Source organism: Akebia trifoliata, chromosome 2, assembly GCF_017979445.1.
Source record: "Akebia trifoliata isolate Shusen 1 chromosome 2, ASM1797944v1, whole genome shotgun sequence".
NCBI lineage: Eukaryota > Viridiplantae > Streptophyta > Magnoliopsida > Ranunculales > Lardizabalaceae > Akebia > Akebia trifoliata.
This window is the reverse complement of record NC_141376.1, coordinates 20,366,405-20,438,493: the sequence shown is the minus strand read 5'-3', so window position 1 is coordinate 20,438,493 and position 72,089 is coordinate 20,366,405. Positions and strand designations below refer to the sequence as shown.

Genomic DNA, 72,089 nt, shown 5'->3' with positions numbered 1-72,089 from the left:
ATCACAAAGAAGAGACAGTCTCATGATACATAAACATAGTATAGATGCGTTGCTCCAAGGAGTTAAATAACCATCCAAAAATGGTACAATAATCAATTATCCTTTGTTCAAATTTAGGATCAGTGAGAGGTGGCTTAGGGATAACGCCTGATAACCAATCAAATTTTCCTCTACTACCCAAATAAAGTCGAACTGACCGGGATCAAGACTGAAAGTCATGACTATCGAATGGGGTATTGGTTATACGTTGGACTGAGAAATTAGTCTCAAGGGTTGTAATAGAGTCCTTAGTTTCGTGAGTCGTCGTCATTGCACACTATGAACAAGAAGAAATTTTGGATTGAAGGGAGATCTCCTGTATTAGTATTGTCGAAGGCTAGATAATATGATTAATTGTTATCGGCAACACTAGAAACAACTACAACTGATTGCTATAAAAAAAATTTCCTTTATGTTGTTGTCAAATCCCCAGTTGTTGTCGCAGGGTTAAACCAACCAAGGTAGAGATGTTGTAAATTACAGATACATACTCTACTGGTGGTGTAGGTTTTTGTACAACCCTATAGACTGATAGCAATACTCCCAATCACTGGCTATTGCTGTTGTAGGGTAGTCCAAGGCTTATAGGTTTGGTCGCAGGGAATTTCAAGACCTGTAGGTCTGATCGCAGGTCTGTTTAGGGCTTATAGGTTGATCACAAGGTTTCCAATCACCAACAGTTGTTGACGAAGGGCTGTTAAAGATCTGTAGGCTTGATCGCATGTCTATTTCAAGCTTATAGGTTGATTGTAAGTCTTCCAATCACCAACAGCTACTGTCGTAGGACTATTAAAGATTTGTAGGGTTGATTGCAGGTCTGTTTCAGGCCTATAGGTTGATCGCAAAGCTTCCAATCACTAGCAACTATTGTCGTAGGGTTGTGTAAAATCTGTGGGTTTGATCGTGATGTACACAACAGCACGTTGTTGTTGTCTGATGCTGTTGCAAGTCGGATTGGGGTTGTTGGGTTGATCGAAGTTCACCCAAAAAATATTTGCTACAATCATAAGAGAGATTAGGTATAATGGCTCTGATTGGAATACAGGTAAATCGAAACAGAATCCTTATATGAGGCAATAGATGCCTATAGGGATGATGAAGTTCACCCAATAACACAAGGGTTGATCGAAAAAGAAATCCTAACGTAGGGGAAAAAAACACAACGCAATTGTGACGTCCCGCCAAACGCTAACGCAAAGCTCTATGTCAATTCTCGTGGCACAAGGTGACGCCTCAAAATTTCGGCATGGTCTCTTCTGTTTATATTAGCATTCCAAGGCGTTCAACCTGCACCTGATAAACGACATACATTGTCTCGCATATATACATACAAAATATAATACAAACGAAAGCCTATATATATCTAATAACGTATGATAGATCAGAGTGTGGAAGGTTAACCAAAATACAGGATTATATAAAACTCATCACTCTAACAAAAGTCCTAATACTCAATATAAAATCTATAATACTACCTGAACGAACTAACACTACTAGGGGATCTAACCCCAATACTCACTAGGTAATGGACTTTGGTCGTTTATCTGACCTACCAGATAGTCCTCACTCATGTTCTACACCTGCCTCGACAAGTTCCGGATCTGAAACAAAAAAATAGAGAATGAAATGGTGAGTAACGATGGTTATCCAATAGGGAAACAAACAATTTCTATCAATAACCTCTCCTAACATGAACGAATAAACATACTGAATCATTTTAAAATATGCAAAGTTTTACAGAAGAAACTACGATTAATTAGTATCTATAGCCAAAGATGAGTAACTAAACATTTTAAAACTCACATTACATCAATCAACAGTACTCACTATAACATTTTCTTTTTATATAAATCTAATTGATCAAATGGAAATATTAAACATGCATTTCATTTTATATATCAAAATAAAGTAACAGATACATAATACGCAATGGTGGAGTAGTGGAATTAGAGAGTTGGGATTCACGACTAGATCATTCACAGTTGAAAAATGATGTATCATAATAAAGTATTAGTTCCTGATTTTGTAGCTGGTCGCTGTTTACTACACTTGCGGGACCATTTATCCGGTTCAGGCTGGGCGTTTGACGTGATCGTAAGCAATGGGTCTCTTTTCGATGTGTCAGAACGTTCGACTACTATAAATTATTAGTGATCACTGACTAAACATCTTCGTCTATGCCTATCAGGCGTGCATGTGATTCCCAAATATACAAACCATTCGTGTACGACCACTTTTACATTACAAGTTCACTAGTAAAGATAGAAAGAAATAAATCTGAATTCTAGTTGTGACTCCACTCTCATACGCGTCTCATACCACGTATGAGGTTGGTGGTCCCTACTGTATATCCCAGGATAGTACACCACTCTGGATGATATGATGCACTATCCCTTTAAGCATTCACAAACTCTTTAAAAGCTCACAAAATAACTACATATATATTATTTTTATTTGAAAATAAAAGAGAAATTAACAATACAAGGTTAAGAATAGATATCCAGTTTCCTACCATGCAATTGTGACCACCCGACCTAAAATAAATAATGGAACAGAAAAGTAAACAGCGCCTCACGCTAACAGAAAGTAAATAAACATGCAATCAGTAACATAATCCCTGGATATCCATTCACCAACCTACACAAAACACAATAATGTAAAATGCAGACATTACCCATCGAGTATGATTTTGACATTTTACTGTTTCATATCCTTTTTCTGATTTTTATAGTTTCAATCTCTTAAACAAAATATCCATTTTCTGATATTCATCAACTCAATATGAGTTAATTGAATATTAAATCATTTTTCCAATTAAGAAATTCTTTTTTATCAATAATATTGAAAAAGTACAAAACTTATATCAAAATAGGGTCCGAACGATGCACAGGACCCAACTGACGGAAATAACGTGGTGAAATATCCTACCTACACATAATTTGTTATAAAATATAATTAAACATATCAAATATGCAAGTTCTAAAGTGAATTTGAAATAATAAAAAGAATTTTATATTTTTGAAAAACATTACAAATTTTTAATAAAATCCTAATAAATGCAATTTTCATAATCTACAATTACCAATAGAAATTAAGAGTTTCTTACTATCTCTGTGCGAAAGGATTGAAATGAGTGAGTGGAAATCGAGAAAATATACACAGAAATCGAGGTGATTCAAACTTCAAAGCGACTGATTTTTGAATCTGACCCAGTGATTTCGAAGATCTCGATGCTGTCATCCTTTCTTCCTTTTGCAGCGGAGGACAGTTTGACCTCGAAACAGGCAAAATTACGAAACTCCGGTATATATATATATATATATATATATATATATATATATATATATATATATATATATATATATATGGGTCCCTATCCGTGGCCAACAGTTTGGCAAACATTTTGGCAAACACTTTTTCAAAACATGGGTTAGAGATCTTGGAATGGGCTGATTTTTGGTGAGGATGATCTCTACGGTGATGAGATCATCCTCACCAAAAATCAGCTCATTCCAAAACTTCTAGCCCCATTTTACAAGTTGAAAAATCGTGAACCGTCCATTTTTTGTAAACCATTTTTGATGAGGTTAGAAGTTTTGGAATGAGCTGATTTTTGGTGAGGATGATCTCCTCACCGTAGAGATCATCCTCACCAAAAATCAGCCCATTCCAAGACCTCTAACCCATGTTTTGAAAAATGTGTTTGCCAAAATGTTTGCCAAACTGTTAGCCATGGATCGCTACCCTATATATATATATATATGACTGATTTTTGACGATATGGGGTGAAAAAGATGAAAGAATGAAAGAAAATTAGATGGGTTTTGTAGATGTCGAGGATGCGGACCTTTTTCTCTTCTACGTCGGTCGTCGAAAGCGGATCGTTTGCAACGAATTCGAGTTTGAAAGTCGAAAGAAAAATAAATAAAAATAATCGTTAAAAATTTTGATTGGTTTTTTAACGAGTTAAAAGATGATGAATAGTAAAAAATAATTAAAAATTTTATTTATATAAAGTCTTGAGACGAAATTGGTATTTTGCATATTGTTTCGATCGGCGATAACTTGACTATCCGAACTCCAAAAGTAACGAGTGAATACTCTATTTTATTTAATTTTTCATTTCGAATCTAATGGTGTAGTCAATTTCTAAAAATTATGTCTCTAACAAAAATTTACATTTTAGCCTGATGTGACCTTAAAATTGACATCATTTTCATTTTTTTATAATAATTCGACTTTTTGGGCTCCAAAAATGACTAGTAAATGGTCCATATTCAATAATTTTTCATTATAAACTTCATGGTATGATCGAATCTTAAAAATTCTTGCTCTAAAAAAAAGCCACTTTTTAGCCTGGTCCGACTTGATAATCGAGGATTTTGTAACTTTTCTATTCGGACTCGTACTTGAGCATGCCTACAGGTTAAAGTATGTTTTTCAATCATTTTTAATCCAATAGTGAGGTCAAATTTTCTTAAAAATGATTAGAAATCTCCTAAAGTTTTACCCCTAAGTCTCACTTTCAAGATTTTCTCAAAATTCAACTATTTATTTTCTTCGAGATACGAATTGAAAACTTGGGGTTTTACAACAATTCTCTATTGCAGTATGTGAAGAGCTAAAAAAATCTTTATCGCAACATGCAATTAAAAGAATATAAATCAAAAAGAAAAAAGCCCTCGAAGGGGAGAAACTCTAGATGAGGCTACTGTTAGGTGATTGAGGTTAACGTGTAGAAGGATTAATGAGAGAAGGAAAAAAAAGGAGGAGGAGGAACGAAGATGGATAGCCAAAGGATTTTTTTTTCGACTCTGATACCAAGAAGAATTTTAGAAGAGAAAAGTCAAGTCTCATAATGAGAGCTTAGCATATATATATATAACCAATAATAAGTGAATAGACAAATATGTCCTTACAGAGAAAGAATAGAAATAAGCTAATATTAGACAAACTAAAGCTAACTGTTCTAATATTTTCAATATAGTGCATGCCTTAAACATTGGAGTTACCATTTGGCCTACAAGGAGTCCATTCTGCATACGAACCACGAAGCTCTCAAGTATCTCCATAGTCAACAAAGTTTGCACAAGAGACATGTTAAATGGGTGAGTTTCTTGCAACAATTCACATTCTCTTTGAAGCATAAGTCTGGTATTCTCAAAAAAGGTGCCGGATGAGTCGGTGGCTAGTTTTGAAAGTTTTGAGGATCATTACCATCAAGATCTTTATTTTGCTACTATTTTACGCACGATATAGCAAGGAAAATCTATTGATTTTATGCTCAAAAATGTGTTTCTTTTCAAAGGTTTGCGGTTGCGTGTGCCAAAGTGCTTTATACAAGATAAGCTTTTTATTGAGCAATATTTGGGTCATTTTGGTAGGAATAAGACTCTAGAACTACTATAAAAAATAATATTTTTGGCCAAGAATAACTCAAAATTGTTAAAAATATAGATTGAATAGATTGCACAGATAAAATGGAGGAAATCAACTCAATGTTTATTGAAGAACAAGCTTTGCTATTTTATAGCATTACATAACAAACTGAAACCAGAAAAATAGCTCACATCTAACAAGTCTAACAAATCCTATTGATGTGGTAAAGCTGAAACAAAATATTCCTTAATAATAGGGACTTAAACTGAATGTTACAAGCACTCAGTTTATATCAATCTCATAATAGACTCCCAATAGCCCTCGCAACTTCAAGAAAACATCTAGCTTGAGTGGTTTAGTCATCACATCTGCCGACTGTTCTTGTGTGCCACAGTGCACCAACTCCATAATACCATCCTTTGTAAGATCTCGAAGAAAATGCAAACACACATCAATGTGTTTGCTTCGACCATGCATCACTGGATTCTTTGAGAGCTTGATTGCAGAGCTACTATCACACTGAATAATACATGTCTTGCCTTGATATTGATCCAGTTTTCTTAACACCCTTTTTAACCAAACTGCCTGACATGCACATGAGGTTGCAGCAATGAATTCTGCCTCTGTGCTGAATAAACTCACTACAGGTTGTTTTTTTGATGACCAAGAAATTTCCCCAGAACTCAATAAGAAAACATAACCTGAAGTGTTATTTTGATCTTCTAAATCTCCAGCATAATCACTGTCAGTATAAGCAATAAGTTCATCATCTCCTCCCTTCCTATAGAAAATCCCATAATCAAAAGTTCCTTTCAGATATCGCATCACTCTTTTTGTTGCTTGCAAGTGTAATTAGGTAGGATTCTCCATATACCCTACTAATCATACTTACTATATACATTAGGTCTGGTCGTGTAGCAGTGAGATACATGAGACTCCCTATAATCTGCTTATAGTAAGTCTTCTCTACTTTAACTCCTTCATCTTTCACTAGTTTACAACCAGGAACAATAGGATTGAAAACAGAGTTGCTCTTATCCATTCCAAACTTGTGCAGTATCTCCAAGGCGTATTTCTTTTGACTAATAAAGATACCATCAGACTTCAGCAACACCTCAGGACTAAGGAAATACCTCATCTTGCCAAGATCAGTTATATCAAACTCATGCTTCATTGAATGTTTCACTTCTTCAAACATTGATTCATCATTTCCAGTAAAGATTAGATCATCCACATACAAGCTCACAATCAAGACTTTACCTTCATTGTTAATCTTGACAAACAGAGTGTGCTCATAATCACATTTCTTAAAAGCTTCTTTCATGAAATAAGCTTCTATACGACTGTACCAAGCACGGGGTGCTTGTTTAAGTCCATAAAGTGTCTTCCTTAGCTTGTAAACTTTTTCTTCATTTCCTTTCTGTACATAACCACAAAGCTGTTCTACAAAAACTTCTTCAATCAATTCACCATGTAAGAAGGCAGATTTAACATCTAGTTGATAAATGGACCACCCTCTTTGAGCTGCAAGTGCTACTACCAAACGAATTGTCTCCATTCGTGCCACAAGTGCAAACACTTCAGTATAGTCTACTCCATATTGATGTGCATAGCCCTTTGCTACAAGCAGAGCTTTGTGCTTTTCTACTTTTCCATTTTCATTCAACTTGGTCTTATTCACCTACTTTACTCCAATTGTCTTTCCTCCCTTAGGTAATTATGTTAATTCCCAAGTCCCATTTTTGTTTATTGCTTCCATTTCCACATCCATGGCTGCTCTCCATTTTTCACTTTTTACAACTTCTTCAAAATGAATAGGATCAGCAACTTCAGCAACTGTAAACATGGCAAGTTCCCCTTCATTTTCTTCATCAAAAAGTCCCTCTCCTATTTCATAGTTTCTCATCCAACAAGTGCTCTTCGATTTCTGGTTGCACTTGAGTTTTGAAGGCTATTTGTGTTTTGATTTAAAGAACCTGTCCCAGTAGTTTCAGCAATAACATCATTCCCAATAGTTTCAACAATAACATCAACTGTATAGTCTGATGCATTGTCTTCTCAAGATCAGAATAAGTTTCACTTCTTTCCTCATTCTCAGCTACTTTTTCTTCACAATCACCCCATTCTAAATCACATAAATGACTTCCTCATATTTCTTATCCCAGTCCCAATTCTTGTTTTCCTCGAATACAACATCCCTACTAATTATGATCTTTTGTGAAATAGGATCATACAATCTATAAGCCTTTGATTCTTTACCAACTCCCAATAAAACATAATTGAAACTCCTATCATCGAGTTTAGTTCTTTTATTGTCAGGCACATGAACATGAGAAATACATCTAAACACTCTAAAATAATCAACTGAAGGCTTAATTTTACTCCAAGCTTCTTCTGGAGTTTTGTTTGGCACTGCAAAATTGGGACTTCGATTCAAGACATGTATTGTCCAGTTAACTGTTTCAGGCGAAAAGGACTTAGGAATTTTCTTTGCCGAAAGCATACTTCTAACCATGTTCATAATTATTCTATTCTTTCGTTCTGCAACTCCATTCTGTTGTGGAGTACATGCAGCTATTAACTATCGCCATATACCATTGTCATCACAAAAATTGACAAATTCCTAGGATGTAAACTCGCCTCCTAGATCAATGTGTAGACTTCTCAGAAAATAATTTGTTTCTTTCTCAACATGAGTCTTAAAACTTTTGAAGAAACCAAAAGCTTCTGATTATTCAACCAAAAAATAAACCCATGTTTTTCTAGTAAAATCATCAGTGAAAGTGAGCAGGTACCTTTTCTTGCTGTTAGAGATGGGCTTAATTGGTCCACAAATGTCTGCAGGCACCAATTGAAGAATTTATGTTGCTTGCTAGGTGGCCTTCTTAGGAAATGAGTTCCTGTGTTGTTTCCCTGCCAAACAATTTTTGCATAGCTTAGAGGGAGGTTGAAAATTCGGCAACCCAGTCACCATCTCTCTTTGTTGAAGAGTATGTAACCCGTTAAAACCCAAGTGTCCATATCGACAGTGCCAAAGATGTTCAACATCTTCAGTTATTGTTTGAAAACAAGTAGATGCTATAGGCTGGGATATAGCACGCAGGACAAACATTCTATTGGAAGTCATTTTCGTATCCATAATCAAACCTTTTTGAGAATGAAACACTTTACATTTGTCATGCTGAAATAAAACAGTGTGTCCCTTTTCTTGCAGTTGTCCAATACTTAGCAAATTATTCTTCAATTCAGGTACATAAAACACACCTATAATGATCTGTATTAGATTATTTACTTGCAACCTGACATAGCCCTTTCCCAACACAGCCATGTTTGTGTTGTTCCCAAGCTTCACAGAGTCTTAGAAAATATCATCAAAGTCGGAGAAATATTCTTTGTTGCCACACATGTGATTGCTGCAACCAGAATCAAGAAACCACATGTCTTCTCAACTGACTTTGTTGGTATCCACATATGCCATCAGCAACATTTCTTCTTGATTCTCTACATAATTTGCTTCTATGTTCTTAGTTGGACATTCCCATGCAAAGTGTCCTAGCTTATGACAGTTGTAACACTTCACAGTGGTCTTATCAAAAGACCTATTGTTGCGTCCTCTTCCTATTCCTCTATAGTTTCCACGACCACGACCTCTTCCTCCTGAGGAATCTCCATGAGTGATCTTCAAAGCATGCTCTTCTTCAACATGTGAACTAGCTCAGATTGAGAGAGAAAGAGATTAGATAGATTATTAGCCCTAATTAGGCTATAAGAATTACATAAGAGAAAAAAGGAAGGGAAAAGACTAAAATAACCCAAATGACTTATTTAACACTCCCTCTCAAGTTGGTGCGTGGATATCAACAATGCCCAACTTGGACAAGACATCTTCAAATGAAGTTTTACTAACACCTTTAGTAAGAACATCAGCACGTTGTTGAGAGGTAGGAACAAAGGGAGTACATATCTGTCCAGAAACTATTTTTTCTCTAATGAAATGACGATCAACTTCTATGTGCTTCGTTCTGTCATACTGAACCAGATTTGCAGCTATGTTAATAGCTGATTTATTATCGTAATATAGTAAGAAGGGGACCGGCACAGGAAGACATAAATCAGCTAGTAAGATTTTGAGCCACAACAACTTGCATACTCCAAGTGCCATAGCTCTGTATTCTGACTTAGCACTCGACCGAAAAATCACATCCTGCTTCTTACTACGCCAAGTTACCAAGTTACCACCAACCTTAGTATAATACCCAGAAGTAGACCTTCTATCTGTCATTGAACCAGCATAATCTGCATCTGTCCATGCCTCAATGCGAAGATGACCATGATTGTTGAATAAAATGCCTCGACCAGGACATCCCTTAAGATATCTAAGAATACGATAAACAGCAGCAAGATGAGATGTTCGAGGCGAGTGCATAAACTGACTTACAACACTAACAGTATAGGCAATGTCAAGGCGAGTCATAGACAAGTAAATCAACTTTCCCACAAGACGTTGATATTGGCCAATATCGGATACACACTCCCCCTCAGAATCTGCTAACCTGTGATTCTATTCAATAGGAGTATCAGCTGGATGAGATCCAAACTGACCAAAGGCACTGAGTAAATCAATAACATACTTACGCTAAAAAATAAATATACCAGACTGGGACCGGACAATCTCAATACCCAGAAAATAACGAAGATGGCCAAGGTCCTTAATCTCAAATTGACGGCCTAAGTAAGATTGGACCTCGATAAGGCCATCGGCATCATCTCCAGTAAGAACAATATCATCTACACATACAATCAGAGTAACAGTTTTGCCTTGGGAGTGATGTAAGAACAAGGTGTGATCAACAAAACTTTGATGGAAACCAAACTGATGCATGGCCTTAGTGAATCGCTCAGACCAAGCACGAGGAGACTGCTTCAGACCATAAAAGGACCGGCGAAGACGACAAACATGTGCAGGAGAAGCAGAAGGAAGAAACCCAGGAGGTTGGACCATATGGACTTCTTCTTGAAGATCACCATTGAGAAAAGTATTCTTGACATCTAACTGAAAGAGAGGCCATCCTCGGATAGCAGCAACAGAAAGGAGAACACAAATGGTGATCATCTTGGCAACCAGAGCAAAATTTTCCTGATAATCAATCCCATAAGTCTGAGCATAACCTTTGGCCACCAGACGGGTCTTATAACGAGCAATGGAGCCGTCCGGATTATGCTAAGCGTGAAGACCCAACGACAACCCACAACTTTTCGTCCAGGTGGAAGAGGAATAATTTCCCAAGTTTGAGTCTTTTCAAGAGCAGTCAACTCATCAATCATAGTTGCGCGTCACTCAGGATGAGTAATAGCATCTACAACAGTAGTAGGAAGAGAAACAACGGAAACAAAAGCAAAAAACTCTGATAGGAGGGTGATAGTGCAGAATCAAATATATAATTTGAAATGGGATAAGTACAAGTGCGCTTACCCTTACGAGTAACAATAGGACGATCATCACAGGGAACAGACGAAGGCGGAGCTGGAGGTAAGGAGGCAAGCTGGTCGGACATAGAAGTTATGGTAGTATCATGGGGACGTCGAGAGTAAACCTGCAATGGAGGAGAGGACGAATTGACGGGGGTGGAGAGGGAGGAACAGGCATGGGAAGGGGAAATAAAGAAGGAAAATAATCATCAGGTGAATCTAGAGGAAACCACTCAGATTGAATACTAAGTAAGGAGTATGCTCAAAAAAGGAAACATCTCGAAAAATGAAACGCCGTCGAGAAGGAGGATGGTAACAACGCAGACACACCCAAACACGCACGGAGGAAGTGGAAACACATGACGATCTGGAGAGAGCTTAGAAAGGGGTGTGGCAAACTGAAGAACACTAGAGGGGGTCCGATTAATAAGGTAAACAGCAGTAAGAACTGTATCGACCCAATATGATTGAGGCACATTTATGCCAATAGAAATGGTACGAGCTAACTCTAGAATATGACGATTTTTGCGTTCTGAGCGACCATTCTACTGAGGGGTCTTAACATTGAATATTTGATGCTCAATGTCAGACTCTAAACAAAGTTTCAAGACCTCACTATAGGTGTACTCAGTACCATGATCAGAACGGAAGGTCTTGATGGTACAACCAAATTGGGTATGAACCATAGCAAGAAATTGCTTGACAATCCCATAAACCTCACTCTTGTGTTTCATAAGATAAATCCAAGTGGTAGGACTGTGGTCATCAATGAACAAAACAAAATAGCGAAAACCAAGAATGAATGTGACAGGGGAAGGACCCCACACATCAGAATGAATTAAGTCAAACATAGCAGGTGTAATAGTATTCATACTAATAGGATAAGAAAACACACATGTTTAGCCAATTAACAAGTTTCACAAGACAAATCAAACAAATTGTTATTATGAAATAAAGTAGGGAACATGTGTTTCATATATCCAAAAGAAATATGGCCTAAACGTAAATGCCAACGCATTACAAGAGCCTTATTAGACTGACTACAACTACTACTAAGCTGAAGAGCAGAATGAGTGCTAGGAGAACCGAGAACGTCCAAGAGATACAATCCATTTACTTCATGTCCAATGCCAATCGTCCTATTCGACTCCAGATCCTGAAAGACACAATAAGAGGGATAAAAGGTTACACTGTAGTTCAAATATTTTGTAAGACTACTAACAGATACAAGGTCAGTAGTAAGTTGAGGAACATGAAGTGTGTTAGTTAAAGATAAAGAAGATGTAACGGATAAATAACCTTGACCAGCTATGGAAGATAGAAAACCATCAGTCAGTCAAACCTTGCGATGACCAGAACAAACACTATATGTTTTAAATAGGGAGGACATACCGGTCATGTTATCTGAGGCACCAGAATCAATGATCCATGGTGAGGAAGTGGTAGAAATACTATGTGCAGATGCAAAGGTACCTGAGTGAGTGAAAGTAGAAATTGACTAAGATGACGTCTCTATCTGATTGAAGGATTTTCTGAACTTGTCAAGCTCGGCTTGGGACAGAGATAGCAAATCTGATGAAGAGGTAGTAGCTGAAGGAAGTGTTAAATCATTCGTTTGCTGAGAAATTACATGAGCTGAAGACCGTTGAGACTGTTGATGATGCTGGTTAGGACGACCATGAAGTGCATAATAGCGAGCCTTCACATGACCCAACTTTCCACAATGATCACACTTATGTCGCTGACGTGTAGGCAGAGACCCACTAGGGGACTGTGAAGAAGGTAGACGATCAAGCATTGCGGAGTGATCACCCGAAGAAAGGGGTATCACAGTTGTGCGACGACTCTCATCAGCCAAGACATAGGAATACGCAGTCTGTACGGAAGGAAAATGATCCATTCCCAATAAATGAACTCTCGCATACTCAAACTCATCCTAGAGACCAGTCAGAAACTGAAAAACGCGATTCTTGTCCAGAATTGACGCATATAATGTCTCATCAAAAGGGTCCTTCCAAGAGTAATACGAAGAATAAAATGTCAATTCTTCCCACCGAGCACGTAGTTGTGATATATAGGTAGTAACAGAAGAGTTATCCTATGAGAGTTGAGAAATCTCACGCTCTAGGTTAAAATTTTGGACATTGTTTTGACGTTGCGAGTAAATACTCTTTGCGGAATCCCATATCTACTTTGCTGTCAAGGAGAACATAAAACCGACTGCGATGTGTGGTTGCATCGATGAAACCAACCAAGAACGGACCATAGAATCATTAGCAAACCACTGGGAGTAAGAATTGTCGGTCTATGTAGATTGTTTGTCCGCCCCTGTTAGATAACCGATCTTCCATTTTCCACCAATGAACATTTCAACCGATCGTGCCCACAGAAGATAGTTAGAACCATCTAATTTCATGGTAGTGATTTGAATACTGGGAAAATCAGTTGAATGAGAAAGAAAACCCCTCGACCCATTACTAGTACCAATGACCGAGGAAGAGGATGACTCAGAGGCCATCAAATAATCCAAGTACTTTGGTTTGAAGAGAGTTCAAGAAGATGAGAACACAACTCCCTAGGATAAAGTAATCGCAGCACCCTAAAAGGTGACAATGCACGATCAAAAGAGCTATAGGGGCTGATTAAATACTGTTGTGGGTGATTCAATTAATCATTACCGCAAGTATAGGTAATCAATGAGCAAGATAAGTGGGAGAATAACCTCAAACAACACTCTAATGTGATCGAAAAAACTTCGTAAGTGTTCAAAACACTGCCAGCACCCTCATATAACCACTACATGAGTTAAACAATTAAAAAACACAGTCACTTGCTGTGATCGTAGGCCTCAGATCAGCAACTTGCAGTGTCGCATAAGACAGAACAGCCAATCTCTGTGATTGCAGGCCTAAGACTAGCAATTTGCTATGTCGCAAAGAGTCACAGCAGCTACCTTAGGTGTTACCTAGTCAAAAAATAGCAATCTGCTGTATCGAAATAACCCAAAACAAACACTGATGTGTCGTAACCAAGCCTTGAGTGTCCACAATCTAAAAACGACAGCAACTGCTATGTCGCAAGGGGCCAAAAACTCAGTCTGCTGTGTCGCCAGGCTCTAAACAGCCACCTTAAGTGTTCCTGCTAAAAAATCGACAACAATTATTGAGTCGCAGGGGTCCAAAAAACTCAATCTTTGTGTCGCCAGACTGAATCTTCAACAAAACAACACCTTGCTGTTATCGCCAGCCTTAGACAGCAACATTGCTGTGTGTACAGCCTGATCGCAGGCTCCAAGCAATCCTCAACTCCTTATCGCATGATGCAATTAGGGCGTATGGAGACAATGAATCCCCGTAGGGGTGATATATATTGACGACGAGTGTGTGGAGATTGATTTAAGGAAGAGGAAGGTGATAGGGTTTGTGGCAGAAGGAGTGGGAGACGATGGAGATAGAGAGAGCTTGGCTCTGATACCAAGTTCAGATTGAGAGAGAAAGAGATTAGATAGATTATTAGCCCTAATTAGGCTATAAGAATTATATAAGAGAAAAAAGGAAGGGAAAAGACTAAAATAACCTTAATGACTTATTTAACAGAACTCATGCGTTGTTCATGTACAATTAGACTGCTCTGCAAGTCATCAATAGTTAAAGTATCGATATCTTTAGACTCCTCAATAGAACATACTACATAATCAAATTTTGGAGTCATGGATCTTAAAATCTTTTCAACAACAGCAGTACTTCCCTTATCTTCTCCATTTGCTTTCATCTTGTTGGCTATGGTAAGAGTGCGAGCAAAATATTCATTCACAGTTTCGCCAGTCTTCATGTGAAGAACTTCGAATTCCTTTCTAAGAGCTTGCAAGTTTGCATGTTTCACTCGCGTTATGCCTTGATATTTCCGCTTCATGGAATCCCAAATATCTTTTGAAGAGTTCTTGTTGAGAATTGTCTCCAGAATAAAACGATCTAATGCCTAAAATAAATAGTTTTTAACTTTCAAATCTTTCAACTGGTGATCTTTAATGTGCTTCTTCTGTAATTCAGTAAGAACAACACCTTCTGCTGTTGCAGGAACACCATTCTCCACTAGGCCCCAATACTCCTTTGATTGTAGGAAATTTTCCATGAGCTTTGCCCAGTGATCATAGTAGCCATCAAACTTTGGAACTGCTGGTTATACAAACGAACCTTCTGTCGTCATCCTTCAACTAAAAAACACGTGTAGAAGACTGCTGCTTCTAAATAATTAGGCCCCTGTGATGGGGCTCTGATACCAAATGTTAAAAATATAGATTGAATAGATTGCACAGATAGAATGGAGGAAATCAACTCAATGTTTATTGAAGAACAAGCTTTGCTATTTTATAGCATTACAGAACAAACTGAAACCAGAAAAATAGCTCACATCTAACAAGTCTAACACATCCTAATGACGTGGTAAAATTGAAACAAAATATCCCTTAATAATAGGGACTTATTGACTGAGTGGTAACAAACCACTAAAAGCAAACCTAACAAAAATGTCATGAGACAAGTTCAAAAGTGCCATTTGTGCAAAAGGGAAATGGTACAACCACTAATGCGGGGCTTTATTTATTTCTTTCCAATGCTTAATAAACTGTGGTTGTGCATTAGTATGGACCTTGTGTTAGGTTTTCCACCAACTCAAAGGAAGCATGATTCCATCATGGTGATTATGGACAGATTCTCAAAGATAGCGTACTTTGTTTCTTGTCGGAAGACTATGGATGCTTCTCATATAACTAATCTTTTCTTCAAAAAGATTTATAAACTACATGGCATTCCTACCTCCATTTGTCTTTGATAGAAAGGCAAAGTTTCTTACCCATCTTTGGCCTACTATGTGGAGGCACATTGGGACTCAACACTTCTTTTCACCCTCAAAACTATGTAAACTGAAGCTATAAGTAGAAGCCTTAGAAATTTGCTATGTTGCGTGGTTGGTGAGCATATCAAGATTTGGGACAACATTCTTCCTTTGGCTAAATTTGCCGACAACTCTTCAAAGAACCTGACTACTAACACTTCTCCGTTTGAAATAGCTTATGATTCAAGGCATTCAAGTGTTGTGGATTTAACTCCTTTGCTTATTGATAAGAAGAACAACACTAGAGTTGAAGACATGGCAACATTTATGCAGAACTTCATCCACAAGTTAAGCTCCAGATTGAAAAATCTAATGTTAAATATAAAGTAACTGTTGACTTTCCATAAGAAGAGAGTTGGGTTTGACACCGATGACTTGTTTTGGGTGATTTTAACCTAGGATAGGCAGCCAGCTGACTTGTACACCAAACTTGAAGATTGAAAAAGTGGGTCCTTGCAGAATTTTGGAATCTATCAAAAACAATGCCTACAAGCATTTAAACACTTCTATTGTGATAGATGTGCAGCACTTGCTTCCATATTATGCCAATGAAGCAGTTTAGCCTATGTTACAATGTAGTTCTTCCTCTTGACTATTTAAATTTGAAGTCGAGTTCCCTTTTTTTTTTTTAAGGAGGAGAGAAATGATGCAGTTCATGCTATTGTAACCAATAAGTATTGACCATAGTGGCTAGGGCTTCCCTCCAAAAAAGGAGAGGTCTTGAGTGAGCCCCCTTGTTGGCCACCTTCAAGGATTCATCCCAATAATTATTTGGAGTGTGTGGGAGGAAGGGATTGCACGTGCACCGAAGATTTGTCGGGTGCTCTAAGAGGCCTAGACACCTCGATGTCCAAAAAAATTTGTAATTATTTTTTTCCAATTAATTAGTTACGAGGGCATTATTGACTTTGTCATTTTAATTAGAGTTTTCCATTAGTTACAAGGGCGTTATTGACTTTGCATATCTTTTGTTTTGCCTATAACTAGGTTATTGTAATCAATTGTAAGGAATTTACAATCTTAAAATGAATTGAAATCAAGTAGAATTTTTTCTCCTAACTTCTAAAATTTCAACCAAATTTGAGAAATCTCATATCAGATTTATACAGTTTGATAGAACAATGTGACTAAAGACAAATTATTAAGGACATAAATGAGATTTATTGAAGATAATTGCAAAACAAGAGTTACTATTCATCCAACTGGAAGAGACCTTTTAGATAACAGATTTAGAAACCTTTTGCCATGGAAAATGTAAAAACCAAAAAAGTCACTCATTAGCATTAGTAAAGTTGCCAAATCAAAGGCATTTGGATTCGGTTCAACATGATCCAAACCCGATTAACCAAGCACCATGGGTCCAACCCATGCCCAATCAGTTTGGTGTAAAGGGATCCGACTCTTTAACCATGCCTAAAGGAGGTTCGACCTCTATATTGTTCAAGCCCTTCACCCCCTCTCAACCTAAAGGAGGTTTTGGTTCTCAAAGAGCCAACCCTTATTATTTCATTCAAAAGGAGGTTCGGACTTGTTAAGGAGCTGACCCTTTACTACATCATCCAACCCTTCTCTCAAACACTAAAGTCATTTTACTAAGTTCTATCAGTAACAGCAACAGCAACAACTGCCACTACTACTACTACTACTTCTGCTAATGCTTAGCAGTTTATGCTGTTGCTACTTCTTCTTCTCCTGCTCCAAGGGATTTGAAAAAGATAACATTACAACCTGATATAACCATGTAACATGGAGCTGATTCCTTCAACCTCTCAAGCCACAAGGAGGTTTGGCCTCCCATGGAGCCGACCCCTACACCCTCTCAAATCTAAACGACGTTTAGTCTCCCTTGGAGCCGACCACTTTCACCCGTCCAAATTATAAGGAAGTTCAATCTCCCAAAGGAGCGGTCCACTTGCTATCATTAAATGGTTCGACCTCCTTAAGGGAACCAACCCATATAAATTCTCTACAAGACAATTTGATTTCTCCAAGGAGTCACCCTTTTAATATAATACAAATCCCTTAAGAGTCAAGCTCTTTAAAAAAAAAAATACCATAACTTACAACTACCCAGGTAGCATCAGTGGGAAGAACTATAATACTAGTAGAGCAAACCTCAGATACATAACACAACTGAGTCAACTCAAAGAATTGAATAATCATCGAGTCGAATCAGTTGCAGACTAAAAGCCACATCTCTTGTCAATTACGAAAGCCAAGAGGGTGAAACTTCAAGGCTATTATGAGCCTAAATGGTTGTGCTTTAAAGCCATTATAAGATGAGAAAGTGGCTCATAATGACATCATGGGTCATCAATGACAAACATCATGAGAAGAGATTACATGCTCCAAGTAAGTGAGCTAATTCTATAAATAAGGAGACTTCTCCCAAGTTAAGGTAAGTCAGAACAGATACTACAACTCTCTCTACCTCAAGACTTCTCCTTTCTCTGCATTTTTCTCAAGTTCTAACTTCATCTTCAAAGGCTCCTCAGTCAACACATCACTGGTATCTTTTCAGGTTATGGTTAAATCATAAGATGACTGAAGACTTAGAAAACTCACCGGAGAAGACGATCAAAATTCAGATGCTTCATCGGAGAAGATGACCGCAATTGTTCATCTATTGTATTACACATCTCGAGGAAGAGTTAATCATACTTTGTAACACCTATCTTGAGGGAGTTTTGATCACCTTTTATAATACATATCTCAAGGAGTGGGAAATCCAAAAAATCCCCCACAAAAAACATCCACAAAATCTCCCATTATAAATAGTAGACAAAACAATTACTTTGAAATATTTCCAGATGATTAATCTTTACTGAGCTTCCCAATATGTTTGTTCTTGATGTACTCCATATTTGTCCTACTCATTAAAGAAAATGCAAAATAAATAAATAAAATAAAAAAGTGCATCTGTGCACATTGCATTTTTTCTTATAAAGCTACTATGAATGGAAAACTTATGCGAAAATACGAACTTTGTTTCTAGGCCATTATTTTGGATGTCACATTTAAAATCACAGTGAAAATGACTAATAATACCACAGAGCATTTCACCCTGCTACATTTGCAATAAACTAATGTAATTTATAAAATTTATAATCTACACTCATCAGAATTGTGAGTGGAATCAACCCTAGTTGCTGCACGTTGCTTCGACAGCAAGCTTCTTTGTCAAGCCAGGGCATAAGTCCATATTAAAGTTCTCTTTTGATAATGCGATGTCACACCCATTTTTCTTTAGGCAAGCCTGTTATAGAATTGAAATGTGGATTTAGCAAACAAATAAAAATAAATTACGCATAGAAAAATAGGAGTGAGAAAGGACGATAACATTCAAAATAAAATGCAAATCAAAAGTAAAGGGAAAACCATTACACAAAATTTACGTGATTCAGTGAGATTGGCTACGCCCATGGGTGATGATGAGATCCTTTCAATATTTCCATGAAAACTAGGGTTACAATTTCTCAATCTCAGTTCCTCTTAGAGAAACAGAAAATTCCTCATAGAAATCCTAAAATGAATTTGCTATAAATTTGTAAACTAACAACTACGATAGTCTCTGGAAAAAAGCCCATTCTACCAATTGTGGAGCAACTAAAAGTATAAATTTTGATTTCTGTTGGGTATGCTAAGTTGAACTCTGACGCTGATGTCTAACTTATGAGGTTGTGGACTGAAACAAGTTTATCTACCAAAAACAAGAATTATGATCGATGGGGGATCGGCTGTTGATCTCCTATCTTTGAGAATGCTAAATCGTCTCGGAACAGAAAACATAAATAAATAAACAAATTATTACCTAAGGGAAGAGGCATTCTCAATGTTTTTGGTCTTTATTCAACACAAGAAACCAAGCATGCCATTGCTGTATTATATCAATAAAAGGGATTAAAGTGGCAATTATCCTCACCTTTTCGACCACAGAAGTAGACGTAGGATCATGGCAAGCTCCCTTGGTGTACGATCCACACTTTCCACTGGGAGTGCCAAAGCTTGCAAATTTAATTGTAGAAATGAGAGTGTTCTCGGGGCACTTCAGGCGGAGTGCTGCTTTGGTTTCACCATATCCTTTGGTGTCTTTATGCCAAGACTCAAGATCCATAGAAGGATAATCCTCTGAAATAAGAGCACAGACACCTGTTATTCTTCGTCTCGAAAACTTGATCTTAGTTGGATCTCCACCTTTCTCCTCGAAAATCACCAGAATGTTTCCTGATGGCTGAAACCAAGACCGTGGAACGTGGTACCTGTAACAAGAAGAAAGAAAATAACTTGTTATCAACTAAATGAGAGCTCCAATATATTCAAAATTCAAATGGTGGCCTAAAAATGATTGATCTAACTTTTAAGTGATTGTTTCGAGAAGAAATTTAACATTCACTTTCACGATAAGAAAATGTGATGTTTGGCAGAAGCTTACATTGAAGCACAATCCACTTCAGCAATATATACTTATTGTTTCATGAATCACCAAAAATTTAAAAAAACAAACTTATTTATTTTGTTTTTGTAGGATTTTATGTATAATAAGAACAAATGTAGGTCTCTAATGCGTAAATACATGGATTAATCAGGTTCATAGTGACAAAGTTGGGGTTCGGGAATAATTCAGCAAGAGAAAGTTACGGAAAAAGTAGGCAAAAGTTGGTAAAGTCCGGATAAATTAAAAAGTAAAAAAAGTATTTTAATTACCAAAAATATATATTTATTTCATATATTAAATGAAAAATAATACCTAAAAATGCTAAAAATAAAATTAATACGCGATGTTTTGAAAAATTCGCAGATTTTTGTCACTATGATTAGGTGCAACATGCCATTCCAGTGAATGGAAACTGTCTCAACTTGGATGTTTCTTTTCCAAAATTCTTGATTCATTGTTCATTGTCCGAAGTTTTCGACTACTGAACTGAGTTAATCATCAACTTGGCAAGTTTTTGAAGAAATATTTACGCGCCAAGGTTACGAAACCTACTAGTTTGAGGGAAAGCCCAACTAGGTTGAGCTCCTAGTGGACTGATCAAGTTTTAATCATGTGGCTTTGATTTTAGAGAGATTCTATTGCCTCATCAACCTTTACTAATGCCACCACAATTCTTATGTAAATCGCCAAAGAATTAGCACACAGCTTGGAGTGATGTTAGTTAAAGCTGGTGTGGCAATAGAAGCTCTCTTGAATTTATTCTTAAGATAAATTAATAGAAATAGGATTGTGTGATTATTGAAGTTCATAAGAGAACATTCACAAAAGCCCATTTTTTTGGGTAAAAAGAAAGAATAAAGATGATATAAAAGTGGACTTCTCTTCTTCAGTTGTTTTGTATTGTAACTTAGAGTTCTACCATCTTTGAGTTGGTTCTCCACAGCCAGTGCTGCATTTGTTTGGGAGAAATTTGCCTCTGTAATTGCAATGCTCGGTGCACTCTTCATGTATAGAGCTCGTCCTAGGCCAGTATCTTCCTATTTGTTCTCCATTCAACCAAGCAAGGCCTTTTCCCATATCTATCATGTCCAGTCCAATGGGATCATCTCCAGGTGGAAGATTTACAATTGCCTGCGAAATTAAAGATAATTGAATTCTTAGGGAACAATGGTATAGGTGATATGAAAATTTCCGTAAGTATCAAGGATATTATAAGATAGCAACACACTCTTCAAACATTACCAAAGTTTGGCTCAATTTATAATTTCAACATTACAAAACATTATACACTCGTTCAAACAATTTCAGTAGTTGTTTACAAGTATGATTAGGCTCATATAAGATCCTAAACCCAAAAATAGAAATCTAGCAAAAAATAATTGATAATTGGCACCCCAACTTTTACTTATTCTCAACCATTCACTTATTTTCTTTATTTTTAATTGGGATGTAATAAGTAAAAGTTGGGGTGCCAATAGCAACTCTCTATTATAACTGAATGTTTGAATATGAAGCAGAGGAGTGCTCGTCATCAGATCTAGAACTACCAAATTCTATCTGGCCCATCAGATCCTGAAGTATAGCATACAATAGTAGCCGAAGACAATGCATGTCTCATCAATTTCTATCCATCTTCTAATCAGGATGCCATAACTTCGTTTGTTATTTATTCTGGATTCACTATGGATTCTACACCTTAGCAACATTTTAATGATAGGTAATTACTGAAGATGGGTACTCACCTTGTACCATGTGAGAGGCTGATTCTTTGGTGGCTCTGAAGTTGATTGCCACTTCACATTATTCAAACCATTTGCTTGGTAAATATTTAGGTGCTCCCCCTCCAACCCGATCTGAATGGATAGAAGAAAGAGGAAACACTTTCAGAACTCTTAGGTTAATTAGTACAAAGGCAAGCTTATTCACTAAGATAATCATGAGGTAACCATGTTGATAAATTTAATGAGCAAGTAAAAGTTAGAAAAGCAGTTGGGAAACTCCAATTCTATGTCAAACATAAATTCACTCTCCATAGTCTGAGTGGTTAAAATAGAAAACAATTTTAATGCAGATTATAGTGTTACAGTGAATGGTGAAAGAAGGAAGTACAATAGAAGAAAACACTTCAAAACTGTTATGTTCAGAAGATGTACATGAAGCCATGCACTATTACATGAAAATGTTGATGGGCATGGGGTGTGAAATTACCTTATATATCCAAGCATTTGAAGACAAGTCAACTGTTCCATTCTTGAACCCCGCTATCCTTACACTGGTAAATCCTGCTCCTACCCATTCAAAAAATGGTCCTGCATTCTAATGGAACACGAAAATAATAGTGAATGATCAACAAATTATCCACAGATATGGGATAAAAAGAATGTATTTATAGCTTACAGACAATAAATCCCATATACAAAGAGTTTAGGGAAAATAAATCCCATACACAAAGACATCCTATTTACATCACTTTCATCAAATAATCACAGCATAAGTGTATGAGAAAATAACCAACTCCCTAGTGCAATCGGTCACATCCTTGAATCTCCTAAGAGATCCAAGACCAAAATCCTATTTAAAGCCTTCCTCAAACCACCTTCAACCATTGAAAGGAAAATTTGATTTGTCTTATGTCAGAGTCTACAGTCCCTTTAGGATTGGAGTAGAATAAGATTTCTACCTTTTCACTTTAAAAAAAAAAGCCTCCTAATATAATAATCCTACCAGCACCCAAGGTTTCTTTTTTCAAGGCAAGCAAGATTAGTGGCCCATAATTAGTAAGTGAAGGCGGGTTTAGGGCCCAGGTCGTGGTATCAACACTGACGAACTTTAAACAACTTAGCAAGTTGGTACCTTCAAGTGAGCCTAAGTAGTTGACAATTAGTCATCAAACTATATAAGTATGCAAATTCTAATGGCTCTTGCAAATGCCAAATTTGGCACCACCTAGGGCATAAAATTAGTCGGATTTTATCTGAAATCCGAGTGATCCAAATCTAAATTTAGCTGGTTTGGTTCCTTCGAGTATATCCGAGTAAAAAAAATGGGTCGGATATGGGTTGACGTCCCTTGACCCGAGTTGAATACGGATCCATCCTTATATCCGCCTATCCAACAAGATATCTTTCTTCAACCAACAAGTGTTGAGCGCAATGGCTAAGGCCTCCCTCCAAATAGGGAGAGGTCTTGAGTTCAAACTAGGGTTACGTAATTCGTTTGTGAGATACCGAACCGTGAACCGGTTCGAACCGAACGAATTCGTGATACAGTTCGCTCTCAATTCATGAAATGAAGCGAATTCAACGAACTGAATTTTCTTTCCTTTTTTTACCTGCCCCTCCACTTGTTGATAATATTTGAGACATCCCCGAAAAACTAAACTGATAGCACATCCCTTTGACCTTGGTTTTTATTAATAGACTGATGAAAAATAACCAAATACCCTCATCTTCAACCTATAAAAAATAAAAACTTGAATTTTTTTCTTTTTCAAAACTCCCATCTTCAATATCTTTTTCACCCTACTCATCATTTAAACCTTCAAATTCCCTCACCTCTGTCTACCCCTACGAACTGAGTTCATTCTTGAGTGGCGAACCATGAACCCGAATTCAAACCGAGCAAACTCATGAATCAGGTAACATAGGTTCAAACCTCCTTTTGACTACCCTTAGGGATTTTCTTTAAAATAATTGGTACGTGTGAGGGGGGGAGGGAGGGAGGGTGGTTCGAAATTATTCGACCCGACTGACTCAAATTAATTAATTCAGGTCGAGTCGGATGCAGATACAGGTTTAGTGAAAGCAAAATAGTTTGGATATAGTTTTAGCTAATAGGATCTGAGTCGGATCTGGATAAAAAAAAATTTGGATATGGATATACTACTAATATCTGGACTGAACTTGTTGAATAACTCTATTGTATGAGTATTTTATGTCTTTATCTTTTTTAGTCTTTTCCACTTATTAGACATTGTAATCACCTTTAAAGCCTAATTAGGGCTTAGTAAATAATCATTTAAGATTTCTCTCAATTCAACACCTCTAGTTTTAGATTCAAACATCACCCCTACAGGGTTTCTAATCGCACCATGCAATAGGAGTGTAGAATACACTGCAGCCTAAGGCAACAGCAAAGTTGTTGTTTTTTGGTGGCTGTTAAGTCAAACGATGGCCATTGGACCATCCACAAAGACCTGCGACAATAGCCCCTTGGCTGTTTGACACCTACATGACCTACGATAACAGCAGTAGTGTTGTTTGGGAGACCTACGATAACAGTAGTGGTGTTGTTTGGGGCCTGTGACCACAATAGTGGTATTATTTGGAGGCTGCGATCACAGCAATTATGTTGTTTTGAAGGCAACAATAACAAGTTGCTATTTGAAGTATATGGCAGCTGCAAAACTGCTCATTGGTGCCCTACAATTGAACTAATGACTGCTCTGGTCACCTTCAGCAGTGTTTGATCACCTTCCACACCTTTTTCGATCATGTATTGCCATCTTTAGGGTGTTGCGATCAATTTTCTTTTTTGAACTCTCTTCAAACCAAAGCACATAGACTCTTTGATGGCCTCCGAGACGTCTTCTTCCTCGATCACCAGTAATAATGATGGATCGAATGGTCTTCCCTCTCATTCAATTGACTTTCTAGGCATCCAAATTACCTCCTTGAAATTAAATGGTCCTAATTATCTTCTTTGGACATGATCGGTTGAAATATTTATTGGTAGAAAAGGAAAGATCGGTTATCTCACAGGAGCTGACAAACAACTTGCACCGACCAACACTACTTACCCCCAATGGTTTGCTAATGATTCAATGGTCCGCTCTTTGCTTGTTACATTTATGCAACCACACATTGCGGCTGATTTTATGTTTTCCAAGATTGCAATACAGATATGGGATTCCACAAAGAGTATCCACAGCCTCCCAACAGATCTCTGCCTACACGTCAGCGACATAAGTGTGATCATTGTGGAAAGTTGGGTCACGTGAAGGCTCGTTGCTATACTCTTCATGGTCGTCCTAATCAGCAACGTCAACTATTTGGCCGATCCTCAGCTCATGCAGTCTCTCAATCAACTTCTAAGCAAGCTCTCCCTTCAGCTACTACCTCTTCCTCGAAGTCGATATCTATGTCCCAGGCTGAGCTTGACAAGTTCAAGCAATTCTTCAATCAGATGGAGACTTCATCTCAGTCAATCTCTACTTTCACTCACTCAGGACCTTTGCATCTGCACACAGTGTTTCCACCACTTCCTCACCATGGATCATTGATTTTGGTGCCTTAGATAACATGACCGGTACGTCCTCCTTGTTCCAAATCTATAGTGCTTGTTCTGGTCATCGTAAGGTTCGCCTTGTTGATGGTTTTTTATCTTCTATCACTGGTCAAGGTCATTTTTATGGATTGAAGCAGTCTCCTCGTGCATGGTCTGAGTGTTTTACTAAGGCAATGCTTCAGTTTGATTTCCATCAGAGTTCTACTGATCATACCATTTTCCTACCTCACTCCCAGGGCAAAATTGTTGCTCTGATTGTTTGTGAATGATATTTTCCTTACTGGAGGTGATGGCGACGGCATTGCAGAGGTAAAATCTTACTTAGGACATCAATTTGAGATTAAGGACCTTGGGCATCTTCATTATTTTTTGGGCATTGAGGTTGCGCGGTCCCATTCTAGTATCTTTATCTCTTAGCGTAAATATGTCATTGATTTACTCAATGACTGATCATCTTGGTTCTCGTTCCATCAATACTCTTATTGAGAAGAATCATAGGTTAGCTGATTCTAAGGGGGAGTGTTTGCCGGATATTGGCCAGTATCAATGTCTTGTGGGAAAATTGATCTACATGTCTATGACTCGTCCCAACATTGCCTATGTTGTTAGTGTAGTAAGCTAGTTTATGCACTCTCATTGCACATCTCATCTTATTGTTGTCTATCATATTCTTAGATATCTCAAGGGATATCCTGGTTGAGGTATTTTGTTCAATAATCATGGTCATCTTCGCGTTGAGGCATGGATTGATGCAGATTATGTTAGTTAAGTAACTGATAAATGGTCCACTTCTGGGTACTATATTAAAGTTGATGGTAACTTGGTAATTTAGTGCAGTAAGAAGCAGGATGTGGTTTTTCAATCCAGTGCTGAGTCAGAGTACAAAGCTATGGCAGTTAGAGTGTGTGAGTTGTTGTGGCTCAAGATCTTACTAACTGATTTGTGTCTTCCCGTGACAGTCTCCTTCTCACTATATTGTGATAATAAATCAACTATTACCATAGCAGCAAATTCAGTTCAGCACGACAGAACAAAACATATTGAAGTTGATCGATATTTCATTAGAGAAAAAATTGTTTCTAGGCAGATTTGTACTCCTTTTGTTCTTACATCGTAGTAACTTGTCGATATTCTTACTAAAGGTGTTAGCAAAAACTCCTTTGAAGGTGTCTTGTCCAAATTAGACGTTGCCGATATCTACGTACCACCTTGAGGAGGAGTGTTAAATAACTCTATTTTATGAGTATTTTATGTCATTATCCTTTTTAGTAGATCTTGTAATCACCTTTAAACCCTAATTAGGGCTTAGTAATTAATCATTTAAGATTCCTCTCAATTCAATTGAACCCAACCCATTTAAATCCCTAGCACCACCTATTGTCTAAAGCTATCCACAACACTAATGTCGAGATTGAACTGAACCATGAATCCTCATTCTAATATCGTTTAAGGCTTGCAGTAGATTTAGAAGATACGAAACCTCATCCACAATGATAAAATAGTAGAATATATAAAATAAATGAAAAACTTGAGCACTTTTGGGAAGATAAAGAACTAAAGCAAAAGTGTTTGCTAACCTAAAAGTTTTATTCTTCTTTTTCCACAAACTCCCAATAAAACGTAAGGTACAATCTACTATAAAACTTGGATCCTCACATCAAAAAGTCATCATACACAAGAACCAAGAGATTAGATGATCCAAAAGAAAGCTTCAAGCATCAAGGTCCAAATTGCAACAAATAAGAAAATGGTTTACACTTTCCTTGTTCATGTGCACAAGGTGTTGACCAGAAATGGATTGCTCAATCTATAATAGCTTTTTCTATAAAATTTATGCAGCAATCTCAATCTAGAGAAATCCCCCATTCTATAAGGGATGGGCTTTCTTCCAAATCTTATCCCCAGGTTATCTTGACCTGAGATGGAAGCATAGACAATGCCCAGCTAGATACTAAGGGCTTTATGCAGAGATATGGAGACTACCACCAGACCTTTCTCTTACTGTTATACATGATCTTTTCCAAGTGCATGTGTCCATTGTTACCATCCTGATTGGCCCTTGCCATGTGAAGAATGCATTTCTTCAAGGAGACCTTGCTCAAGAGGTGCATATAGATTTATTTATAGGTTCCCATCTTGAGGGAGAGAGTAACGAGTATTTAAGATGAAAAGGTCATATATGTACTCAAACAATTTCCATGGGCACGGTTGGAAAGTTTAACAGAGCATAGTTCGATATTGGTTTCTAAAGAGGCCAAGACATTTCCTAATGGCCGAAACCAAGACCGTGGAACATGGTACTTATATCATCTTCAGCCAAGACATATACCTTCATATTTTTTCTTACTAGTTACTACCTGAATCCACGTCTCTTATGCTCTTGCCCTTTTAGAGCCATCAAGCACCAATATGCTCCTCATCGGGGGCTGTAAAATGGTGTCAACCTATGCTAGTAAATTGAGATTTTCATAAATAGCAAAAAGATTTACTGCAAAAAAGTAAGCTTCCTTGGATCTCCAATGCATCAAACTAAGTATGAACAGCTTCCCATTTAATTCAATTATCTACACAATTAGTTCTCTCTCAAAAGCCAATAGTTGGGAACAGGGTTGAAGGTTCAGCTTGAGATGGTGTGCAAAGGTTGTTCATATGGATGCAAATAGAAAAAATCTTCTCCAGTATTTTGGAACCTTAGCACAAAAGTTTTGTACAAAGGCATCAAGGATATGTAACAACTATTGTTGTTAATACAAAAGTGAGGCCAATGTAATACCATTAAATGGCTTTAAGCCCTTTAGAAAATAACGAAAGGAGTTGAAACTATTGGGGTATACATTTTGAACTTCAACTTGGAATGACCAACAAGAAAGCGAGATATGCATTTAAACTTTAACAGTAGTTCCTTGACAACCTCGAACACAGGGCACACAAATGTTCCAAATTGTTTCGAAGAGGCAAAGTGAACTACTGAATTAGAATTAGCTTTACCATGTTTTATGTGCCTATATCACTATAGGGTGAAACAAAACCATAATGTAATGAAAGGGCATTTATGGTAGAACAGAATCACCAACTTCTTGTTCAGAGTTTGAGACTTTCAATTGCAACACAAAGAAATTGATTTTAGTTTCCAAGATCACGAAGGACAAAAAGTCTTAACAAAAATAACAATCACACTGCACTATATAACATCGAATATACTTACTGGTAAGCCAACAGTCATGCTAAGAAAAGCAATCTCGTTCTTTCCTGCCTTGAGAGGAATTGGACTTTCAAAATCGAAGGTTGAATTCAAGCCAGTTCCAGAAGCGCTAGCTATAAATGCATTGTTAGATCAATCATAAGAACTTATTGATCAAATTGGATTACAAAGTTAAAACATAATACTAAAGATGAAAAATGTGATGCATTATATTCAAAAACACAAAAGAATATCAACATGTTGCAAATGTTCAATTGAATCAGGGCAAAATGCTCAGCTATTTTAACCTATGAGAAGCTATAATTTTTTATTGGTACTTGTATATGCTATGGTATTTTATAAGAGAATAAAAAACATTGAAATCATGGATACGTACTTGCTGAGAAGGGGAAAAAGAGAAGATATCAAGGATACTCACAAAAATGAAAAGCATCAACAGTTTCAGTACTAGTTTGATAAATTTGTGCCAACACTCTGCAAGATTGGCTTGCAAACAAATTCATATACAGTTATGCAACCCAACTTAAAATGTAGAGAAAAAGGCCTTCTACATTTTGTTTGTAGAAATAGTTAAGTTCTATATTATGTTTTTATATTAGAGGAGTTCTGACTAAATATTTAGTAGTATGAGTATCTTGTAATTCTAATGATTAACATATAAATAATAAGAGAGGGTCCAACTAAACTTAATCTTTTATCTCTTCTCTCTCTAGTTTTTCTCTTTTCACTTCTTCCTCTAGATCTGGTTTATAACTTTGTTTATCAAACTTCTATATTGAAGGTTTAATTCCTCAATTCAATCATGCTTTTATTTTCCTTTCTTGTTCATAGGTAATGAAAAAACCACATAGGACTATTAGGTAGATTGAACTTTGCTAATAGAGAACATCAATAATTTGCAAAGATGAGCCAGACTTCCACCTAAACCAAGTCAATGGCAGTTCAGTTTCCATTTTAAGGCTTGGTGATGGAGGTGAGAAAAAGCACATAAGCAAAGCAACAGGGCCTTGTGCAAGAACTTTTGATCTCCAACACATGCTCTAGGTAGTTGTATATATAGAATGATGAAGAGAAATGAGTAGAGTATGCCTCAGCTAAGACGACCTAAGTCATTGGTTGAATAATGTTGATTGTGGCGTGATAACTCCGTGGACTATGTCATGCCATTGGTTTAGGTCGTACAGGCTAGTGATGGAATTGGTCAAGGTCGACCACACACCAACATCATTTTTCTGATCAACTCTAATGGATAGCTAAACTACAACAATTCAACCGTTTAGTAAAATATTACCAACAACATATACTTGTCAAACACCCATTGAGATGATGCAAGATAAAGGATGCCTAATGGGAGCTCTCCTCATGACCTCTAAACCTAAGTAACCCTTGAAACCACTTTTTGGTGATAGAACAAAACAACTTCGGGCACCTCGATGAAAATCCTAGCAACTATGCACCAAAACAAAGTCCTAAAAGATTGAGGCATTTAAAATCCCAGGCGAATGAATCATTCAAGGCACCATGAGAGGAACCATCACGAGTGCTACAATGACATAACAAGGATTTCTATGAAAGAAGGCAAACGTTGGAGGAGGGCACCATGACAGGCACCCTAAGGGAAACCTTTAAGGTGCCAAAGATGTACCATGATAGCACCAAAGGGCACATTGAGTGCATCAAGAATGGTGTTAGAAGGTGCATTAGAGAAGTTTCAGGAATAGTGCCGCAAAGGAACGTCATGAGAGGCACCATGATGGAGCAAAAAGGTTTGTCACAGAGGGATGCCAAAAGAGAATCAAAGGGCGAGAATCTGTTCAACTTTCAAATTTTATCCAACTTTTAGAAAGGAGGAATCTAAATAACATTTCTTTGAAACTAGTGGAGAAATTAGAAACCATCAAGCAAGTAGGTAATTAAAGGAAGTCTTCAAGGTGAAATTTAAAGTAGGGGGATAGATTGTGCAAGGAGTTATGTCTTACGGAGTTATTCCTTGACTTATACATTGTGTCCATTAAAAAGATAAGGCTGATCCATTCCTTTTTGGTTGGGGATGATATGAATAGGGCATGAGACTTTCGTTTAAACGTAACTTCAAAGACTGGGAGCTAAGTAGTGTGGGGCGACTCCTAGAGACACTCGAGGCTACTTCAGTGGGTGCAGACAGAAGACGTAAGCTTTGGGAGGGATCAAAGGATGAGGGGGGGCGGGGTTTTAAATGAGGTTCATGTATAGAGTCGGGTTGTCGGTGAGTGATCCTTTCTTTCTTACATCATTCATTTGGGAAGCTAAGGTTCCTTCTAAAGTCTTTGTGTTTGCATGGCTCGCTCCTTTGGGGAGAATAACCACCATAGATCAACTGATCAAAAGAGGGATCCAAACTCCCAATTACTGTTTGATGTGCTTTCGGAGTGGGGAGTTAGTTGACCATCTTCTTTTACACTGTGATGCTACTCGGTACCATTTCCTTGGTCTGTTTGGTTTGGTGGGCTATTTTCCAAGGAGCTCTTTGGTTCTTGACTCAATTGGGATTGCCCTTTTAGAACTTCCAAGCTTATCTTGTGGAGCCTACTTCCTTTCGCCATCTCTTGGGATCTATGGAAGGAGAGGAATAGACACACTTTCGAGGGAAAGGAGTTGCAGTTTGATGAGCTCACTTTATCCATCTCGGGTTTGCTGTTTTTTTTTTTTTCCTTGGGAGGGGGGGGGGGAGGCTTTTAAGGAATTCAAACAGATCTTTTTTGAGGATTTTGTTTTAAGGTGGGAGTATATTGTAATTTGGAGCAGACTAAAGGGTGGTTTTTGTTCTTTTTCTTCTTTTGATAAGTTTTTTTACTTTAGGGGTCATCTCAACCCCTTTTTCTTTCTTTCCTCAATAAAGTTTCAACGTATGAAAAAAAAAAGTACTTAAAATTTCGAATAGATGGTTTTGGGATTGTTAAAAATTTTGCTTCTTTGATTGTTTAAAACTAGCTTCAAATATCATTATTATTGGAAATAATCTAGTTATTTCAGCCTAGTTGTTTTTAATAATAGATTTTATTTTTCTATTTCCTATGTGTAAGGACATTTATGTCTATTCACACTTTTATTAATATAAATACTTGCCAAGCTCTCTGAAAGAGAATTGACAATTCTTCTTGGTATCAGAGCCTAGAGGACCCATCAACCCCCCTTTGGGTTCTCCTCTCTAGTTCATGGGACCTTGAAGTCTTTCAAAGTTTTTCTCTTCTTCTTCCTCCCTCCATCAATAACCCTAGATTTTTGAGACCTAATAACCTAGCAGGAACTTCGTTAGAAAGTCTCCCCTTCAAGGGCTTTTTTCTACTTTTTCTCATCTTCCCTTGATCGCATGTTGCGATAAGGAATCTATCAAAATTTTCACATGCTGCGAAAATATCTTATGCGTTGTACTTCTACCCTATGATAGGGTTTCTATCTTTCCTAGGTTGATCAAGTTGATTTTACCTAGATTAGGGTTTGTACCTGCTGCTTGCGATAATTTTCTATAGGTGGGGGATACTTGCGATAGTAGTAGCAACTGTGTGAAGAGTAGCATCAGCATAGTTGTTGTTTGAAGACTTACGATAGTAGTAGCAGACTACCTGAAAAGGTGCGACAGCAGTATCAGGTTGCTAGGTGATTCGCAACAGCAGTAGTGGGTTGTTTGAAGCCTTGCGACTGTAGTAGCAGGTTGTTGAGAGTGTTACAACAGCAGTAGGGCTGTTTTTGAAGAGTTCGTCAGTCTGTTGGACTTTGTGGAGAAACACAGTAGCAGTAGTATTGCTTGTGAAGGGTTGTGATAGGTCTATTGGACCTTGTGGAGGTGTACGACACTAGTAGGCTGCTTCTAACTATTATGTGGGTTGCTAACAACAGTAGGACTGTTGTATGTGTGTTGCGACAACTTTGCTGGACCTCCTGGAGATTTGCGACAGAGTAGGACTACTGTTTGGGCTATTTAGATACTTGTGACAGTGTTTCTACCCCCCTTTTCTACCTGTAACTTCTTCCACCGTGGGTTAATACTACGGGTAGATCTCTTTTCAAACCTAAGTTTAAAGTTTCTCCTTTCCTAGTTGGCCATGACGACAAATCCAGAGCCTAAGGATTCTAACACGATTCTTGGGGGAAATTTCTCAGTCCAGCGTAACACCACTGCCCTATTAGATGGTAAGAATTTTCAATCCTGGTCTCGGTCTGTGCATCTTTATTTGGGTAGTAGAGGGAAAACCAGATGGCTTTTGCGAATCATTACTAAACCACCCCTCACTGATCACAAATTTGAACAATGGGAAATCAACAACTGCACTATTCTTGGGTGGCTATGTAATTCCATGGAGCAACGCATCTACACCATGTTTATGTATCATGAGTCTGTTTCATCTTTGTGATCAGCACTCACTCAGACTTATGTGCATACTAGGAATGACTCAAAGATTTATGAACTTTATAAAGACATAATAGCCCAAGCTACCCAAGGGACTTAGAGTGTAGCCGATTACTTTAGTTTTATATACTCTCAGTGGGAGGAGCTATCGCATTATGAGTCTATGACTGAGTTGTTTGCAGAGGCAGCTAAGTATATGGTTAAGAGGATTTCTCGACATCAGATATATTAGTTTATCATGGGTTTACGTCCTGAATTTGCAGCACTTCGGACCTAGATTTTTAACACCAACCCTTTGCCCTTTTTGTTTGAGCATTTACGACCATTGATAGTGATGAGCGTCATCGTCGTGCCGTCCCCTCTAAAGCCCCTAGTATTCTCTCTTTTCCAACTATAGATCAGATGGTTCTAGCAGCAAATTTTGGTTATTCGGACTCTCGTCCCCGGGGATCTGGGAGTCGTGGCCGAGGAGGTCGTGGCTGTGGTAAAGAAAATGGCCTTACTTGCAGCCATTGTGGGAAGATTGGTCATGAGAAGGCCCGCTATTTTCAGCTCGATCCTCATCTATTGAGATCTGCCACTCCATTTTTAGGGCATTCTGCTCCCCGTGCTGCTATTGTGAAGTCATTTCCAGTGCCTCCTACTGATCCCTCTACTTCTCTTGGCACTAATGATTTGCAACAACTCCAAACCCAAATTGCCAATATTGTACAAGATCAAATCCAGGCGCATACTCACTCATCTTCCACTATGGCCTTGGTTACCACGCCTCTAGGTACATTTACTGCATTTCATGTCTCTCAGTCTGGGCTCTACTCCACTGACTTGGGTAATTGATTCTAGTGTGTCTGATCACATGACCGGTGAGTCTAACCATTTCACTTCTTCCATTGTACCTACTACCCATAGGGAGGTTCCCCTTGCTGATGAATCCTTACACCTATCCACAGCAAAGGTATCATCTCTTTACCATCTGATTTTTCCCTTGATTCTATTCTTCATGTTCTTCACCTATCTCTTAACCTTTTATCTGTGAGTAGTATTACAAAATCTTTAAATTACTCCATAACCTTTTTCCTACTCACTATATTTTTCAAGACCTGACTTCGAAGAAGATTTCTAGCAAAAGGTATGAAAAGGATGGGTTGTACTATTTGGACCTCAACCTATTGTTGTTCCGACTTCTTTGTTTCCTCTTTCTGATAGCCATACGTTTTCTTCTCAGACTAAGATTTATGGCATGCTCACTTAGGACATGCTAATTTTCAGCACTTATGTTCTTTATTTCCTGCTTTAAAATTTTCTTGTAGTAGACACAAGTTTCAATGCTCTATGTGTGAGCTTTCTAAACGCACGTAGTTCTTATATTCCTCACATGCATCAATTTAATACAATATTTGATTTAGTTCATTATGATGTGTGGAGGCCCTCCCCTATTACTGCTTTTAATGGTCATAGATATTATGTTACATTTATTGATGACTACGCTTGATGTACTTGGGTTTATTTGATGTGTTCTTGTTTTGAGGTGCTCCCTATTTTTGTTAATTTTCTGAAAATGATCCAAACCCAATACAACGTTACTGTTAAATTTTTTAGGTCTGACAACGGAGGAGAGTATATTTCTGATTAGATTCGATCTCACCTTCATGAGCCTGGTATGTTTCACCAGTTAACTTGTCCATACACCCCTGAACAGAATAGGGTGGCGGAACGTAAAAATCACCACTTATGAATATTGTACGTTGTTTTCATCGAGGGATTCATGTTCCCAAGTTATATTGGAATAGGACAGTCCTCACTGTGACTTTTCTTCTTAACCGCATTTTGAGTCGCACTTTAAGGGGACAGGTATCTCTTCATGTTCTTTGACTTTATAGCACTCTCTTCACCATTACACCTAGTCTTTAGATGTACTTGTTTTGTTTAAGATAGGACTCCTCATCGTACGAAATTAAATGACAAAGTCATTCGTTATGTTTGTTTGGGTTACTCTTTTATGTCAAAGGGATATCGTTGTTACGATCTCTTTTCCCATCGTGTAATTTATTCTTTGGATGTCACTTTTTTTTTTTAAATGTACCTTTTTTACGTACTACATCTTCTTTGCAGGACACTTCTCCTTTGCCGGATCCATCTTCATCTTTGCAGGAGTCCTCCCCTACAATGCTACCCTTTCTGTTTTTCTCTCCATCTTCATCTGCTTTGCATGATTCTCTTCCTTTGCAGGATCCATCTTCATCTTTGCAAGCTCCATCTTCATCTTTGCCGCCCCTGAAGGTCTACTTTCATTACCCTAGCCCCTTTCCAACCTTACCAACTTCCTCCTTGGACTTAGGTATAACCCCTTCTACACTCCTCTTCCATCTATTTCTGACTCTCACGTACCTATTACACTTCGCAAAGGTAAGTGGAGGTGTTTTACTGATCATCTATTGCCCAATTCGTTTCCTATCAGGGACTCTCTCCTTCTCATCAAGCCTACTTTGCTGCCATTAATTCTATTCGCGTTCCTCGGTCTGTATCAAAGGCTTTGCAAGATCCTAAGTGGACTGGAGTCATGACTGCTGAGATGGATGCTTTGCAGAAAATTCGCACTTGGGAGCTTGTTCCCCTTCCCCCTAGGGAAGGGATTGTTGGTTGTAAATGGGTGTTTACTGTCAAATATCTCACGGATGGCACTGTTGATCAATAAAGGCCCATCTAGTTGTTAAGGGATATACACAGATTCCAGGCAAGGATTTTGGTGTTACATTTTCCCCTGTAGCTAAACTTTTTACTATCTACCCCCTTATCTATTTAGTTGCATATCATTCATGGCCTCTTCACCAACTTAATGTAAATAATGCCCTTCTGAATGGACCCCCCTCCCAGGTTTCGTCTTTAGGGAAGTATTCTAAAAAATTATGTTGTCTTCTCAAATCTCTAATGGCCTGAAACAGTCTCCCCGAGCCTAGTTTCAATGATTTTCTAAGATCATTTTATCTATAGAATTGTCCAAATGCCACTCAGATCATACTTGCTTTGTTCGTCGAAGAGTGGATGGTCATTGCACCATTGTTTTGGTTTATGTGGATGATATTATAATAACTGAAAATGATATACAATGGATTAACAGGGTTAAGATGTTTTTGAGTCATGCTTTTAAGATCAAGGACTTGGGTCCCTTCAAATACTTCTTACGGATAGAAGTGGCCCGTTCTCGCCGTGATATTTTGCTATCGTAGCGCAAATACACATTGGATCTTCTTCAAGATACTAGTATGCTTGATTGTTGTACTACCTCCTCTCCTATGATTCAGAATCATCTTCTTCATACAAAAGCTGGTGATCTATTATCTGATCTTTCTTCTTATCAGAGACTCGTAGTCCGCCTAATTTATCTGACTAATACGAGACCAGATTTTACCTTTGCGGTTAGTGTGATCAATGAGTTCGTGCATGCCCCATGCACCTCTCATCTTGATGTTGCTTATCGTATCCTTCACTACTTAAAGTCTTGTCCTGGTCTTTGGCTCTTCTACTCATCTACTGCCCAACAACCTTTGTCCTATTTTACTAATGCTGATTACATTGGTTCTCTTACAGATAGAAGATCTACCTCTGGTTTCTATACTTTTTCATGGCGATAACTTGATCTCGTGGAAAAGTAAAAAATAGAGTGTGGTTTCCCATTCTTCTACTGAAGTTGAATATCGTGTTATGACCATTGGCACTTGTGAGCTTATTTGGCTTAGATCTTTGTTAATGGAGCTAGTTTTTCTAGTTTCTGGACCCTTCCACCCTATTTTGTGATAACAAGTCTACCATCATATTAACTTCTGACTCAGTTCTTCACAAAAGAACCAAGCATATAGAGGTTGATGGTCACTTTCTCAGGGAAAAAGTTTGATCTGGTGATCTTTAGACAATCTTGTAACTTCTTCAGATCAGTTTGCCGACATGCTTATGAAGTATGTTGGTCCTTCTATCACTACTTCTCATCTTGTCAAGTTAGGTTTACTTGATAAATTTGCCCCAGCTTGAGGGGGAGTATTGAAAATAATTTAGTTATTTCAAGCCTAGTTGTTTTTAGTAATAGTTTTTTATTTTTCTATTTCTTATGTGTAAGGACATTTTTGTCTACTCACTCTTTTATTAATATAAATACTTGCCAAACTCTTTGAAAAAGACTTGACAATTCTTCTATTATATTATGTAAAATACATTAGTTGTGTGTTTTACTATGATCAGTAGTTTAATCTACTTAGAAGTCATGAGAAAATTTTAGACTTTTTACCCAAGTTTTGAAGACAAAAACACATATTTTGGATCTTGAGGCTCGACCCCTTATCTGAAAATTTTCCATTTTTGGTTTTTGGGACTGGTTTTGATTTTAGTGTTTTGTTGGGGCTTAAACTCTTAAAGTTTTTCATTTCAAACAAGTTAGCACATTGTAAATGCACAAGACTATTAAATTGCAGTTGAGTTTTGATCCAGTACAGTCTGTTGATAACCACATAAAACAATGGCCTTTCCACTATAAAACAAAAACTATTGAAGTAGAAACTTGGAGGAAATTAATCATACCTTGAAGTTTCTGATTCACAAAAACATGGACAGCATGCCCCTTTGATGAAACTACAAGAGTTGGTTGGTTTCCATTGCTCAAAAAATCTTCATTTTCGTTAACATGTAAACTGCCATTAAAGAATAATATGAAACTCCGTAAGCATTTGCCAATGTTATTGTGACTCCAGTTTCCTATTCCTCATTTGAGGTTTTATATGTTCTTAAAATATGCTTACAAGCTTCTGTATTTGAAAGTATAGAGGACAGGCCCATTAAGTAACACATTGTATAGTGAAGCCCAATGTTTATAAGAGCACAATGAGGCTACAGCCTCCCAGCAAAAATGGGCCATCTGAAACCTTAAAATAATAAAAATAAAAAATTGTCTTTTCCCTTTCTCCAAGATACACCAATACTAATACAATATGCCTAAAACACCTGAAAGGTTTAGGTTTTATACTTCCTTCCCTTTGTATTTGATAAAAAAAGATAAAATAAAATAAAAATTGAAACATGCAAATCCTACTTTTCTATATTTGAGCATCATTGTGGGCTCAAATCTCGTCAGATTTCAAGTCAGTCCACTTCCTAGAGGTTCCTTGCAACGAGACTCATCAAATACAGGTAACTAATCAAATATTGTCAAGTTTTTAACTTTGTTAATTGACACTTGATAGCTACATAGATAATTAACTTCTTATTTGAATATTTGGCTTCTGATTTAAGCTTATTAAGGGTTGCATCATATTGATTATGCACTAATATTAGGAATTTTGAAAAAGTCACTTGCTAAGGTAAATCATAAGATTAGAATTAATATGCTTATTTCTTTTCGATAGTTTATTATGACAGCGTCTTTTTAAACTTTATTATAATTTTTTACAATTTTTATGCCTTCTCTTGAAAAAAATGGTAAAGGTTTACGCATTGATACATAGAAGGAAACTGCCACAATGCTTAGTGACTGGGTTCAACCTATGCAACAAAGACATTGACAGGCATATCAATGCCCAAAACAGATATCACTCTGCCGCCCCTCCCCCCAAACCAATGTGCCAACATTACAATACAATCTATTCCATTTGTTGGAATATTGGTGTTATGCTTTGATATATTTCAACAAAATGTAACAAACTATTTCCGTTTCCAATGGGTGTGACAGAAATCAATTGACAAATTTTTTTCGCATATATTTCAATCGAAATCAATGTTCATTTTTGTCACATATTTCGGTTAAAAGTAAATCTAAACTGAAAAACCCACAAGCATACGCACAAAAAAAATAAATGATGCTTGATTAAATATTTATAAGTCATCTTAGTCTGATGTATTTTGGCATAACACATGCAACCATTCATGTTCTAAATTAGTGGGAAACGTTAGTAATATATTCATAAGTATTTCAAATCAGAAAATGTTTAATAATGAGTGGAGATATACCTAATAATTTGTTCATTTAAGCAATTGTTTACAGATCAAGGTTAATGTGACATGATTATTCTCATTGCCACTTCTAATATAATTTGTCGTAAGGCTCTAAGATACATGTGCAAGTATATAAAGTGGAATGTTATTGATCATCATTTTCATACTATATATGTTTGTTTATTGTAGTTTGATGACTTATGAGTGTGCCTTCATGCCTTCTACGATTTTGTATAATCCCAATGAAAATTTCCTCAATATTGAAAGCGTGTTTCCACAACATTTCCATGAAATTTATATTAGTTTCCAAGTTGAAATATTACTATGAAAAAATTTCCATTTTTAGGCAGCCTAAATAGACGCTAAAACAGAACTTTAATATCTTGGTTGGGACATTCACATTCTTTTAGAAAACTTCAATTTAGTTTAAGTTTACAGCATTAAAAGAATATATTTAGATTAGCAGCATTGAAATACTGTACATGATAACTGAAACAAAATATTTGAGTAAATTAAAATTTATTTGATATAGTATCTTCCCATCTGCCTGATAAATGCTGGGCAAGATGAGGTATCCATTAGGTAAATCTTTAAAACTAGAGCATTATTGTTATAAAAGATACAACTAAGTAGAAGATGAAACTCTAAGCATTACAGAATTCACATTCATGTATGAAATATCCATCCAAATAAATAGTAACTGAATGTAATAGTGATCATTGGTGACTTCTAAATCCTTCAGATTCCAAAGCTTGTTTCATCTATAAACAATTGTTAAATGAGTTATTAATCTAGACCCTACTACTTCAGGTAACAGTTAATCCATACTAGTTATGATCCCTGGAAAATATAAAATGAACTTACTAAACAATAGTTTAGTCCAGCCAGGATTTGCACATAACGTTACTTCTACTAGTTTAGAATGCATGTATTAGCATTTACTATTTAATAGTTCCGAATACATCTAAATGGTTTTGCAAGAAATGATTACATTTTGGAAGTTATTACAATCAAAGATGGTGGACTGAAAATATGGTGAGGGCGGTCAGTATGCTAATAATTGAACATGGGTACTCTTTCTTTCATGTCTTACTTTTAGTAACTATTTGCCCTTCTTCCATTTAAACTATTTAAAAAAAATTATAGAAATACATCTTCGGCATAAGAAATAACTCAAGGAAAAATCATGAAAATGGTTAAAAATATAATTTAAAAAATAAACATGATTTTAAAAAATATGAATGAAGTACTATTTTGAACAAAACGACCTTTTCGTTTTTACATAAAACATAATTTTAACTATTTTAAATAAGAAAAAGGGCAACACAGAAACTAAAAGTAAAATTTGAGCAAAAAATATCTTAGGTTCAATCCATTTGTTTAATAAGTATCTTAGTTGCAATAATTTATGTAAAAGCAACCATTAGTTGGCATACTTTCAACCCTCCATCCTTGGTTGCAATATCTTCTAATTGAGTTATCATTTTCCACAAATTTCATTCTCATTTATGCAACATAATAATCTTGATCTTTCAAAACAATTTTGGGTTTTTCTAGAATGTTTTGAATGTTTCTTGAGTTAAAATAAATACTAAATTGAAAAACTATTAGGATTTGACATATATAGAGAATATTCTTCAAAAAAATAAAATAAATTTTTAATTAGATCTGGCAAATTGCAAAACTACCTTAGATTAAATGAGAAATTTCTCAACTATTTTTCCGTACTCATGGAATTTCCTAAGAAGGTGCCTAGATGGGAATAGATATTGATTAATGTATTGTTGAACCTAATGCATAAATCTGAATCAGAAAAAGGTTATATAAATCAGACAATAAGAATAATTGGAAAACTTATCGGATTGAGTGACTGAGGCACGGAGAAGTCATTGTCCTTAAAACCAATTTTGCCACCTTAGGATGATATCCACAATGCAGTCAATCTCAGGCAATAGGTTTCCAAGATTCAACAGTCACAAGTCTGTTAACCACACACTCGAAAATAACAGACCTTCTACGAACTTGATCAAATTGGCCGATGTATGAGCAGTGAGAAGTAGAAGAACAAAAGAGAGGGAGATAGAAGTTTATGTTTGCAAGCTGTATTTCTGCGTACAAAACTCTAGGGCATACTCCTCTTATAATAGTTAAAGCACAAACGGTATAAAGAAGCCCAACAGTCCAATGAATTAAAGAGAGACGTTTGGGCCTTTATTGGCCCATTTCTAAACGTTGGGGAATCCAAACAATCACAGAGATTAATTCTAATGGTTAGATAAATCAACGGTTGAGATAAGATCTTCGACTAGTTGGTCCCAAACACAATGGGCTGCAATCCCATGGTGCCTTGAGCCCCCATGTACGCGCGAGGCCCAGTATCTTTCTCTCTCACACTCAAGCAAGTAAGAAAGTGAGAACATTTATAAGTTGAGCATAAGTCTTATATTTACCCGATGTGGGGACTAAATATTTAGAGAGTTATCTCTACAACTCTCAAGAGAAAGAAAAAGAAAGAATCTTTTTTCAACTATCACAAATAAGGAAAATATTTTCTTAACTAAGGTTTCGCCAAAAATAGAAAAACCATACACCAACCACACTCAAGAGAAAATAAGGTCTTGAGTTCAAATCTTTCCCCCAACAAAATCCAATAAATAATATTAACTATGAATCCTACAACATATATAACCAAATGAACTACTTAAACTAGTTATTAAAACATTTTCATTGAAACTATTAAGAAAAAATATATATCTTTTTCATCAGAAAAAAAAAGCGTGAAAACACACTCCTAGTCCATGAGGCTACAATAAACAACCATATAAAAGGAAATTAACATCATGGTGTCTGACTACATGTCGGTTCATGTATTTAAGGGCCTAACAGCCAAAATTAGCAATAATTATTCATAAAAATGATTATGATCATGTGATTTTTGTTGAGTGTATATTTTCCTCCACTCTCAGGTGTGTCATACCCCAATTAAGCCCCATGACCCTCTTATATTCATAGTTCTCCCCTTCTCCATCAGATCGGTCTTTTGGAGTAGTTGGTTGGTTAACATGGTATCAGAGCGTTGGTTCATATAGGTCACGGGTTCGAATCATTCCACCCTTATGGATGAGGGGGAGTGTTGAGTGTATATTTTCCTCTACTCTTGAGTAAGTCGTACCCCAGTTAAGCCCTATGACCGTCTTTTATTCATAGTAACATGATACTCAAAACCAATTGGCATGGAGTGGAGGGGCACAGGAGCTTATAAAGATAGAGTCAAGGCAATGAGTGTCCGATGTGGGACTAAACTCGACACGCCCCCGCACGTGTGGGTCGGACTGGGCCAAAGCACGTAGAGATATGAACTGGGTGACGTGGAGGAGAGAAAGGCCCGCTCTGATACAATGTTAACCAGCCAACTACTCCAATAAACCAATCTGTTGGAAAAGGGGATAACTATGAATATAAGAGGGTCACGGGGCTTCATTGGGGTATGACACACCCTAGAGTGGAGAAAATATACACTCAACAATTTTAAGTACCATAGAAAAATGCAGGTGTTTCAAAACTATATATACCTACTGTAATGTCCACAAAAAAATTATTGACCGAGTTAACCTGGTCAAACTTTGGTCAACAAGTTTTAACTAAGTCAAACTAACCAAAGTCCATTTTGCTAGAAAATTCTAATAGAATTAGAATTTTTAGTAATATCTAGATATTTTGGTAATATCTATAGTTGTGTTTTAACTAATTTTTGTTTCAACTTCACACAAAGAAAAAGGAAAAGGTAGAGAAAAGAAAGAAGGAAGATACAAGAAAGGAAAAAAGAAAAATAAGGAGGTAGGCCCTTATAATTTCTTTATGATAGTCTTAATAATATTTAAGAAAAACATTTTTAATTTTGTAGTAGTAAAACAAAATTTATTTTGTAGTTCTAAAACATTTCTAATTTGGTAATTGTAAAACAAAATTGTTTTATAATTATTTTCAACAACATGCACATATTTTATATATACTTATGTTGTTTTTATGAGCTTAATGCATACTTATAGTTGTTGTTTTGTTTAAAAAGAGTTTATTTCATACTTGTAGTTGCTATATACATATTTATACATATTTTATACATGCTGAAAATAAAATACAGCAACTATGAAAGTTGTTTTTGCACAATATTTACACAACATGAATGCTTATAGATATAGTAAAAGGATAACTAGTTAGGAGGATGTTTATACATGTCTTTGCTACATGTTTTATTCATGTGTTTTGGTATTTATTAAAATTATTACATTTATAAGTTGTTGTCTTATTAAAATTATTATATAATTATAAGTTGTTGTTTTTCTTATGATATAATTACAAAATTATTGTTTTTGTATGACTCTCACGTTATTTTTACATTTCTGTATGCTAGATTGAATGATCAAAACGTTTCTTGCTTTGTACGTACTTTATACACATTTTATATGTACTTTTTACATGTTATAAAAGGAAAATACAACAATTATACAAGTTGCTATTTTTACATACAATTTATAGATTTTCTACTTATCAAAAAGGAAAATACAACTATATAAGTTGTTTTTACATACAATTCAAATATTTTGTTCATATTTTATATATGTTCAAGTAGTTAAAAAATACAAGTACTGAGTTTATTTTGAATTAGACCTTGTTATTTTTTTCTTTTTACCTACTCTGTATATGATAAAATGAGGTGCATAGATTTAAAGATATGCATGATTTTGAATGAATTAAACTAGTGAATAATTCACTTTAATCTTTTTGGTTATAGATTTTCAAAAATTGTTTCTAATTAAAAAGTAGGGTAAGAAAAGTATTTTATTTAAATAAAATATAAGAACAAGTTCTCAATTGATTGTCATGTTTTGTTCAAATACCCAAATGGTGAGATGCTTCAGTGTATGTCGTATAAGACACAAAAGAGAAAAGAAGAGCTGATGCTTCAGTTATAAACTATGTAAGATACGAATGAAAGAAATGCTTCGACTTATGTCAAGTAAGGCACGAACGAGAGATGCTTCGGTTAATGGCCGTATAAAACACGAAAGAACAAAAAAGAAAAGAGAGATAATGTTGTATATTTATGAGTGGACTGAGTATTTAAGACACGTGTATGGTTTACTTTCAATACATTTTGAAAAGAAAACAAATACCTATATGTAGCATTTTAGTGATTTATTAAAGAAACTGAAAACTTACAAAGAATAATGTGTTGTGACATTTCCGGAACGATGTATTATTTTAGGATAACAGTTGCGTTGTTTGAGTTTTTATATATTATGAGATGTATAAGAACACAACATCACAACAAGAATCCGAAAAGTTCCTTTTTATCTTTAATAGAGAACAAAATGTAGATAATTGTATAATTAATAGAGATTATCGAGGACCACATGCACATCAGATTGGCATAGATGAAGATAACTAGTTAATAATCATTAATAATCTAAAGTAGTCAAGAAAGAATGACCTACTTGATTTGGCCTGCTTCTTAAGGCCTTGGTCAACGGCTAACTTGAACCGGAAAACAGTTACCCAAATTGTGACAGAGGCTGACCATAGAATCAGGAACTAACAGTAGGGTTTCACATTGGTGAAGTATTGGAATAATAGTATCTTGACTGAAATGTTCATATCAGTCGTGACTCTCAACTCTCTATTATAGTACTCTATTATTTGATATTACATAATGAACAGTTGTTTTTCAAATCATTAATTGTATTTCAATTTCCTACTAGGTTTTATGATATCAATATTCAATTATTTTCAATTATGTGGTAAATATCAAACATGCATGATTTACGAATTCCTAAAATGTTTAAACTGCATGTAGAGTGTTATTATTTAGAATTGTAAGATTCCCCTATGTTACTCGCCCCTACGACATAACAAAGTTCAAGCGCACTTAGTTTAGGTGATCCTTCCAAGAAGGCTTAGTACCAGGGCTTCATAGATAACCAATCCAAGCTTCCAGGAGATGAGCATGGGTACTACTAATAAATCTTGAACTAGAGTTAGGTTTAAGTCTTCCGCTGTCGTTTTCTTATATAACTATGAACACAGTATTATGTCGTTATTGTTTTATGTATATATGTCAAATGTACTGATGTTTAAGGATGCGTATCTGTTCTGTTGGGCAAAGATCAGGTATGACATATAGTTATTTATTTGTCATTTACGTCCATATATTGATTATCATGATAGGAGTAATATATCATGCCTCTGGATTCAACTTGGAAATCATGAGGATTCGGGTTGAGTTTTTGGGGCATGACACCTACATTCCCCTATAACTCAACACTTACGAGCTACCACCTGCCTCATAAAAAGTCAACTGATTTCTAACCCTATCTTGTTGTTACCTTTTCTAGACTTTTAGGAGCCTTTGCATATATACTCTTACTCCACTAGACACATTGGAAATTGTAAAACTACTAATTATCAAGTTCATGCATCATTATTTTTCTTTTTAATACGTTCGACTAATTAGAGTACAAATGATAATTCTATTTTTACCCCCAAATGCACATAGGAATTCATTTCTTAATAAACAATTACGGGGTTGGGAAGTTCAAGTCCCCTAAATTTACAAAAAGATATTATTTGAAGAAAATGATGCAGCAATTTAAAATTTAGAGGAAACATATAGTTCATCAAGATTTGATAAGATCAATAGTGATTTCAATGGAAATATTATTGAATAGAAATTTAGGTACTTTTTGATATTAGTGCTTGGGAAGGGAATATTTTGGAATTGTTTTTTGGGAAATTATGAAAATTTAATAACGTGCATGAAAGATGAAGTTTTTAGCACTTGTTCAAGTCTTACTTCTAAATTTAGGTACCAGGTTTCAACCCCTTCCATTCCAGTGGGAACAAAGGCAGATATTGAGAGGGATTGCAAACCTAGAGTGGAGGGGACTGCAAAAGTTTTAAGGGACACTAGATCCGTCCTTTCCACCTCTGAAGCCAACACTATTCAATACAACAAGCTATTAAATAGAACTACACCAACCTGGTTGTATACCACAGATAGTCAGTAGTATCTTTAGTGGTGTTAATGTGATCTACAAAGCCATTTTTAGAAAAGTCAGCCTCTCCCCAGATCCCTGCCTTCTCCACAAATATATCCCACTGCACACTTTTTGAGACTTCATCTGATGACAACACCAATGCCTGCAAATTTTCTGGTACCATTTCCACTACTGAAGTTTGAAATCCAACCTGTTCAATTAGTATCTCATATTACACTAAGCATGAGCATGTTAAAAGGCTGGTGGAAGCACATCACATCATTTTTACGAAAAAGGTACAGCTGCAACTAGTTCTCTTAAATATGATACTAACAAGTATTATCAGGAGAACATATTAGATTCTAACCCGTCATTGAATGGTTTAATTTACATAGTAAAGTATAACTAACTCCTTATTAATAACTAATGATTAATATTAGTAAAACAGTTAAAGACTTCTACAAAAAAGAACCAACTAACAAGATGACGACAGATTGCTTTAGATTTTTAGGTTATTGGTCAAAACATACCTACTTAGAGAACAAAAAAAAAAATTGATATACAAGATACCACTCATGTACACTTTTTGGAGAGAATCACAACGGGAATTAGGAATGGAAAGCATCAAATCAATCACATGTCCCTTTTCATTCTATCTAGGATAGTTTTTGTCACAGCCACGATTTCTATAATCGCACCCTTTACCTAAAAAGAGTTCAAGTACCAGAAATGAGTCATGAAAATCCTATGTGGAGCAACAAACATAAAATTCATTCATTCATTTATAAACATTTGAAATTTACACAACCTTTCCACAATCATTACAGACAGCCAAGACTCAATTTCTACAATCTCAAAAGAACTATTTTTTACCTTAACCATATTGCGTTTTAGCAAACAAGAGGCCTTCCCATTCCACGGTTTGCCTTCACATGTAATGTACCTTAAAAGGATGGCGTCAACCATGTGAGACTAACATCAAGGAATGCCCATTATTTCCCAAGGATGGCATCAACCATGGGTCAATCTTACATGGGATTTGATCCCTAAACCATCTATTTATTCTTTTTCACGCAACATCCACAATCTGTAGAAAATAAGATTTGTCCTTTCCCATGCCACATCTCCATATGTAACGTACCTCAAGAGGATGGCTTCAACCATGCGAAAATAACCTCAAGGAACCCGTTATTTCCCCAGGTCATTTGGGGAAATATAATGGACCCATTGAATCCCAACTTAGTGTACAAGAAGTACGAAGAAAGGGGAAGAACCATCCTAGACATGTTAGAGAGGGATATAGAAAGGTCCAAACATCCCAATTTCTAAGATAGAAATAGAGCATCAAATCATTTTCCCAAGAACAACTTGCCTTTGATCTTTGGTATTGAACCAACTTTGAACGACTTCTCCTTGGCTCATTCTTGACTTCTACTTTGACTCCTCAAATTCAAGCGAGGACGAGGGCGAGGGCGAGGGAGAGAGAGAGATGGGAGTGGGCACAAAAGAGCATGAGGGAATGCCAAAATCGTGGTAGGTAGGGGGCATTTATAGGATTGGGTTTGGGTGCATGTAAGCATTAAGGATTTGGGTTATATTAATGCAGAGGATGTACCATGGGTGCATCAAATTGAAGTGTCCAAGGGGGCTTCACCTACATGGAATGATCCACAAAGGGAGCTCCCTCGTTTTATCATGTGGTTTAGGCCACTTAATGCATTTGCGTTCAAATGGTGTGTTCACACCTCCAACCAAGCATGCATGTCATCCATGCATCAAAGGTGGTTGCCACGTGGCACTTAGGTGACGGCTCATGTGGCCATGCACATTAACTATATGATATAGTTAAAACATGATGACAACCTAGACAATTTTTGTATAATTCCGATTAAAAATACATACTCGTACCATATGGCATAAATAATTTAACATAAAATCAAACTCACATTAACAATTATATTCCGCTGATAATATGTAATAATGAGTAAATTAATATTAGAATAAAAGTACTTTTTCCAACAACAAAATAACTATAGGTCATAAAATCAGCCCAATAATTCCATACAAGTCAATCTAAATGGTAATCAAAAAATGTGTTCCTACTTGTCATGACCTAAAGGTTCCTATATAATTATTATACCTAATAAAATATTTAATAATCCCTAATCTGCACAAAAATAAATAAATACGAGAAAATAAATAGAGGTCATGATAATTTTCTTTTTTGAGAGCATCCTCTTGCAAGTTGTTGTAGTCTTTTTTTATGGGTAAGCTGGACTTGAACCCGCAACCTCAAAGTTGTTTTGCAATGTGCCAAGCCAACTGGGCTATGGATCTTAGCCCAAGTTGCTGGTCTTGTAGACACCTTTCCAAGATAGGAAACTCATAGAGATGACAACACAAATAGCAAGAGATATTTGACCAAAACAACTTGCTTGTGAGAGAGGGAACCATAGATGGACACGGTTTCTTCAGGAATATATGGTTTGTAGCCCAACCATGTTAAATCATTGTGTCTTCCTCATGTGGCTCATCTTGCCTTTTGAGTTTTGAGATTACCATCAATCTTAAACAAGACCAACAAGAATTTTGACCAAATTAAGTTTCTTAAGATGGCAAGCATCTTCATAGCTGGAAAAATGGTTTCTTGAGGTTGACCTGGCTGAATGGGTTCCACAGAAATCACGGTGTTCATCCTACTAAGGAGGGACTGATTTGGTGTATGCCCATGCATGGCAGGCATCCACGCATTCTACCAGGGAATGTTAATGTGCGTGGAGCACATGAACATATCAACTTGCATGGTGCGCATGATAACCTTGGTGCACAGGTGTAGTATAGTAGTGCCCAGGCTGCCATCTTGATCAACAATCATTTCTCTAACATAATTCAAAATTGATGTACATATATTTAAAGAAAATTCTACAACTATAAGGCAAAATATGATTTTTCGTATTTGTAGGGCATCAGATGTAGTAGTGCAGCAGATGTTAGGCAAGATGACTATATACTACAATAGACAAATGGAAGTCATTATGAATGGTCAGGTTAATCTTCTATAATTAAGGACGTGAATTTACTAGAGAGCTAGGAAAACACTATTCCAATACAGAATGAATTAAAGAATGATCTTATAACAGGCACATCAGGAAGGCACCTTTGCAGTGTTAAATGCGACATTCTTGCAATCTGGCAGAATACTAACTGACCAAGACGGAAGGTGATATGAAACATTATGAAAAGAGATTATTTTGTCATTTTCATCATCCATGTTAGAAATGAAAGCGGCACATGCTCCTGAAGAGTGGGCATAAACATTGGCCTGCATAAATACAAAACTTAAGTACACAACTAAAGCAGAACATTCAAACACAGCATACGCCACATAATAGGAAGTCACACGACAAATATGGGAAGGGAAATAAATAGATGAATATGATGTTTCTTGGAATAAGTAGTTTAAATTAGTACAATGTGTGAGCCCTTCTATGTAAATAATGAAAGATGAGGGGGCTATACATAATTAGAGAAAGTTTGTTTTAGAAAATAAGTGATGAGGATCATAAATGCACTAATCACGTTTTCTTCCTCAAATCTTTTTCTTCTTCTCTTCTTTGTCATTGTTCTTCTTTCTTAATTAATCTCTCGATCTAATCTAGTTTAATACTTGGTGGCAAAGCAAAGATTGTACCTGTTTTCCAGCTTACTTGTGTGACAATAAGATGATGTCAACGATCGTACAGCTTAGCTCAATCATAGAATAATCTATCATTCTCATGGTGTACATATTAATGTGATTAGGAACTAGCAACCATAGATCATCGCTCTACTGTTGGATACTGTGCATTTCTTGTCGGGAACATGATTTCATGGAAAATTAAAAAGCAACGTATGGTCTCTCATTTAAGTGTTTTGGCCGATTACTGAGCCATTGCTCATGGCATGTGTGAGATTTTACAACTTCGCTCCATTGAGTTAGGATTTCCCATCAGTGGCTCAAAGCCTCTCACTATGATAATGAAACGGCCCAAAAAATTGCATCGGATTCAGCTTTTCAATAGAGGACCAAACATATTGAAGTTGATGTGCACTTTATTAATGATTCTTTGATTTTTCGGTATGTTCTATCTTCTCAACAACTTGTAGATATCTTTGCCAAAGAAATTGGCCCTGTTACTCCTCATGATGCATTTGTCAAGCCAAGAATGTTTGATGTATATGCTTCACGTTGCATGGGAATGTTGATTGGTATGTGTATAGTAGTTATGAGTTGTATAGGCTGGTGTGTATGTAGTGTGTCTATAATTCTAATTTCTGCCATCAGTATAAAAATTTAACATAAATACAACTTCACAAGAACCCATAAATACTATTTCAATTGGATTAATCAAAAAGCTTGTTGTAGACAACATATTTGATATTCTTGTAGGTAGCAAGCTGAAAAGTAAAACCAGATAGGAAAGTCACCTCTTGTAAAGGACCTAGAGATAAAAGGGTGGGCTCACCATGGAGCAGTGATTGCTCACATAACTTTATAGCTTCATGAAGATGCTTAAGGTGTCCCCATTTCGGAAGCCTAGCTATACCTGGAATCCATTTAAGAAACATTCCAATGTTAAAAGAAAATCAAATTCTCGTATGATTTTATAAACATTATTTCTGGTTCTTAAAAGTTAAAATTTGAATGTCGAACAATAGGATCACCATATTCATCGATAGGTGCATCATAATCATAGCTCGTAGTAATGAATGGTCCCCCTGAAGTTCGACCAAAGTTTGTTCCACCATGATACTAGGACAAAAGAAAAGAAAAATAAGATGATAAGGCCAAAAAAAATGTAGTGATAAAGTTAAATATCTGGATGGAGTTCTTAACTATGTGAAAAGAAAGTAAATTTTTAATGCATATGAAGGTAGAAATTTGATTCTATTTTGAATACCATGTAATAGTTGTGCACACTGCCTCCTTTTTGGAAAAAACGAGCAACAGCAAAAGCAACATCTTCAGGTGGCCTGTGAGGATCTCTCGAACCAAATGTTTTGAACCTAAAATAATGGAACAGTGAAATTATATCTTTAACTAAAGGGGGTTATTATGAATTTGTGATTGATGAAGTTTCCTTGGGTTGAAAACATAATTAGTACAGTCCAGAATGTCAGTTAATAGTGGTCCCTTGGACAAGGCCTCGAGCAAATATTAGGTGATAAGGTATTTATTTGTTTAGACATTATTGTCAAGGCCCCCGACTCAATAACATCCACAAAAGGCCATGTGGCACACTCAATGACCCAGTAATATACAAAAAATAAGCCTGATTGGTGCTTTCTAGCCACATGGATTTGAGCAATCCTCGTCACAGGCCATCCCATGGGTAAGAATCATTGGGTTGCAAGCCCATGATTCTAAAATCCAACAGCAGAGGGGGGCGTTTTACTCTCTCAAACAGTAGGTTTTCAACGATTGATTAGCGAGCCCTTAAAGAGAGAATAGGGGGTGAGAGCGAGATGTTCAGGAGTTCTATTTCCATCCCCAAGTGCCCCTCATTGATGAAGGGGGAATTATTCATCCATCAAACTCTTAGTATTGTTATGTTAGTTGACCCATCGAACGCCTTCTATTGAAGATAGATGTTCAGCTTAAATCGTTTCATTGGGATCAGTATCTGGGAATAGAAACCCCATCACCAATCATGCTGATTTTTGGTGTGTGTATCCAGCAAAGAATGAGCCAAACATTCATGTGACAAATGCACTAGAAAAAAATGCCACTAACTACCTTGATTCATGGGTAAACAATGTCTGTCCCATGTATTTATTTCATAAAATTAGCTGTTTCCTTATTAATTTTAAAGCTGCAGAAGCCTAAAAAAATGTATCGATTCCAGATATCTAGTCAGCTGCCTTCCAAGGATGATGTGGCTGTTTTTTTATTGTTGGTATGAATTGGGAGTGGGTTTTTCAGCTTTTAAGAGGAAGTTGGGAGCCTTGTCCCCTTTGCTATTTGTTGGGGTGTGTGAAGGGAAAGGAATGCAAGGGTTTTCAAGGCAAAGGAGAGAGAAGCACACAAGATCATTGTGGATGTTTTAGGCCGTCTATTTCATTGGAGCCTGGTCTTCATAAAAGCTAGACCGGTCTTCTTTGAGGATTTCTTGGGCAGAAGGAATTGGGTTTGTAAGCGTGTGGGGAGCTCTTAAGGGTTGCTGTCTTTTTTTCTTCATCTTTTTCTTTTGTTTTCGCTTTTTTGATTGGTCTTATCGACCTCACCCTTTTAATAATATTTTTCACTTATCAAAAAAAAAAAAAAAATCCCGAGCTTTCCCAGAAATTGAAAAAGTTGCATACAAAAGATGACCCCATTACTAAATTTGCATGTTCAGCAATCAACATCACTCAATTCTTATTATCAATACCAAGAAAAGTTTAAGTAAAAACTTCAAAGTTAACAAAAATATTTAGCAAAGATGGATGGCATGAATTATACGAAATTATTACCATCCAGGCCAATTCTCAGTCCAGATTTTCGGCTTGTTGGGAGAATTGGGTGTGAACTGATCACAGTAAAATGAGTTGCAGGTATTGATCTGCAAATGCATCAAGGTAAAGACCATAATCAAAATTGTACGTGCACATTATAATTATACCAATCAAACAATTAAAATGAAATTTATTAATCAAATTAATTGAACTGTCCATAAATCATTTTCACATACGGCAAAAGCATAATTTATGGTTGGTTAAACATTAGAAACATTGAGGCCTTCAAAATTTAATGGCTGGTCTTGGTAATAAGTACAATAGGATAGATCTCGGGCAGTAACAAACTTGCTTGGTATTGAAGCTACACTTAGTGTTAATGATCTTTTTCTTTCAAATGAAATATAATATGAATACTTTAGAAGGGAATCCTAAAGAACCTTGGAAGACCTATTATAGGAGGAAGAAGACTAATAAGCAAGCATTGATGTGGCATGAAGATGGGTTTTTTGATGTTTATTGAGTTTTTTTCTTATTTATAGCAATCAAGGGTATTTTGGTCATTTTACATTTTAGTTGTGAGGGTCCAACAACTATTTTATATTTTTTGAGTCTTATTTTATGTTCCTGTAAAGTTTCAAGGCATTTGATCAAGTTGTTAGGGAGTTATGGTCTTTTTTTGACTTTTTGTTCATTTTAGAAGTCATAATTTCACTCCTTAAGTATGGACGCCCTAGCTATAAGTCCTTATAAATAATCTCTTTTGTTCTCTTTTTTCAGGCTAATGAATAAAATCTGATTTTTGACTACCTAAGCAACCTTGTTGAGTGATTCTCAAACACTAGAAGTGATCTCTAAGAAACCTAGAGTGATTCTAAGGCTTTTTTCTCTCTATTATTGGTGAGATATTTGTTGTTGGCTGATTTGTTGCTAAATAAATCAGATTAACTAATTTCATAATCGGTCCTACATCAATTGGTATCAAAGCGTAGGTTGGCACTATGGCAACACATAGTGGGAGGACTTTTAGAGGGAGATTGACTGATGCTCAACGAGAATAGCTTTTCTTGAAACCGGTTGAGAGGGTAAAAGAACTTGAATTCCAAGCCAAAGAGATGCGAAGCCATCCAATTGGTCCCATCCCTAATGAAGGATCCAGTGGTGAAGAAAGTGGTGTTAGAGGAGAAGATTTGTGAAAGAATAATGGTTAAGTCTCATAATGAGAGCTTACCATAGTATTTATATTAATCAAGGTAAATGAACATAAACGCCCTTAAATAGAGAATAGAAAACTAAGAGAAAATAGAAAAGACATATCATAACATATCATAATTCCCAATACTCCCCCTCAAACCGAGGCAAATATATCAATTAAGCCCAGCTTGACAAGATGAGAATTGGTGATAGAGGGAGCAACAGACTTAGTAAGCATGTCGGCAAGCTAATCTGAAGAAGATACGAATACGATCTGTAGAGCACCATATCAAACTTTCTCCCTGAAAAAGTGAACATCATCCTCTATATGCTTGGTTCCCTCGTAAAAGATAGAGCCAGAGGCAAGCATGATAGCAGACTTGTTGTCCCAAAACAATGTAGAGTAATCAAAAACAAGAAACCCAGCTCCATCAGCAAGGATAGAAGCCAAATAAGCTCACATGTGCCAAGGGCCATATCTCGATACTCAGCTTCAGCAAAAGAATAGAAAACAACACTTTGTTTCTTACTTTTCCACGAGACTAAGTTACCACCATAAAAAGTACAAAAACCTTAGGTAAATCTCCTATATGTAATAGAACCAGCATAATCAGCGTCAGTAAAGTAGGAAAAATAAGGTTGAGCAATGGACGAATAGAAAAGTCCAAGACCAGGACGCGATTTCAAGTAGCAAAAAATACGATAACTGACATCAAAATGAGAAGTGAGCAGAGCATGCATAAATTGACTGACCACACTAACTACAAAAGTCAAATCCGTTTTAGTATTAGTCAAATAAATCAGACAACCTATGAATCTCTAATAAGAAGGATCAGATAATAGATTACCAGATTCGTCACGAAGGCGATGATTCTGGTCCATAAGAAAGGAAGCAAGACGACAACCAAGCATACTAGTGTCCTGAAGAAAATCCAATGTGTATGTGTGCTGAGATAGAAAAATACCATGGCACCACTTCTATCCCCAAAAAGTACTTAAGATGATCCAAGTCCTTAACCTCAAAAGTACAACCCAATACTATCTTTACCCTGTCAATCCAGTGGGGGCATCATCCCCAGTCAGATAATATCATCCACATAGACCAAAACAATAGCGCAATGGCATCCAATCATCGACGAACAAAGCATGTATGATCTTAATAACATTTGAAAATTCTAAAAATAAGATAACCTCAAAAAAATGCTGAAACCAGGTTCGCGGAAACTGCTTTAGCCATACAGAGATTTGAGAAAGCAACATACTTTCTCAAAATACTCCCCCTGAAGATAAAACCCAAAAAGAGATCCATATAGATAACCTCAACCAAATCACCATTCAGAAAGGTATTCTTCATATTGAGTTGGTGAAGAGGCCATGAATGACATACAGCTAAAGAGACAAGGAGGCGACCAATAAAAAGTTTAGTTACAGAGGCAAATGTAGCACCAAAATCTTTTCATAAAATCTGTGTAAATCCCTTAGCTACTAGGCAGGTATTGTATCAATCAACGATGCCATCCGCAAGATACTTGACAGTGAAAATCCATGTACAACCAACAGTCCGCTCCCTAGAAAGAATGGGAACAAGCTCCTACGTGTGATTCTTCTGCAAAGCATCCATCTCAGCAGTCATGACTGCAGTCCACTGAGGATCTCGTAAAGCCTCTGAAACAGACCGAGGAACTCGAATAGAATTAGTGGCAACAAGATAAGCCTGATAAGGAGAGAGTCCCTGATAGGAAACAAACTGAGCAATAGGATGATCAGTAACACACCTCGCTTACCTTTGCAATGTACAATAAGAAAGTAAGAGTTAGAAACAGAGGGGATAGGAGCAGGAGTAAGAGAGAATATAGTTGAGTCTAAGGAGGAGGTTGGTAAGGTTGGAGAGGGTCGAGGGCAACAAGAGTAAACTTGAAGCATTGGAGAAAGTGGAAAGAAGACCAAAGAAGGCAGCACTATAGGAAAAGGATCCTGCAAAGGAAAAGAGTCCTGCAATAAAGATTTGACACGAAAGTAGGGAACATTTTCAAAAAAAGTGTTATCAAGAGAATGTATGACATAATGAGAAAATGAATTATAACGCTGATACCCATTTGACATAGAGGAGTAACCCAAGAAAACACAATGAATGGCTTTTTCATCTAATTTCGTGTGATAAGGGTTCTATCCTGAATTTAAAAAAAAATACACCCAAAGACTCTGGGTGTAATGGGGACTGCGATCAGAGCGAAGAACATGAAGAGGCACCTGTCCCCCTAAGATGCGACTCGAAACACGATTAAAGAGGACAACCACAATTAGAACTGTCATATTCCAATACAGCTTAGGAACATGCATTCCTCGAAGAAAGAAGTAGACAATGTTCATCAGATGATGATTTTTGCATTCCGCCACCCCGTTCTACTCAGGAGTATAAGGACAAGTTAACTGGTACAACATACCATGCTTATTAAGATAAGAACAAATCCCATCAAAAATATATTCCCCGTCATTATCAAACTAGATTTTACAATAATGTTGTACCGAGTCTGAATCATTTTAAGAAAGTTAAGAAAAATAGGAAACACCTCAGAACGAGAACGCATCAAATAGACCCAAATACAACAAGAATAGTCATAACAAGGGACAGCCATTACCCATCAGAATGACTAAATCAAACATTACATTAAACCAATACATATGAGGAATATATGAAGCATGTGTGTGTTTAGAAAACTCACACAGAGCACTGAAACTTGTGTCCACTAAGAGAATTTTTCAAAGTGGAAATAAATAACGTATGTGCTGAAAATTAAGATGTCATAAGCAGAATGCAGGACTCTACTCTCCACTACCCATCCCACATGAACCTTGGCAAGATCTCTCCATGGACTGTATACTTGGTTTGCCAAAGACTATTAGAGGCCATGATTTTATCTATGTAGTGGTAGATCAATTTTCTAAGATAGCTCACTTTATTCCATAAGCAAGACTTCTAATGCTCCACACATGGCCACTCCTTTCTTTAAAGAATAGCACGATTAAATGGACTTCCATTGATTATAGTATCTGATTGAAATGTGAAGTTCATGAGCTACTTTTGGAAGACTTTATGAAAGTTGTTAATTACCAAACTGAAATACTCTTCTCTTCATTACATCCTCAAACAGATGGCGAAACGAAGGTGCTTAACAGGAGCTTGGGTGATCATGTTTCTAGGTGGGATTTAATCTTACCTATCACTAAATTTTCTTATAACAGTTCAGACAAAAAATCTATAGGTAAAAGTCCATTTGAATTGGTTACAGGCATGCAACTTAGATGACTTATCGACCTCATTCCATTACCATCACATACACGAGTCAACATTGAGGTAGAGGGGTTTGCTAGGCACATACATGAAAAACATGATGGTGTTCATAAGAGAATCACCCTTAGCAACGATGCCTACAAGGCTAAGGCAAATTTGCATCGCCGTTTGGTTGACTTTCAGGAGAGTGATATGGTTATGGTGCATATTAGGCCTGAAAGATTTTCCAAGAGAACCTATAAAAAACTTCATTCTAAGAGCGTTGGCCCTTTCAAAATTCATAACATTAGCTTTAATGCTTATGTTCTAGAGCTTCCAGAAGACATGAGTATCAACCCTATCTTTAATGTAGAGGATCTCATTGTTTACCATAGTCGCCATAATAGTACTTCAGTGTCCGCTCCTAATTTGCCTCCTACTCCTACAACTTCTGATGTTATAAAAGATATTTTGGATGAGAAAGTGATTTCTACTGCAAGTGGTAGCTATCAAAAGTGGAAATGTCGTTTGTTGTCAGAATGTACTTGGATTACAACTAAAGAATTTCAACAACTTAACTCGGATAAGTATGAAGAATATCATGCCTTTAACTCAATGAGGTTGAATTCTTTTAAGTCAGGGAGAGATGATGGGAATCCTAAAGAACCTTGGAAGACCTATTATAAGAGGAAGAAAACTAATAAGCCATGCTTGATATGGCATGAAGATGGGTAGTGTGATGTTTACTGAGTTTTTATGAGTTTTTTTCTTATTTATAGCAGTCAAGGTATTTTTGTTTTTTTATATTTTAGTTGTGAGGGTACAACAACTATTTTATATTTTTTAAGTCTTATTTTATGTTCCTTTAAAATTTCAAGGCGTTTGGTTAAGTTGTTAGGGAGTTATGGGTCTTTTTATCGTTTTTGTTCATTTTAGAAATCAAGGGCAAATCTGTAAGTTTGCCCCTTAAGTATGGACGTCTTTGCTATAAGTTCACCTCTCTTCTAAAATCCGATATCCAATCTCCCTACTCGATCAAGCAACTTACCAAGTCGAACAACTCGTTCAAGTTCATTCGACCTTACAAATAATCTCTTTTGTTCTCTTTTTAAAGGCTAAAAATAAAATCTAATTTGTTGCTGCTCAAACAACCTTGGTGAGTGATTCCCAAACCCTAGAAGTGATTTCTAGGAACCTCAGAGTGATTTTAAAGTTTTTCTCTCTATTTTCCCTTTCTTTATTATTGGTGAGAAACTTGTTGTTGGCTGATTTGTTGCTAAATAAATCAGATTAACCAATTTCATAGTCGGTCCTGCATCAACTTTATATCATGTTTGTAGATCAGAAAGCAAACCCAATTGCTCTAGATGTACTGAACATCAAATCTCTATGTAATAATCACCAAACGCTGAAGGAACACACGCTTAAGTACCTGACTTTCACTCTGTCAGATATCTCTAGAATGCTCAATAATCAATAGGCCACCAACAATTTTTTGCATCTTTGATGATAACAATCATTGTTTCAAAAATCTTGCTTCAATATGAGGCAAGGTTTTGGCCTCAAAGCTCAAGCCTAGATTAGTTTTTAGGAGGGTTACACCCTAACCAATCAAGGCTTTAGGTGTATGGCTTGAGACCTCAACTTTGTAAGACATGAGGTTTTGGACTCAAGGATAGACTTCAATTAGGATTATGCCTCAAGCAGTTAAAGCTTTAGGTGGAAGGCTCAGTCAATGCTTAAGCCTCAACTCTTTGTGAGAATATGTGGAAGGAACATATAAAGAAGTAAAAGAACTCATTGTCATCATCTTCGAAGCCTTATTTCAAAAGATCAAGGTCGGCTATGGTACATTGATGCAGGACAATCTAGGTTTTATCAATTCTAAGTCTTTTCCACCTTAGGAAGTGTCTGGGAAAGGCTACTTAGATGATGATGAAGAAGAAAGAAAAATTATAGAAATGGTTTCAAGCCCAAAAGATTTTGTTGGCTATTGTGAAAGGTTTCAATATATTTTAAATGGTAATTAAAAAGTTTTGCAATAGGGCTAAATTAATTGGGTTTAGGATTATCAACTAAGATTAGGTAACAGGTATAGAATAAATATGGAGAAAGATAACTGGTATAGGGTGTTTATGGTAAAAGGAGGATTTGATGGGTTTCTTGATGGTTTTTAATGGGTTCTTGAGTGTTGTTGATGGGTTTTTGGTGGATTCAAAAACATAAAACTAAAGAAAAAAGAAAACAAGAAATAGTTAAGGGAGAAGAAGATGGTAAATTTACCTTGGAATTACTTTTTGTTTACCTTGAAATTACATTAATGATTTCCATGTTATCACCAAGTTGAATGACCCAACATTCAAGCAAGAAAAACAGAAAATCAGAAACTTCTTCAAATTGTTTTTATTCCTTTGCTCATTCTCTTCATAAAACAATCTATTACATCAAAAACAAAAATTTTGCGCCGCTTACAAAAATTAACATGTAAACCATGCAATTGGAACTACATAACCTTTTGCAACAAATTTATGGGATCAATGACTTCAAATATATAGCAAGAAATTGTGAAGTGGAATCTTTTAGTTGGCATTTTTCTATTGTAAGGCATGGAATTGGAGAAGGCTTACAACCATGTAAGTTGGTCTTTTCTTGAATATGTTATGAGGAGGGGTTTTGGGGCGAAGTGGATCAGTTGGATGATGAAGTGCGTGTCCTTGCATTCGTTTTCCATCTTGATTAATGGGGCTCCTGAAGATTTTTTTTAAAGCTCAAGGGGATTGAGGCAAGGAGATCCACTGTCTCGTTACTTCTTTTTGCTGATTATGGAAGCCCTTAGTAGAATGGTCTCAAAAGCGGTCGAGCTAGGGGAATTTGTCTGATTTCAGAGTGGGGAGCCAGGGGCGTATTGTATCTCATTCTCATCTCCATTTTGGAGATAATACTCTTATCTTTCTTGACCATTCGACCATGCAGTTGAGATTTCTTAGTGGGAGTCTTGGTTGTTTTGAAGCGGTGTCTGGAATTCCGATTAATCTGAAGAATAGCAAAAAATCTGAAGTGAATATATCCATTGGGGCTGAGTTGCTAGTGGCATCTATTGGTTTTGGAGTGGGAACCTTGCCCAAAACTTATATGGGGCTTCCTCTTGGTGCATCCTATACTAACAAGGAAATTTGGGATCAGTTTCTTGAAAGAATAGTGAAGAGGTTGAGCACATGGAAAGCTAAAGTATCTATCCAAGGGGAGGAAGTTAACTTTAATTAAGACACACTTGCGAGTATTCCAATTTACTGCCTCAAAGTGTGGAATTGAAGTTGGACAGGATTTATAAGAATTTCTTTTGGCATGATAAAGAGAATGGTAGAAAATACCATATGGTGAGCTGGAAGAGGATTTTCTTTTCTAAGAACAAAATGGGCCTAGGGATTAGAAACTTTGCATCGATGAATGTGGGTCTATTGGCAAAATGGTTGTGGAAGTTCGGGGAGGAGGATGATGTTCTTTAGAGAGATGTTGTATCTCATAAATCTAGTGTGAAAGAGTTTGGGTGGGAAAGTAAGGAGGGGAGAGGGTCTATAAGTTGTGGTGTATGGAAAGGCATTCTTAAGTGCACTCCTTTTCGTAAGAAAATGCGATTCAAAGTGGAAAAAGGAAACAGAATTCAATTCTGGGAAGACTTGTGGTGTGGGGAGTTGCCTCTAATGGAGCTTTTCCCGGATCTTTTTGTAATCTCAACTAAGATGGGGAGGCTGATCAAAGATTTCTTGGTGAGGGATAGTGCATCAAGATCACAGGCCTTGGGTTTTAGAAAGAATTTTAACGATTAAGAGCTCACAAGTGTGGAGAGACTCTTAGAGATTTCTATTTTTTTTTTTTTTTATTAGTGAAAATTTCATTAGAAAGAGGATCAGAAGTCCCGAAAGTACAAAGCTTATAAAAAAACAAGAGAAAATAAAATAGATACCACTAATCTCCCAAATTACAAATGAGATCCCAACGAACAACAAAATCTTCAAAAACTCTTTAAATCCCTTTCCCCAAAAAAATAAAAGCCCTAACACATTAAAATTGAGCTCTTCGAAAGTCTGAATATCCCTTTCGTTCCATATACCACAACAAATGGCAAACGGCACAAGACTCCACAAGATTTGCTTTAAATGACGAAAAGAAAAACCCCAAAACAACCACAAAACAAATAGCTCTCGGATTGTACGAGGTAAACAACCTTCCATACCAAAAAAGGCCAAGGTAATGAACCCACACCCGATTCACCATTCCACAACGCATCAATAGGTGGTCTATTGTCTCTGGATTTCTTATACACAAGGCACAACAATTTGGCGGTTGAAAACCTCTTTTGATAGGTTGATCCATGGTGGTTAACCTACCTAAGGATGTTTGCCACGTAAAGATTGAAATTTTTTAAGGAACCTTTGTACCCCAAATCATGGAGGCGGGGAAAAGGGAAGTCGAAGTCTATAAAGAAGCCATATACATTGAGGGCACAGTAAAGCCCCCTTCCCTTGTACCTTCCCATAACCTACAATCATCTTTCTTATGATATGAAATGTCCGCATCAATTGTCTCCAAAAGACGTTCCACATTGCTCAATTCCCAATCATTGAAGTCTCTTCTAAAACCAAAATCTCATGCTCTTTCCAAATTGTTACTTACTAGGAACGAATCATCATCCGCTTTTTAAATGACACCGCAAAAAGATCCGGAAAGATTTCTTTCAGCGGAGTGTCTCCACACTATTTATCTTCCCAAAAGCAAACCTTATTACCCTTCCCCACCATAAACTTTACCTTCTTGCGAAAAGAAGGTAAACAACGTAAAATACTTTTCCAAACCACAACCGTATGCCCATTTCGCTTCTTTTGTTTCCCAACCCAACTCTTGGAGATGATAGAGAAAATCAATATATATGCAAATAGTGAGGATCGAAGGCTTTGGATCAGTACTCAAGATGAGGTTTTTTCAGTGACTTCTATGTATGCTTCAACTTGTCTAGTTTTGAACTTTACTTTCTCCGCATATTTAGTTTGGTGAGCAAAAGTGCCCTCTAAAGTCTCAATTTTTATGTGGCAAGTGGCGTTGGGTAGAATTACTACAATGTATCAATTGATCAAACGAACTTTCCAAACTCCAAACTATTGCTTGATGTGTTTAAGAGCTGGGGAGTCTACGAATCACTTGCTTCTTCATTGTGTCATTGCCCATCAAGTTTGGTCTCATTTTCTTGGGTTATTCGGAGTTGTGGGTTGCTTTCCTACTTCTATTAAGGCTCTTTTAGAGTCTTGGTTCTCATGGGGTAGCGCATTTAGAGCCTCAAAAAGGATTCTATGGAGCATTCTATCAGGGAGTAATCTTTTGGGGTCTTTGGAAATAAAGGAATAGACATACTTTCAAGGGCAAGGTGTTAGTTGAACAATCTTATTTTGTCAATATTGGGTTTTTTGTTTTTTTTAAGGGAAGGACATTCAAAGAATTCAAGGGTCTTTTCTTCGAAGATTTTGTTGTTAGATGGGACCTAGTATGTAATTTAGAGGTGGCCTAAGTGGTCTTCCTCGCACTTTTTGATAAGTTGTATCTTGGGGCCATCTCGTCCCCTTTTTTATCAATAAAATTTTAACTTATCAAAAAAAAATTTGTTGTCAGATACTTCGAGGTTTTGCCGAAATATTTAGCATACTTAAACTAAGAAGACTACCTTGATCAGATACCAATTGAAGATTTGGCACAACCCAAGGTTGGACTTGAGTATAAAAAAACTCGCTAATGTTTCTACCATTATACTAATGCATGTATATCGTAGCCTACAAGGATAATAATTCAACAATTTTCAACTCATAGAAAAAATTTATTGCTATATAAAAAAATGGTGTTAAAGCGACACAATCCTTACCACAGGGTCAGGAGCATCATACTGCTGGCACATTATCCAAGGTACACCAATATCCTGAGAAAGAGCCATTCTTGCAGCCCACATCGCATATGGCTTGCCCCCATCTCCATAGATCTTTTCAATGTCTCCATATTCATTTTCTATCTGCAATCAAGTGCGGAGTGCAAACTCAACTGCTTTGAACTTGAGATGTAAAAATAGAAGGATAAGAGAAAAAGTTTTGGCCAGCTTATTTGAAGCAACGAGGAAGGATAGCTGAAAAGATGCAAATGAAAACACATATAGAGTCAAAACCAATGCAGTTACATAGCATAAAATGATGAATTCTATGTTATCTCTTACGGCCACTACTAATCAAAAATCTCACCTCGGGGAAATTGAGGAGGGAAACCCATGGATAATAAATAAAAAATCGTGTAAAAGTTTGTGAATAGTGGAATGACTCCAGATTTCGCGGACATAAATTTAATGTATTGTTTCTCTCTCTTCTTTTTTCCTTGTATTATCCACGAATGTTGACATGATAAGCTACAGATTTCATTCAGTAACCAGCTTCAAAATCCAAACAGACACAACGTCCCTCTGAATATATATAGACAGAGAAAGCAGATATATGCAACTCAGGTCGTACTTTATATCAAAGTAGACCATCTTAGGTCGTGCTCGAAATCTAATCTATAGTCGGGATATAAAAGTTTTCCAATCATGGGCTTAAATGCCCTCTGGATCGTGCATGCATCAAAGAAAGAAGTATTGATTGGTAGGGAAAATCTCGAGGAATTGACAACATCCCAGAATTTACCCCCACAGAACTCATTTGTGGATGATTGGTTCTGATGTGTCCTCTCCAAAATTCAAACCAAGGTGAGATTCTTGTCTGGTAGCTCGATTTGGAGACCTGAAGGTCTATTGGGACATAATCTCTATGAGAGAGAGAGAGAAAGGACTGGCTAAGTATGGTTTTTTGGATCAGTCTGTTGTTGAACATCCAAACCACAAGTTTTTTCCCTATCAAGAAAATATAACTCACTTTCACTCGTACTAGGACTTGAGGCTTGGGTTCCTATATGTTTAAAGGTTTAGCTTCGATCAAAGCATCTCCAATACAAGTTCAAGTGGTTAATCGTGGGGTATGGGTTTTGGGAGTGTTCTCCAACGGTTTGGGGTTAGTTCTAAGGTTTCAGTTGAGGGTTCACTGGGGTTCAAAGCTTCTTGTAAGAGTTTAGTGAAGGGTTTTGAGGGTCATGGAAATTGGTCTCCTGGTTTTACTTGTTCAATCATATGATGAAGTGCCCTATCTCCGACTCCCATAACAAACTCTAGCAGCAAACAACATTACTTTGTTTTTGTGTGGTTGCTCATCTTTTTTCCCCATATCTCTATAATGGTTGCTATTTTCCATTATTGTGGATTCCGATATTATTATAGTTGATCTGTTTCTCTAGTACTCTATCCCAACAACCGATGCCTCAGTTGAGTGTACATGGTCATGGTCATGGTCAAGGTCATGGTCACGATTCACTATAAAAACTGCAGTACAGACTACATGAAATCAATATTTGTAATTTTATATAAAGTTGGGGAAGTGAATATATATAAATTAACACCTTGATATCGTTATGTGATTAAAAATTCTAGTACAATTTTCGATGACATATTTTTGAAAACATTTTTTTGTAATTATAATTTTCAAGGTGTCATAAGAAATTCAATAGAACACATATTCATGAATCACCATCATATGATGACCCACCATATGTAATAGAGATCCCAAGATAGGGTTCAATGGAAGAATCAAGTTCCTTGAGTGATTGATGAGGGTATGAACAGGGAATTTTGGGAGAAACAAGAGAAGAAGAGAGAAACACAGAGAACAATTGGGAGGAATCAAAGTGACTCCCATCAAAGCCGTTGACCTCTATACATGAGGAAAAACATAAAACAAAGTTAAATGGCGTGGCCTTATAACTACACCTAAAAATTGTTTAATGGGTAACAAAATTTTGGTTTAGCTATTATTAATCGAGGAATTTTCACATTTCTAAGCTTCTACATTTGTGGCAATAATGCATGCTTAACCAATCAATCATGACAAGTTTTCTATTTACTAGTGCCTCTAGTCACAACAAAGTTATGATTGTCACTACAGACTAACTGGGTATAAGTCTGCATCAATGACCTGATTTGGGTACATTATATATTACCCCCGTTCAACCCACATCACCAAAGAAACGATAAATTTGACTCAAAAGTATAAAAAGGAAGAAAATAAAACTGATTGCCCTAAAACCATTATAGTTTATTCAAGTAGTTCATATCATAGTCACAAAATTCTCCGAATTAGGGATTAGCCGATTAAATCGGCGAATTGACGAATTAATTGAAGATCCCTCTATTAATTGTGGAACATATTAACATTTTAAAACTTCACCTTCAAAATTTAAATTTTTTAAACATTCAAACATCAAGACGACTAGGATTTTTAGAGAGGTTAAAGACGATGGGTTTTTGTAACAAATTCAAAACCATATTTTGTATAATCTCCAAGATTTTGCCGATGTTTTATGAAACTTCACCGAATTTATCTGAATTAACTGAAATGAACCCCCACCGAATATTTACTGAATCCAAACTTCGTTACTATGGTTCATATGTTTCCTCTACAAGAAAAATACATAGTCAATGGAAAAGAAAACAAAACCAACCATTGCACTACTTATTTTTCAAGCATTGCAAAACTTAAGTACGGAAGTATGGGTGGTTCAAGACCAATTAGAATATGGAAAAAAAAAAAGTTTACATTCTCTCAGAAAATAGTATAGGAAAAAAGGGAAGGTTTGTGAAACCCTTATGATCAAGCATAACACCCAAAGTCCTCATTCCCCACAAAGTCCAGAAAACATTTACTCACCTGACATTACCCATTCAATTTAGACAAATCATAAATGGGAATAACAGGTGCAAATCCAAAATTAAATGCTTTTGTAGAATAGTTAGGAATGCACAATCGAAGGAACGAATGAAAAGAAGAATAAAGCATAGTATGCTTTTGTAGTTAAGATCTCAACAACCAGATAGTTGCTTATCATGCAAAACATCAAGTCACTAAAATGTCAGATTCAGATAAAATAAATATGAGAAAACCTCTGAAACAGGAAAACCCTCCAGAATTTCGATTAGCAAGAACCTACCCATCTTCTTGACTTTTGTTATCTGTGAACTCATAATTGCTCAGTAAAACTAGAATTTTCTCTCAGAAGGGCAGTTCCATGTTAATTCTTGAGATCCATAAATGTGTATCATAAAAACATATTAACTGGTCTAGAGAGATACCTAAACAATATACTACAAGAACCATTTGTAAGTTAAGAATTATACTTTCCTGAGACAAGATTATAGGGCCTCCCTGTGATGCAAAATACTTCTCACGCTTCATCATGTTCACTATCAACGTCGTGAAGTTCTGCATGTGCCTCTGAATACCAAAAACAAAAACCCACCAAAATTAGGAAGAACAAGAAGTTCAAGTTTCTTTGTGGATTTTCTTTTCCTCTAAGTGAGAGTGAGTGTGAAGAACTAAAGAAAATAAATTGCCTTACCTTGAAAGATTCATTATCAGTTCGAAAGACAGTACCGGGCACATAATGTAACCAAACAGGTACTCCACTGTTAGACACAATAACTCATTAAAATTCCAAAACTATAAACAGATATAAAAATAAATAAAAGATTCTAGTAAGAATAATCGAAAACATACCCAAAATTCCATTCTGCAGCAACAAATGGACCAATACGCAAGATCAAATACAACCCTGCTCGCTGAACAATCTTCACAAACTTGACCAGATTGTATCGACCCCCAAAATAATACTAACAAAATTCCAACATTATTATTAAATCAAATTCAAAATTCTTCTGTTAGATATTACTTCAAATTTACTCATCAAGACTCACATTGCCAGAAAATAATATTAATATTAGTAAATCAAAATTCCTTTTATAAGAAATTATAATTCATTTATTCAACAAAACTCACATTGCCAGGGGAAAGCTCGTGTCCGTTCCAGAAAACATAGGTTTCGATCACATTGATCCCACCTTCCTTTGCAGTTTTAACCAATCCAGGCCACATCTACTCCATTTCATTCAAATGTATTATTTAAAACAAAATTCAAATCGAATAAAAAAAAAATTATTATTGATTGAAATTTTAAATATAATTTCAATCTCGAGAACTTACTCCAGGAACGCTACGAGGGTAATGAATGGAAGCAGAGAGGAGAAGCTTGCGTTGGCCATCGATAATCAAAGAGCGACGATCGTAAGTAACATTATTTGCTAAAGAAAATGAGGAGAAACAGAATAAGAGAAATAACAGAGGAATCATGGAAATGGAGAAAGAGAGGTTTCTTTCCGCCATTGTTGAGCTCAGCTCAGCTCAGCTCAACTTGTAAGATAATGCGAACGTAAACTAGGAATCATCTGCATTTAATCTAACTGCCATCGAGAGAACAGCTGTATTAAGGACAGTGGAAAGAGAGAAAGTGAGAGGGAAAGAAAAAAAATGAGGTCAGCAGAAACAGAGATGGCCAATACTGTCCAACCAGATTTCTAGGGTTTTTTTACAGGGAGTGTAAGATTTGCACATTTACAGCAGAGCAAAACGCGGGATTCGGTATTAACACTCGGTTTTATACGTTGATTACGTGCGAGTGTCAGTAAGACAGTTTTGGTTTCACGACAAAAGTAAGAATAAATCCCAACGAAATTGAGTACATAGTAAATTAAGGGCCATTATATTACCACTCCAACATATTAATAACTACACACCATTTAAAAAATATATATACTTTTTCTTTAAAGAATTTTAGAAGGGACAAAAACTAAAAATAATCCTTATGGATTTAGAAACTGTAACATTAAAAATAAGTGTCTTTCATTACCGAAAGTTCCATGTGAGAGTGGAGCTATTGAAAGTTCAACTCTAGAAAGTTCACGGTGAGAATTAAATTAATTTTTGTATTTGACAAATAATAAAAATTAAAAATAAAAATCATTAATTCTTCCATTATTGTAAGATCTAAAAGATATCCTAGGAAGGGGAAGAGCAAGGATGGGGTAGAATAAGCGGAGAGAAGGGGGGCAAAGAGAGAAGAAGAAGAAAATAGGGGGCAAAGCATGGGTTAGGATTGGGGGAAAAGGGGAGAGAAAGAGATAGTACTGTTGGAATATTATTTTTCTTTTCATTATTAAAATTATTTTGTGACCCTTTCACATATACAAATTTTATATAAATACTGGATTGTAATTTGTTCAAAACATAAAGGGTAAAATTAGAAATTATGTTTTTAGTCCGACATTGGTTACCAACATCAAATATGATAGGTTAGTGAACATCCTATTAAATTTTAAGTGATATTCACCTAATACTAGAATTCTACGATGGGTAGAAAACCTAGTATCCTCTTTTATAAATAGGTAGTCGTTCGTTCCCCCATTTCTACACACACAGATTATTATATTATTGAGATAAAGGTTCCCATCATTAAAAGTGTAGGTAGAATTGGGGTAGTACGCCTATTCTTCGCAGATCAAGATCAAAGTGTTCTGTGCGAATTATCGAAAAAGCGAATTCAGGTATTTTAATGTTTATTGCTTTTCAATCCGATTATTATATTTTGTTCAAGAACAAATCCTATATCCATGAATATTATGTTTGTAGTATTTTCCCAACAATTGGTATAAGAGCATGGAATTGATTCGTTCTTTGTTCAAAACCCTTGATTAAATATTTGTTGTTTGAAGTCTTGTTTCAATTTTTTACAAATCTGGAATTTTCTTCTATTTCAAAGTCTCACAAGTTGCTAAAAAAGAAAAAAATCGATGATGTTTTCTTTTTTCTTTTTCTTTTATTTTTTTGTGACTTGTAAGACTTTGAAATTGAATAAAATTTCAAATTTGTAAAAAATCGAAACACGACTTCAAAATTTACCGTTTCAGTCGTTGAGGTTTTAATCTAAGATTACCATAGGTGTCACCCAATGTCGTTGAACAGACCTGCCGGTCAACGAAGTCATAGCTGCGTTTTGTATGACGGCAGCTAGGGTTTCAATGTCGTCTGTCTTCTTGAGGAAGAAAACGACTGTAATCCAAATAACCCGATTCATTATTTGATTTTGGGCCAAGCACGTTTCTCAGTTCTTGCTGGTCCAAACCTGATTCAAATAATAACAACCATTTTAAAATTAACGATCCATGTTTTGTTGGGTCATACCTGATTCAGAAATCTAACCCGTTTGGGTCAACATCTGACCTGGTTCGAATCGAACCGGTTCACTTGGTTCAAACATGAACCAGCCCATCGAAAAACTGATTTTTTTTATTAAAAAAAAAAAAAAAACTTCGAAAAATCATAACTACATCATTTTAACTCCAATTTGGACAAAACAAGAGTTTATTCTGAATATTTTTTTGAGATATATTCAATGAAATTGTTAAAATAATTTATTGACAACAATATATAATAGTAAATCAGATCAAGTTGTATCATTTTGGAGAATATATCTATAATTGTTTTCTTTTATGCTGAAATTTTAGTTGTTTCTATTATTACAAATGTATGCACCCACATTCAAAATAAGAACAATTAGAAAGCAAATGTAAATATATTAGGGTACAAGTTTTGCCTATAGGGGTTTAGGAAGACATTTTTTAGTGATCATTCAAGGAACGTGATGGAAATAAAATAGTAGTCTACCTAAAGATGACCGTTTTATAGAAGTTACGAGTTCTTGAATTCAAGGACTTAGTATCTCACTAAGATCACTTTATGGTACTTTTTTGCGTGAAATCACTAACTTCTGCCTAAAAGTGATTTAGGGATGTTTGAGTAGATTGAATGAATAGACTAGTACAAGTGTTTTTATTCGTAGATCCCCGAATCATAATTTCTTTTTATTCGTAGATTAGTTATTTTTATTTATTTAGAGTTAATGTTTGGTACCTAGACCATAATAATTAGATGGCGACTCCCAAACCTCAAAAATCAAAAGCGGATACGCACACCCCGCAGATCGAAGACGCTTTCAGTGGCGACTCCTTTGGGAATTATTGAGGATCAGACTTTAAAAGCCTCAAGTATGGGAGCATTGCCAGAGGGACCTAGTTTTTATTTATTTATTTTTTATTGTTGTTTATTTGTTTATTTTTTGTTTTTATCATTCTTGTTAGCTCAATTATTGATCACTTGTTTGGATTTTGAATATTTTGTTTTGGTATATTTTATTTTATGGTTCAATCAAGGGTCATTCAGAATGATCCTAAATAATTCGAGATTTCAAGAAGTCAATTTTATCAAGGATAGAGTGATGGTTGTTGAATCATGAAGTTCATTTTTTTTTTGGGTTTTGTCCTTTAATAGTATATATATAAAAAGAAAAAAAAATTTACGTGTGCGCAATCTATCCCTCGACTGTATTTTTCTTTAAAAAAAATTTTAGTGGTGGCGATCTATCTTTTAACAGTATTAAGAAAAAAAAAAAAAAATTTAGGTGTATATTGAATCTGATGGTGACAGCAAGCAAAAAATATTATAAAAAAAGGGAAATTTTTGGGGTGCCATTAGCAACAACAAATGCTTATCGTTTTAAATTGATTTTAGGGGTGGTGTGTCCTTAGTAAAAGTCTATTTTTAATTCTCGAACCCTTATTGTTTTAATCTTCTTTTACCCAGTTCCATTATCTTCAACAGAGACCGATCGATTTAATCTCTCAAATCAATCGGTTTAAACATTTCAATCCAATTGGTTTAAGATCACTAATACTTGAAGAAAATTTCTGATTTCTTTTGAGGTAGAGACTCAAAGTTTGGAATCATTGATTCCTCCTGAAACTTATTCGATCTTGAACGGTTTTGATGAAAATCGATGTCTCTTTCGTCTGTCGAAGAAAGTTTTAGAATTGTTGGTTCAGATCGGTAGAAGACTTTGATTCGAAGTGAAATGGTGGATCTCGCTTGAAGAGCCGAAATTTGTTTTTTTCAAAACCAAATCTCTGTTGGTTTCTTTCTAAAAATCGTTCGAATCTTCCATTGAAGATTTTTATTTTGAGCTTATTTGAAACCCAAAATTCTTAAAGAAAAGCTTAATGTCGATTTCTCTTTGGAGATGGAGGAGATCAAGGGAACTCCATCACCATCTAGATTTAAAACGAAGAAGAGAGCCAAGGTAGGGGGCTGTTGTAGAAATAGCTCCAAGATCAATTTGATCTCACTGTTGGATCTGTAAATTACAATGGCAAAGATGACAAGTTTTTTGTTGACGATTTTGATGCCGCGACTGCCCCTCTTTTGCCTTGATTCATTGATTTGAATTGTCAAAAAAAAAATTTCCCTTTTTTGTTTGTTTTCGAGTTTTCCTTCTCACCAGATTACAAGGATGTCGAGGACGACAATTAAGAAGATATGAAGTTGAGTTTTTTTTTTTTATAAAAGGGTTTTATTTGGGAGTCTGTTTTAGTTTTTTTTTTTTTTTTCTTCACCAACAGAACTTGTACATGAAGGAATGGAAAAACATCGATTCTGTTGTTTGTTCTCTTGGACTGAGTTTGCTACAATATAGTCTATGAAGTTTCGAATACATGTTTTTGGTGGTTGGATATCTCACAAAAAAAGAAAACATATAGGACGGGCCTCTTTGTGGTCTCCTTGTTAAAGAAAAAAAACGACTTCCTCTGTTGATCGAGAGTTACAATTGGCACATCAACTTTTAATAAAGTCACCTCAATTATGGGCTAATGACTTACATAAGAATTAGTATGGCATTAGTAAAAAGTGGTATAGCAATACGACTCACTTTGGTTGCACGATTTTTTTTAGGATTTTGTTTTCAGTTTTTTTTAAGAGAAAAAAGGGTTATCTTGTTTTTTTCCCAAAAATAAAAAAAAAATCAATTTCTTTTATAAAATTTTTTTTTTCTTTTAAAAAAAGAGGGTTAATTTGTTTTTAAAAAAAATCTTCATTTCCACAAACATCATTCTATCATTAATTCAATGTTGTATCCTCAATTCAATATTCTTTGAGAATCTTGATTTATTTAGGGTCACCAAAAGTGATCTTTGATTGGATCATAAAAGTAAAATAAAA

General features: G+C 36.1%; 2 protein-coding genes across 2 annotated transcripts; both read right to left on the bottom strand.

Moving 5' to 3' along the window:
* Window positions 1-5,700: 5,700 nt before the first annotated feature.
* Window positions 5,701-14,972, bottom strand: LOC147409891 (uncharacterized). The gene is made up of 14 exons (XM_086432030.1): window positions 14,949-14,972; window positions 14,482-14,865; window positions 12,634-12,763; window positions 12,110-12,195; window positions 11,909-12,043; window positions 10,922-11,012; window positions 10,072-10,206; window positions 8,873-9,132; window positions 8,711-8,764; window positions 8,214-8,331; window positions 7,395-7,460; window positions 7,217-7,305; window positions 6,318-7,099; window positions 5,701-6,199 (listed from the first exon to the last, which is right to left on the bottom strand). The coding sequence occupies exons 1-14, from the start codon at window positions 14,970-14,972 to the stop codon at window positions 5,701-5,703; spliced, it is 2,853 nt and encodes a 950-aa protein (XP_086288156.1).
* Window positions 14,973-18,681: 3,709 nt separating this feature from the next.
* Window positions 18,682-67,588, bottom strand: BGAL10 (beta-galactosidase 10). Its single transcript, XM_086431991.1, has 19 exons — window positions 67,188-67,588; window positions 66,984-67,079; window positions 66,705-66,817; window positions 66,547-66,613; window positions 66,326-66,422; window positions 62,948-63,087; window positions 52,593-52,681; window positions 51,041-51,146; window positions 50,805-50,892; window positions 50,568-50,686; window positions 49,258-49,422; window positions 46,103-46,311; window positions 37,660-37,769; window positions 28,707-28,816; window positions 22,424-22,531; window positions 21,958-22,068; window positions 21,135-21,346; window positions 19,703-20,039; window positions 18,682-19,036 (listed from the first exon to the last, which is right to left on the bottom strand). The coding sequence occupies exons 1-19, from the start codon at window positions 67,365-67,367 to the stop codon at window positions 18,923-18,925; spliced, it is 2,571 nt and encodes an 856-aa protein (XP_086288117.1). The 5' UTR covers window positions 67,368-67,588; the 3' UTR covers window positions 18,682-18,922.
* Between the last annotated feature and the right edge of the window lie 4,501 nt (window positions 67,589-72,089).

Bases quoted from the DNA above. Each gene is read 5' to 3' on its own strand.
- LOC147409891 (XM_086432030.1), bottom strand. From the start codon at position 14,972: ATGGTGTTCCTGCAACAGCAGAAG. The intron at 14,866-14,948 runs GTGTTGTTCTTA...TATTTATTTTAG, and splicing joins TGTTCCTGCAACAGCAGAAG to GCATTAGATCGTTTTATTCT. The intron at 10,207-10,921 runs GTGATGATCGTC...TTGTATGTGTAG, and splicing joins TCCGCCTTCGTCTGTTCCCT to ATGATATTGTTCTTACTGGA.
- BGAL10 (XM_086431991.1), bottom strand. From the start codon at position 67,367: ATGGCGGAAAGAAACCTCTCTTTCTCCATTTCCATGATTCCTCTGTTA. The intron at 52,682-62,947 runs GTAAGGATTGTG...ATGCATTTGCAG, and splicing joins ATGATGCTCCTGACCCTGTG to ATCAATACCTGCAACTCATT. The intron at 49,423-50,567 runs GTGACTTTCCTA...GTATTTATGCAG, and splicing joins CTCTAGGTCCTTTACAAGAG to GCCAATGTTTATGCCCACTC.